This window comes from Borostomias antarcticus (assembly GCF_949987555.1).
Source record: "Borostomias antarcticus genome assembly, chromosome: 4".
NCBI classification, from domain to species: Eukaryota; Metazoa; Chordata; class Actinopteri; order Stomiiformes; family Stomiidae; genus Borostomias; species Borostomias antarcticus.
In genome coordinates this window covers 24,683,110-24,753,465 of record NC_140237.1, presented here as the reverse complement: position 1 = coordinate 24,753,465, position 70,356 = coordinate 24,683,110, and the positions used below count along the sequence as shown (strand labels likewise).

The 70,356-nt window shown below is 47.5% G+C and overlaps 5 protein-coding genes across 10 annotated transcripts in view; 3 read left to right on the top strand and 2 right to left on the bottom strand.

Annotated features, from left to right (window-relative positions):
* tssc4 (tumor suppressing subtransferable candidate 4) overlaps positions 1-3,493 on the top strand; it is a 6,459-nt gene extending 2,966 nt beyond the window's left edge. For 4 of the 5 annotated variants that reach the window (XM_084436983.1, XM_084436985.1, XM_084436982.1 and 1 more), the window contains exon 4: positions 1,748-3,493. In XM_084436983.1, coding sequence (XP_084293109.1) covers positions 1,796-3,040 — 1,245 coding nt within the window. In that variant the 5' untranslated portion in view covers positions 1,748-1,795 and the 3' untranslated portion in view covers positions 3,041-3,493. Of the gene's footprint in view, positions 1-1,747 lie in introns of those variants that run through there. The other variant, XM_084436986.1, reaches the window with a different exon arrangement.
* A 533-nt stretch (positions 3,494-4,026) lies between these two features.
* On the top strand, positions 4,027-21,213 carry ano9b (anoctamin 9b; the record flags this gene model as incomplete). Its single annotated transcript, XM_084437400.1, has 24 exons — positions 4,027-4,047; positions 5,007-5,081; positions 7,021-7,143; positions 7,492-7,631; positions 7,755-7,804; positions 7,931-7,989; positions 8,948-9,027; positions 9,331-9,465; positions 11,696-11,789; positions 11,879-11,939; positions 12,243-12,325; positions 13,179-13,283; positions 14,534-14,698; positions 14,828-14,864; positions 14,960-15,071; positions 15,274-15,331; positions 15,497-15,594; positions 17,865-18,061; positions 18,382-18,534; positions 18,710-18,857; positions 19,841-19,963; positions 20,143-20,236; positions 20,757-20,869; positions 20,988-21,213. 24 exons carry the CDS (start codon positions 4,027-4,029, stop codon positions 21,022-21,024), a joined length of 2,361 nt encoding a protein of 786 aa, XP_084293526.1. The 3' UTR covers positions 21,025-21,213.
* A 1,603-nt stretch (positions 21,214-22,816) lies between these two features.
* Positions 22,817-39,142, bottom strand: pkp3b (plakophilin 3b). The gene is made up of 13 exons (XM_084437525.1): positions 38,749-39,142; positions 36,992-37,092; positions 34,011-34,573; positions 33,728-33,851; positions 31,401-31,605; positions 30,298-30,472; positions 29,727-29,844; positions 26,381-26,545; positions 25,496-25,678; positions 24,650-24,803; positions 24,060-24,255; positions 23,838-23,925; positions 22,817-23,366 (listed from the first exon to the last, which is right to left on the bottom strand). The coding sequence occupies exons 1-13, from the start codon at positions 38,972-38,974 to the stop codon at positions 23,325-23,327; spliced, it is 2,340 nt and encodes a 779-aa protein (XP_084293651.1). The 5' UTR covers positions 38,975-39,142; the 3' UTR covers positions 22,817-23,324.
* Positions 39,143-40,458: 1,316 nt separating this feature from the next.
* cd81a (CD81 molecule a) lies at positions 40,459-56,758 on the bottom strand. The gene is made up of 8 exons (XM_084437065.1): positions 56,480-56,758; positions 49,141-49,255; positions 44,632-44,729; positions 44,296-44,370; positions 43,749-43,871; positions 43,546-43,653; positions 42,402-42,485; positions 40,459-42,226 (listed from the first exon to the last, which is right to left on the bottom strand). The coding sequence occupies exons 1-8, from the start codon at positions 56,543-56,545 to the stop codon at positions 42,164-42,166; spliced, it is 732 nt and encodes a 243-aa protein (XP_084293191.1). The 5' UTR covers positions 56,546-56,758; the 3' UTR covers positions 40,459-42,163.
* Positions 56,759-58,425: 1,667 nt separating this feature from the next.
* On the top strand, positions 58,426-67,136 carry kcnc1a (potassium voltage-gated channel, Shaw-related subfamily, member 1a; the record flags this gene model as incomplete). Of its 2 annotated transcripts, none has more annotated exons than XM_084436613.1 (4): positions 58,426-58,986; positions 62,239-63,102; positions 63,217-63,283; positions 66,946-67,136. In XM_084436613.1, 4 exons carry the CDS (start codon positions 58,426-58,428, stop codon positions 67,134-67,136), a joined length of 1,683 nt encoding a protein of 560 aa, XP_084292739.1. The 2 variants fall into 2 exon arrangements, with proteins under 2 accessions (XP_084292739.1, XP_084292738.1); XM_084436612.1 differs by having other exon boundaries at positions 62,239-63,108; positions 63,220-63,283.
* Between the last annotated feature and the right edge of the window lie 3,220 nt (positions 67,137-70,356).

Below are 70,356 nucleotides of genomic sequence, written 5' to 3'. Positions count from 1 at the left end.
CTGAAACTCGGTTGTTCTGTTTATTTGCACCCGTATAGACTTGGAGTAGGCTACTGCATGTACAGGGTAGACTGGATAGTTATATAGGCTATATAGTATATCTGTACCATATGTAATGGGGTAGAACTAGGATAGCGTGATGTTCTGTGTGGAAGACTTAGGATAGAGCTATTTACATTTGTAGAATAATAGCAGCACGCTTCACTTAGTCACTCACTTAAGAGACCCAGCACAGATATTTAGGCCAAGCAGCCCTATGTTTATTTTATCTTTATTTTCAGTTTATTCTTATTATCCTGGCCTGTTTAGATTCACAGTCTTCTTGCCTGTTTCATTCTCATAGCAGTTGCTGCTGCGCTGTTGCGGAAATTCCCCACAGGGAGGTGACGGTTCATCTATCTTAATCTTAAATACACCCACAGGAGAACAAGGCAGATAATCACAGGTCACACTTTCTACCAGTAATTTTAAACTTTTATTAATTTTCAACACAGGTGCTTAGCTTTCCCTGTTGTCTGCTGGGCCACCAGCCCTGCGGCATCCGCCTTCACCCCACACCTGCTTCTGTAGGGGTGAGAGGAAGAAAGATGGAACATAGTGAGTCAGTAGTAGAGGCAATAAGGAGAGCAGTAATTCAGAGAAAAGGACCGATCAATTAATCTCACGAACAGATAAGAATGATTTGGTGATGAGACGGTACACCTGGGGGGATTATTGGTAGATCTTGAGATGATAAGGCAACCTAGCTGGCTAATCAATAACATTATCTCAGAATAATAAATAGCAGAGATTAATTGAAAGGACAGAGCCAACACACTATAGCTAGATAAGTGTTTATGTATCTGAAACGGTGTATTGTTACAACAAATGCTTAGAGTGAGAAAAAGTGCACAAGACGTAGGAAGAATTAAACCACCTTTTAACTGCATGACAAACATTTTGTACAGTAAGAAGTAACACTAATGCCTTGACCCAAACGGTCTATCCTTTCGAGGCAAGATAGCATTACACCCGATGGCTAACAGTAGCGTTACCTTGTAGGCGGTACATGATACGGCTATCTACTACAGCTTGAACTAGCCAGCTAACGTTATTCTGTTCACTAGTTCACTGTTCGAGCAAAAAGTGTAATATTTTGTTTGTCAGTCAGTCAGTCCCTGTAGTACCAGCATCCGACAAAGAGGCACTCAATTCATTTTTACATTGCCAAGTACATTTTGTTATTTACATAAACTGTGCTAGATGTCTCAGTAAAAGTATATAGTCCAGTTTACTCTGGAAACCATGTACTATCTACATCTGCAGAGAGTATTTGCATAGAGGAAAGTGACTCATAAAAAAGGCAAGATATCAAAAAAACAAGGCCTTCGCAATATATTAAAATACAGAAACAAAATTTAAAGCAAGTGTTATCAATATTTAACAGAAGTATAATGCAAAAGTGGCATAAACATGGTACCAAATGCTGGTGGCGCAGGAATGTCAGCTCAGTGTGTGTGTGGGGGGGGGGGGGGGGGGGGGGGGGGGGGGGAATACATAATGGGTAGCGGACAAAATGTTTACTGTGCACTTTTTTGCGGATGCCAAGGCTTGGCAGTATCTGACAGTAATCACTGGGAAAGGGAAAGTCTTGGCTCTCAAACACGTACTGCAAATACCTTACATAGAGTAACTAGGCCTCAGTTCTCTGCAAAGAGAAAATGTTTATCCACTGCAGTGTGTTTTAACTGACCTCTTACTTTTCCAGGCTCTTGACCTCGTGACCTTTGTGAACGTAGTTTTGTACTGGGAGAAGATGTGTGAACGTGAGAACCAAGGAGAAGGCTCCCCCAACACCCTGGCCAACAGTGATGCCATCAAACTGCCAGGCGACATCTGCCTGAGTGACTCGGACCCGGAGGAACCTACTCTGCCCTTTGACCCCGAGGTAGAAGATCTCTCCTCCTCCTCGTCTGCAGATGAAGATCCTGGCGACCTCGGACCAGTGCGGCCCGCCCCCAGACCAGAACCGTCCTTCAGTCTGAGGGGCGGCAGCTCCAGCTTCTCCAACCGCAGCAGGAGCATCTTTGACTGCCTGGAGAAGGCTGCGGGGCTGGGCCAGGAGAGACCTGCGGGGCTGGGCCAGGAGAGACCTGCGGGGCTGGGCCAGGAGAGACCTACGGGGTTGGGCCAGGAGAGACCTACGGAGTTGGGCCAGGAGAGACCTACGGGGCTGGGTCAGGAGAGACCTACGGGTCTGGGCCAGGAGAGACCTGCGGGGCTGGGCCAGGAGAGATCTGCGGGGCTGGGCCAGGAGAGATCTGCGGGGCTGGGCCAGGAGAGACCTACAGGGCTGGGCCAGGAGAGACCTACAGGGCTGGGTCAGGAGAGACCTACGGGGCCGTGCCTCAAAGAGAGACTCGTGGGGCCGCCGAGCCAGGACAAGGCCACCGGGCTGGGCCTGGAGGGCCACCTGAGAGACGGGGTGTTCGCTCGCCCCTCCCCGCCCCCGCCCCTGGTCTCCCGCGGGGGGAAGAGCAGCAGAGGAGGGGTCCCCGACTACCTGCTGCACCCGGAGCGATGGACGCGCTACAGCCTAGAGGACGTCCCCGAGACCAGCGACCGCCAGAACGCCACGGCGGCCCATCGGTACATACAGAGCCTGCGGCAGAACAGGGACACCGCGGCAGCCGACCGTCCGGAAGAGCCGTTCCTGCCCGCTTTCAACCAGGGCCACAACAGCAGCTCTCAGCATAAGATAGTGTTCTCCAGGCCAGGCCGTGCCCGGACAGAGGACGCCGGGGACGGTGCCAGGGGACGGAGGACGAGCCTCAGACACCCAGACCTAGAGGAAGAAGAAGAGGAGGAAGAGGGCGCGGCCCTCCCCCACGATCCGGAGGAGAGGGAGGGGAAGAGGAAGAGGCCCCAGCGGGAAGACGACGACGACCAGGCCGAGCTGAAGGAGGACAAGCAGCAGGAGAAGCCCAACCGTGGCTTCGCTAACATCAAGAAGATCAACCGCAAGAACCTCCGCAAGAGCACAAAGACGGACGAGGACTGAGGATGCAGGAGACGTGACCCGTCTGCACTGCAGATCTGCACCCCAGCGTCACTCACCCTTGACCCCTGAACCCTCCAGTGCAGGCCTTGACCCCAACATGGCTCAGCTAGCAGAGGTGTTTTCTTGTTCAAGGATTATTCTGGCCTTTGCACCTGTACCCTCAATTGATGTAAAAATGTGTATGTTTACTGTAGTCCTTAATGAAGACTGGAGAGACGCCAGTCATACTAGTCCTAGTGCTATGGTAGGCTACAAGTTTGTTATGTATACACTGTCAGAAGTTGCAATTGATTAGATCTATTGTGTTGTTGAACCATGTAGGTAAATGGTTAGTGTTTGCATAAATGGGTCTCACTGGTAAACACACACACACATATACATATCTATATCTTTTTCTGTAGGGCTTTTACCCTTTTGATTGTCTTCCAACAATAAAAACATTTTCTTCTTCTCCCCATGCCTTCTGTCCATCTTACAAATAGTCCATGTGCAAATTTTTCTACAGTCTGGCTATTCATTCACTTAATTCACTTAGCCAATTTCTAGATATGCTCTAATCGTTTGGTAAGTGAACGCAGGCCGTTCAATTTGTTATTGTCATAGTCAAATAACTGGGTCTGTGGATAGCGCTGGCCTCGGTGTCCTAATACGGCCAGAACGCAGATTCTCCTGTATGAAGCCTCTTTGTTCAAGGTGTAGGTGACGTCACTGAGACAGGTAGTTTACGTTACCTGTAGGTTAACAGTTTAACCAATCAACGCACACCTAGCCTGCAGATGTATGCGGAAGTCAATGTCGAGTCAAGAAGGTAATAAAAAGAGCCCCGAGAAGCGCTCTTAACACTGGTTTCACTTTCTACCCGAAGATTCAAGATCTGTTTAAGTAGGCATATGACAGAGATGTATCCCTACAGACAAGAGACTAGAAAAAACAGCACGTTATAGTTAGTTTATCCATCCTCTCGAGCTGAATAACCTCAACGCGGCATGTTCTTCAAGAAGACTGCGGTAAGTCGAGGATGTTTGTTCGTTGTACTTTCAGCTACTGCAGTGCCGACTGCTCAATAGCTGCGAGGAGCCTATGGTGAGATCATGTACATTCAAATTGCCCTCTTCTGTAACCATTCTAAACCGATACATACTGTAGTATGTCACCCCAATAGAAATGTATTTTATGTACTTGAGTCTGTTTATATTACCAGTGCCAAAGACAAGTTTTCTTATCTCTGTCAACAGCCTAATAATAATACATCTATGTTATTTAATGTACAAACTAGTTCAAAACTGGCTTGAGAAGCTTTCATTCACTGATAAGTCATGATGATATAAAATCTTATTTTTCTGTATTGATGTAGTTTTAACATACGTTACCCACGCGTGACTAGTGTCTGTAGTAGCTTATTTCACTGTACTGGTGAAATATGCCCTGATTGTTCTTTAGTCCAAGTATAGGAACTGCTCAACTCGGAAAAGTGTGAGTTGATAAAGTGAAGTTCTGGCACACCCCAGATATACTATCAGTCAAGATTTGAACATGATAAAGATAGGCTACCCCCGAGTGTAATTCACTGGGACTTTGGCCACATGTGAATAAATAAAGTTTTATCTAGATCGGTCAAAACCTCCAGAGATCTGAAAGAGTTGGGCGCTGAAGTCTCTATTCCTGGACGCTCTACATTGTGTTCAGACACTTGGAATCTCTCGGAGAGGCAAGTCAGGGCCTGCTGTCACCTGCACCCACGCAAGACTGAAAAAACAAAGGGACCTGCATAGTAGCCCTTCAGTGGGTGGGTGGGTTACAGAGTTAGGTTCTATTACTGTCCTGCTGTTGTGTGTGTGGATGAGTTGCAGGTTTAGGTTCTATAACTGCCCTGCTGTTGTGTGTGTGGGTGAGTCACAGGGTTGTGTGCTTAAAACACAGCTGAAGGTTGCCCCTGGGGTTGCCACTGTGTGTCTCTGAATTTCAGGACGACATCGAGCTGCAGGAGAAGCCCCAGCATGGCGCCGACAACAGCACTTCTCCGCTGCTGCGTCCGCCTCTGGTGAGAGCAAACACACACAGTAATATAAAAGCTATCTCTGCCTAGCTGGCAGCCAACCATTTAGATATCCCTTCATTTCACAGCATGTTCTACTCTGTATCTCCACATGTGACAAATAAAGCTTGTCTAAAGATATACGGGGACATGAGCGAAGCATTTATGTATTCAAAAACAGTAAAACCCAGGGGTTATGAGGGCTACCTGTGAAGGGACAGGTCAGAAGGTGTGGTCGTTGTTAAATATGGACAGAGACAGGTAGGGTGGTGTGTACACTGGTGACTGGTACTGTTTATGACAGTAGGCTGCCTGGCTTTATGGCGCCAGTGTCGAGAGCGAGTGGCAGGTACCTGTCCTGTGAGTGAACAGTTGAAGCTTGATTGAACAATTACAGGTTGTGGTTGTGAGTTACCGTGAATGGTGCTCGGAGCACTAACGCACTGTACATCGTAGGGAGCCAACAGACTGGACTCGGATGCTTCCATATATTCTTTATTCAATACTATACTGTACACATGCTGTACATACAGTATGGATGTATATAGTACCTGTTCCCCATTTTTTTTTTTTTTTTCATATTTCATATTATTCATATTTCATTTTTCATATTTAATTTTTTATTCTTACTACTCTTCATCTAGCGTTTTTCTTTTCCTTTTCCAACTTTGCTGTAATTTCCACTGCTGAAACACTAAATTTCCCCCTAGGGGGATCAACAAAGTAGCCTATGTATCTATCCATACATCCGTCCATCCACATGTACTGCATCTATCATGCTCTGTGGCATGTATAGAAATGTTGAGCAGGCCCAGTTGACTTGGATTTTGGATCAAGACAACAAGAGGAAAAGATCTAAGGGACTTTGAAAGAGGGTTCATTATTGTGACAGGGATTGCAGGAGCGTGATGTGTCAGTGATATTAGATTTATCGGAAAGAGGAAGTGGTGAAAGCACACATTCGATGACCACAACGCTCGTGCGTATACAGTAAGGGAAAACAAGTCTTCCTCAGGTGACTGAGAATGTCAATGCAGAGCATTGCAGACTGTCAACACAGACATTTTGTTGACAACTGCATAGAGAGGGATATGCGGTAGGGTTGCAGTGCATAAACACTATTAATTACAAAGACGAACGCACATTTCAGAGTTCAGTGGTGCAACAACCATTGGCCCTGGTCTCCAGAGATGTGGAAAAAGTGATATGGTCAGATGAGTCATCCTTCACCATGTTCTCGACAATTGGGCGAGTGCATGTGTAGCGTTCTCCAACAGAGCGGTACAGGCCTGAGTAATTGATCACTACATTGAAGGGGTGCAGTGGCTCTGTTATTCTGTGGGGGCATTTTCCTGGCATGGTTTGGGCACCGATTGTCCCCTTAGAAGGAAGGGCCACTGCAAATCAATAAAAAGATATTCTGAGTGATCAACTTTATCCTACGATGAAACATTTCTATCCTGACGTGAGTGGTCTCTTCCAGGATGACAGTGCCCTCATCCACAGCACGAGGGGTCACTGAATGGTTTGATGACTATACAAATGATGTGAATCATTTCGCAGTCACCAGGTCTCAACTCAACTTAACAAGTATGGGAGATTTTGGATTGACATGTTAGACAGCGCTCTCCACCGCCATCATCAACACACCAAATGAGGGAACATGGGTGTGCTATCCCTCCAGTAGAGTTCCAGAGACTTATAGAATCTATACCACGGCACATTGAAGCTGTTCTGGCAGCCTGTGGTGGCCCAACACCTTACTAAGACACTTTGTTGGCATTTTCCAATAACTTGTCACCCATATGTACATATATGACTATAATAACAGGTATGAAAGGGTCAGTCAGGGGTAGGGTCAGGGTTAGATAAGGACAAGGTCGGTTAGGATTAGGCTTGTATCACAGCACCTTGCCGATGAACACAGCCTCTGTCATGCCCCCAGCCCACGCGGAGGTCATGTGATTACATCCTGGTCGCTGACCTGGTGGAGGATGCAGAGGACCCGCGGCTCCAGAAACAGTTAGCTTTCATAGAGCAGCTGAAGAAGAAGAACATGACGGTCACGGTGAGTCATCATGACCCTAGTCTCGCATAGCCAGACCTATCTACACACTTCATTTACACTGCGCCAGCGCTCGAGAAAGGTCTAGCTGAACTAATTGACTATGATGCTATGGTTGTTGTTGGATTGAATCTGATTGGCGATGGGAGCCACTGATTGGCCGACCACATGAATCGGCGCCACTGATTGGGCAGTAATAAACAAATGCCAAGGCCTATCCCCAAAACCTACATCCATTGAGTCAGACCATCACGACCATAAACTTATACTCTGCTTTAACCCCTAAGTTTCACCTTAACCTCATCCCGAAACCTGACCTTGTGGATCTTGTGCACTGTTGTTGTGTCAAAGAGAATCCTACATGATGACAAAGTGTTCTATGGACTGCGGGCCCACAAAGAGGTGTTTGATCAGTACAAGTACCTGCTGAAGGTGTCGGATGCCTGCAACTGGACAGGAGACCAGAAGGGGCCGGTCCCTCAAGCTATTAGGTAGTATACTGTATATATAGAACTGTATCTTTGTCCCTGAACCACCTCCTCTACACTGTACACGCCTCCTCTGTCCTCAACCCCTCTCCTCTCCCCCCGGTGTGCTCTCCTCATGGTTTCCAGGATCAGAATCGTGCACTACATTCTGTATCACACCTTCATCAACACGGGAGGTAGGTGGCCTCTCAGTGCTTCCATTTACAGGAACGTATGTTCTCCTCGTTCTGCATGCACGGTGTGCTTCTCCATCTATCCGACAAACCCCTTGACCCCCGACCGACGCTGTGACCTCTTTTCAGAGGACCTGAGAGAACTGATTAGCAAAGATGTTTTCGAGGCCATGTTCTGTCTACACGAGGTAAGATGCACTGCTGGGTTTGGCCCTTGCTTACTGCTGCACTTCTTTTTAAAATGTTGCATGTTACTTGATTTCTTCATTTTTATAATTTCATTTTAACCTTTTTTTTTAATTGGGTTTAACCTTCCATCTTATTTCCCCTTATTATTATTTATTATGTATTATTATTATTATTATTATTTTAGGGCTGTCAACGTTAATGCGTTAACACTCGCAATTATTCTGGAAACTTTAATGCGTTAAAAATAATTTATGCATATTAATCATATTACCACATTTGACCCCAACTTACTCACGTAATTCCAAACGCGAGTGTTTAGGAGGCTGAATTACTGAAGGGATGTGAAACGCGGATAAGTTATCTGCATTTCACATGCAGTAGGCCTAATTCAGCCATGTAAACACTCGCGTGAACACTCACTGAGATGACACAACGGTCCGAGGTAAAGTTGGTTTCATATTGGACATTCAACAGACGTTCACATTCAGCATGGTGAATTTCATTTCAGAAAGCTTCCAGGTGGAAGTTTAGATTTAAAAAAAATGTATGTGCATATTTCATTGATGACTGACATGTTTTTCCACCTTAGCAAGTAAAAAAAAAAACGCAAAAAAACTGCCCCTGAATCTGAATGTCAGGCTACTAACTTTGTCATGCACTTTGTTAAACTTGTGATTAATTTGATTATTTTTTTAATCGATTGACAGCCCCGATAATAATAATATATATATTTAAAAAAATAATAAAAAAAATAAATATATATAATTATTATTATTATTATTAAGAATATTTATATTATTGTTATTATTTGTATTATTACTTTCTCCCTGGGTTTTGTTGATGTTATTTGCTATTTTGGTGAAGTGGATTGTAAATCTCAGCGTCCGTGAGGGATGAGGAGAGCCCAGTACTGTACAGGTGTGGGCCCTTTAAACCCCAAGGCGTTTGTGTTTTCAGAGGAAGAAGCAGAAAGCGCTGAAGGAGAAGTGGGCCCGGTGGTCTGCTGTGTGTGTGGGCCAGCCCATCTCTGAGGTCCGGTGAGTCACCCCCCCACTCTCATTTCATTTCATTCATTTGATTTGTTAAGGGGGACAAGCACATTGATGAACATTCATGGAACGTAAAATGCACATAGAATGTAAATGCACCCAACCAATTATAGCCAGAGGCTAATTTCCAAAGGCAGTCCCCCTGCCAGGAATTAAAGGCTGTTCCTAGTGGATACAAAGTGGATAAAAAAAACCCTGACCCCTGAAATCAGCCCACAAGCCCCAACAGAAGTTTTTCTCTTATTCCAGCCTGTGATCAAGCTGCCCTTGTTCTCTTGTATGTCCTGGCAGGGAATACTTTGGGGAGAAGGTGGCCCTGTACTACCTGTGGCTGGGCTGGTACACCCGTCTGCTGGTGCCTGCTGCCGGGGTCGGCCTGGTGGTGTTCCTCTACGGCCTGGCCTTCTTCAACACCAGCCCTCTCATGTGAGCCCCAGCTCTAGTCTGCCCTGATTAATACACGCAGTCCTCTGTATTAAAGACTCCTGTTGCTGACCCTCATTTACTAAGCGACTATAGGACAGAAAACGGTAATTTCCTCGCCAGGTTCAGACGTTATCAATTTGGACTTGAGCGGAGGGGGCGACCAAAACTCCCGTTAGGTCTCAGCTCATGTACACGAGTTTGAAATTGAAAGTGCAGCCACATATTCATCACTTAAAAATATGTGCCTACCCTATGGCAAAATATTCTATTTTATTTTTTTGTCATAAATCCTTGTTCTTGGCCGTATTACACATCTTCTTGTCATGAACTGCAAGGGTGAGGCCAGAATATGTATGGGCGGGATATTCAAATTCCCATTGATTTCAGCCAGCACATTTATCAACGGCTGATAATTTGTACGATGAGATTGGCGGCATATGAAAGTTTGATGAATGGTTTCAATGTTCCGTTGATAAATGAGGGCCACTGTGTTTCTACTGGTTGCCTCAGTATTGACTCTCCTCTCACTGTGTTTCTACTGGTTGCCTCTGTATTGACTCCTCTCACTGTGTTTCTACTGGTTGCCTCTTTATTGACTCTCCTCTCACTATGTTTCTACTGGTTGCCTCAGTATTGACTCTCCTCTCACTGTGTTTCTACTGGTTGCCTCTGTATTGACTCCTCTCACTGTGTTTCTACTGGTTGCCTCTGTATTGACTCTCCTCTCACTGTGTTTCTACTGGTTGCCTCTGTATTGACTCTCCTCTCACTGTGTTTCTACTGGTTGCCTCTGTATTGACTCCTCTCACTGTGTTTCTACTGGTTGCCTCTGTATTGACTCCTCTCACTGTTTCTACTGGTTGCCTCTGTATTGACTCTCCTCTCACTGTGTTTCTACTGGTTGCCTCTGTATTGACTCCTCTTACTGTGTTTCTACTGGTTGCCTCTGTATTGACTCCTCTCACTGTGTTTCTACTGGTTGCCTCTGTATTGACTCTCCTCTCACTGTGTTTCTACTGGTTGCCTCTGTATTGACTCCTCTCACTGTGTTTCTACTGGTTGCCTCTGTATTGACTCTCCTCTCACTGTGTTTCTACTGGTTGCCTCTGTATTGACTCTCCTCTCACTGTGTTTCTACTGGTTGCCTCTGTATTGACTCCTCTCACTGTGTTTCTACTGGTTGCCTCTGTATTGACTCCTCTCACTGTTTCTACTGGTTGCCTCTGTATTGACTCCTCTCACTGTGTTTCTACTGTGTGCCTCTGTATTGACTCTCCTCTCACTGTGTTTCTACGGGTTGCCTCTGTATTGACTCTCCTCTCACTGTGTTTCTACTGGTTGCCTCTGTATTGACTCTCCTCTCACTGTTTCTACTGGTTGCCTCTGTATTGACTCTCCTCTCACTGTGTTTCTACTGGTTGCCTCTGTATTGACTCTCCTCTCACTGTGTTTCTACTGGTTGCCTCTGTATTGACTCCTCTCACTGTGTTTCTACTGGTTGCCTCTGTATTGACTCTCTCACTGTGTTTCTACTGGTTGCCTCTGTATTGACTCTCTCACTGTGTTTCTACTGGTTGCCTCTGTATTGACTCTCTCACTGTGTTTCTACTGGTTGCCTCTGTATTGACTCCTCTCACTGTGTTTCTACTGGTTGCCTCTGTATTGACTCTCCTCTCACTGTGTTTCTACTGGTTGCCTCTGTATTGACTCTCATCTCACTGTGTTTCTACTGGTTGCCTCTGTATTGACTCTCCTCTCACTGTGTTTCTACTGGTTGCCTCTGTATTGACTCTCCTCTCACTGTGTTTCTACTGGTTGCCTCTGTATTGACTCTCCTCTCACTGTGTTTCTACTGGTTGCCTCTGTATTGACTCCTCTCACTGTGTTTCTACTGGTTGCCTCTGTATTGACTCTCCTCTCACTGTGTTTCTACTGGTTGCCTCAGTATTGACTCTCCTCTCACTGTGTTTCTACTGGTTGCCTCTGTATTGACTCCTCTCACTGTGTTTCTACTGGTTGCCTCTGTATTGACTCTCCTCTCACTGTGTTTCTACTGGTTGCCTCTGTATTGACTCCTCTCACTGTGTTTCTACTGGTTGCCTCTGTATTGACTCTCTCACTGTGTTTCTACTGGTTGCCTCTGTATTGACTCCTCTCTATGTGTTTCTACTGGTTGCCTCTGTATTGACTCTCCTCTCACTGTTCTGCTGTCTGTGCCTCTATATTGCAGAAAGGAAGTCTGTGAATCTGACACCATCATGTGCCCAAGGTGCGACAAAAGATGTAAAGTTTGGCAGCTGTCTGAGACCTGCACCTATGCCAAGGTAAGTAATACTGTACTTCTCTACTTTACTCAACTGTACTCTACTCTACTGTACTCTAGTCAGCAGGCACACATGTCTTCTGTGTGCAGGTGAGCCACCTGTTTGACAACGAAGGCACCGTGACATTTGCCATGTTCATGGCAGTCTGGGGTAAGTCTAATGTCTCTCTGGGGTAAGTCTAATGTCTCTCTGGGGTAAGTCTTATGTCTGTCTGGGGTAAGTCTAATGTCTTTCTGGGGTTAGTCATGTCTGTCTGGGGTAAGTCTAATGTCTCTCTGGGGTAAGTCATGTCTGTCTGGGAAGTCTTATGTCTCTCTGGGGTAAGTCTAATGTCTCTCTGGGGAAAGTCTTATATGCATATATTTCTGTCTGATGTTCATAGAGGTAATTCTATGTTCAGCATTGTATTGACTGTCCATCTGTGTTGACTGTCCTGGCCGGCCCCGCCCACAGCCACCCTCTTCCTGGAGCTGTGGAAGCGACACCGTGCCCAGTACGTGTCCAAATGGAAGGCCTTCGACTGGTGTGAGGAGGAGGTACAGTACTGTCGTCTACCTAGACCCTGTCCAAACCTGCTGTAGACCAGGCTCTATTCTGGTCCTAAATCAGCTGCTCAAAGTTCTACACAGCAAAAACCAGAGGTCTTTTAATAAGTTATTTACATACTAAGAAGCTATCCTAATCAATGATAAACTGCAGCCTACTAGACCAACCATATTTTGGTTGGGACTCCCCGTACACAATAGAAATAAGAATGTGTGTGTAAGTTAATAATACCCGGGATAAGATAGTAAAATGAGAAGGATCAGGTTAAATGCAGGTGAATAGATTTATTATACAAATAGCTAAATGAATGAATGAATGAAGAAATGAATCAGGCAATCAATGAATCGATGTATTAGTTATAAAATCCAAATTTGAAAATCCAAGTTGAGAAAAACCTTCAACAATGGTTAATAAAACATAGTAAAAAGGCAAAACAATCCAAATGTAATTCAAAGACTAGGAGTTTGTCCTTAACAGAACTCTAAACTTGTCTATGTGCTTATTCGCACAGTAGCTCATACTGACCGGAACCTCAAAGTAATCTTCCTCAAATACCCAACCCAACTTTACACGTATACCAAAGAACATTTCAAACATACCAAATATATCAGATGGGAGCACACCGCCCTGGTCACAACAATAATATACACACGTAGAAAACAGATGAGTCAAATTCCAAAATAAAAGTCCCCTCAGGGCCCTTCAGCCAGCGGTGTGATCATATCAGAGAGTCTGACTGAGCTTGAAACCTGCCATTTGACTGCGTTTGACACATGTAGCTTGTGGTCATTTCATCCGGCAAAGCCAGATTCCACTGCTTATTGTGTTTTTTCCTTGTGATAGGAGGAGCTAATACTGGAGATCGTGAACGACCCGGACTGCCACCCCAAGCAGTTCCGCCACTCGTACCTGCGTAGCGTTCTGGTCCTTCTGCTAGTCACAGGCATGGTAAGGCTGTGTGTGTGTGTGCGTGTGTGTGTGTGTGCGTGTGTGCGCGTGCGTGTGTGTGCGTGCTACTGTAAACCGGTGGACTGCTGAGCCTGGAGATCAGATCAGATGTCTCCCTCACAGACAGGCAGCTCACAAACGAGTCGTGTTGTATCGACAACTGGAAACCCAAAACAGCTGCGTCATTCTGGCACTTTGTATAATTACTTACTATAAAATCTGGAGGACTTAATACAGAAAAGCTGGTCAGAAAGTAAGACTTGCCCGCTATTTTTACGACATCTCACAATCTCGGTGGCCGTAAGAATAGACATTTATTCTTTCAGCACAGAATCTTGTTTTGGGTTATCCTGCTTTCAAAACCTAACCAACTCTATCCCTATACCTACTGTAACCATAACCCAAATATAAGGTATTTATAGCTAAAATGCTCTAACTCATTTCTTCCGGTTGCTGTAAAAATATTCACTACCTTAAACAAAACATAAAATAAACTACGACCATGCATTTTGTGTCACGTGTTTGTGTTTGTGTGTGTGCGCGTGTGTGCGCGTGTGTGCGTGTGTGTGCGCATGCATGCAGGGCCGTCACCAGCGCTGTGCGAGTCGTGCGGTCGCACAGCGCCTCATGCAAGGCCTAATAGACTAGTCAATCTGTGAGAAAAGGGTACAAACCTGGAAAAAAATGCTAAAAAACATAGGTCACACTTTACAATAAGGGTCACAAAAAACATTAGTTAACTGTTAACTAATGCTTATTTAGGGTTAGGTTAGGTTTCTAATGTTAATTAATACCTTAGTTAAGATTAGGGTTAGGTGAGTTAACCTTAGTTAACATAAATAACATTAGTAAATGGTTAATAGAGACATTAGTTAACTGTTACTTAATGCTTAATAATGCATTAACTAATGCTTATTAATGTACCCTTATTGTAAAGTGTTACCAAAACATAACTGTTTTTTTTTTGTATTTAGCTTATGAAACCTTCCCACTTAACATACCTAAAAGGTATTGTTCAAAAAAACCTTTAAAACACCAGAGTTCTCAACTTAAAAAAATCAAACCAGCACCAAACCGATTATGATGCTGTATTATACTGTGATCTTGATTCATGTGCATGTTAATGGGCCTCACGTGCCACGGTCGCACAGGGCCTCGCACCCCCCTCGCGATGGCCCTGTGTGTGTGTCTGTGTGTGCACGTGTGTGTGTCCGTGCATGTGTGTTCACATGCGTGCGTCTTGTCCACAGCTGGTGGTGATCATCGGCCTCACCCACGCCCTGGTGATATTCCGCGTGGTGGCGTCTGTGCAGCTGGCGGAAGCGAGCTGGGAGTTCCTGAGGGATCACGCCAGCATGGTGGCCGTGATGCTGGGCTCCGTGTTGCACTACATCACCATTCAGGTCATGACACGGGTAAGTACCCTCTCCTATCCATCTCGCCCCTCTTACTGGTCAGGTAAAACCTCACCATCACCCTATTGGTCAGTCTGAATCTCTTCTCTGATCCTATTGGCCGGTCTTGAACTCCTCCCTTCCTCACAGGTCAACAGGATTGTGGCTTTCAAGCTGTGCGAGATAGGTGAGTGTGAGAGTGCGGAGCCGCCCGTATCGGTGCATTCTTATTGGTCTAGAGACCGCAGGCGCGTCAGGTCAGTGTGTTTGTGACCTCTGCAGAGAAGACGCGCTCGTTTGCCGCCACAGAAAGGAGCTTCACCGTCAAGATGTTCACCTTCCAGTTCTTCACTCTCTTCTCATCACTCTTCTACGTGGCCTTCTTCCTGGGCAGGTACTGTGCTCCCCATGTTCTATGTGTGTGCGTGCATGCGTGTACACCTGCGTGTATGTGTGTGTGTGTGTGTGTGTGTGTGTGCGTGTGTGCGTGTGTGCGTGTGCGTGTGTGCGTGTGTGCGTGTGTGTGTGTGTGTGTGTGTGTGTGTGTGTGTGTGTGTGTGAAGTGGGAGAGTCACAAGCTCTTTCCTTCTGAACAGGATCAACGGTCATCCGGGCAGCTATGTGCGCGTTGCTGGAAAGTGGAGGCTGGAGGAGGTGAGGAGATCATGTACACTTTTGATAAAAGTGTATACTACAGCTTAATGACTAAATGTAATCTACATGACAATGCTCTGACGGAGTAGAACCCCCTCTCTCCTCTCCTTTGCCCTTCTTCTTCTCTCTAATCCCCTCCTCTCATCACTTCTCCTCTCTTCACAGTGTCACCCCAGCGGTTGTCTCACTGACCTCTTCATTCAGATGGCCATCATAATGCTGCTCAAACAGACCATCAACAACATCTTTGAATTCACTGTGCCGTAAGTACACATGTCTCTAGTAGTAGTAACAGTAGTAGTGGTGGTGGTGGTGGTGGTAGTAGTAGTAGTAGTAGTGGTAGTAGTAGTAGTAGTAGTTTTTATGGTAGTAGTAGTAGTAGTAGTTTTTATGGTAGTAGTAGTATCACTAGTAGTAGTAGTAGTGGTGGTGGTGGTGGTGATGGTAGTAGTAGTTGTTGTTGTTAGTAGTAGTAGTGGTGGTAGTAGTTTTTATGGTAGTAGTAGTAGTAGTGGTAGTGGTGGTGGTAGTAGTGGTAGTGGTGGTGGTGGTGGTGGTAGTAGTAGTAGTAGTAGTAGTAGTAGTTTTTATGGTAGTAGTAGTAGTTTTTATGGTAGTAGTAGTAGTTTTTATGGTAGTAGTAGTAGTAGTAGTAGTAGTAGTAGTAGTAGTTTTTATGGTAGTAGTAGTAGTGGTGGTAGTAGTAGTAGTAGTAGTAGTTTTTATGGTAGTAGTGGTAGTAGGTGTAGTAGTAGTGGTAGTAGGTGTAGTTGTAGAAGTAGTATCAGTAGTAGTAGTAGTAGCAGTTGTAGTAGCAATATTAGTTAGTAGTAGTAGTATCAGTAGTAGTAGTAGTACTGTATTAAGTGAGTAACTTAATACAGTATTGAGTAACTGAAAACAATGTGTAGTCATTCAGGGAATCAAATCAGATACTATTGTTCAACAACATGGCGTGCCACAAGGCCCAACCCTTGGTCCTCTTATTTTTTCCATATTCATTAATGATATCCCATCCATCTGTTCTAAATGCTCTGTTCAACTCTATGCAGACGATACAGTTATATACACTTCCGGGACTACCTTATCTCTGATTGAATCTGCTTTACAGTCAGATTTTAATGCTGTACAATCCTGGCTTATGTCAAATAAACGAATACTCAAAAGAAAGAAATCTCACACTATAATCTTTGGCACACGTCAGAACATAAAATCTAAATCTAGAGACTCATTACTTACACCGTGTCCCAACTGCTTGCGACGCGAGCAACAGAACGCGACATCGCACGCTTGCTGTCCTAACTGAAACTGTTAAATTTCCTGTTCTGTTACGTCATTTGTCTATATTCCCAACTGAAGACAGACGCCTGTCAACGCGAGCGACAGGAGCAAAATAGGAACAGGGCGAGCGTCAAAAGGGCAGTTAAAACGTTGCCCCGCTTCGCGCTGCGTCGCTCGCGTCCAGTTAGGACATAACAATAGAAAACAAAGCAATGGAACGCATTTTGTCGCTGACGCTCGCTCGCGTCGCGTGTAGTTAGGACACGGTGTTAGTATCACCTGTCTGGATGGAACACCCCTGCTTAAAGTTGAGCAAACAAAGTACTTGGGATTATTTCTGGACTCAGAACTCACATTCAAATGCCATATTAGCCAAACTGTCAAGAAATTATTTTCTATTGGGATTCTCCATAGATCCAGGGACTGTTCCTTCTCTGCAAGAAAGAAATTAGCTACACAACTCTTCTTGCCAATATTCGACTATGCTGACGTTTATCAATGTGCCTATAAATCTACTCTACTTCCTCTTAATACTGTTTACAATAGATTATGCAGATTCGTTCTGGAATGCCTGTTTTCCACATTGCCAAATGTATAAATCTCTGAGTTGGCCTTCTCTCTCATCTAGGAGACATCAACATTGGTTACAGTTTATTTTCAAATGTTTTCACTTCAACCATCCTACTGGTACCTTTTTCCTCTAGCCACCTTCTGAGACATTCATCACGAGTCTTTTTTTTATTTTCCTGCCGTTTCCAAGACTATAGCAAAGAATGCATTTATGCACAAAGCTCCATCTGACTGGAACAACTTACCGGTCAATATCCATTGACCGGTAAGTCAACCGGTCTCATCACTCTACCTTTTCAAAAATGCTCTCACTTCCTTTTATGCAACTAATTGTACATGTACCTGATCAAATATTGTGATAGAATGTCTTAACTTTGTATTATCTTTGTAGCAACACCATCACTTACCTTACTCTGTATTCAACAGCTATCTACTAATTTTGCATGCAAGATTCATGTTTAAGCGCATATTATGTATGGGTGTATGTGTGTGATTGTTGTCCTGTGTTGTCATTTGTTTGTGTCTTGGTGTTATTTGTTTTATTGTCTAAATGTGTAATTCTGGAATGTTCTGTTGTGTTGCTGTCAAGGGACCCCCTTGAAAACGAGATGATTCATCTCAAGGGGTTATTCCCAATACAGATTTTTTTCACAAGTGAGTAACTCTCCCTACTGTTGTCCAGCTGGTTTAAGAAGTGCTTCAGAAAGTCCACCACCAGGAAGCTGGTGAGGAAGTGTGGCCAGTGCTACAGGAAGAACTGCCGTGACGAGGAGGGAAATGTCGATCCATGTGACATCTGCAAGCTACAGGATTGGCTGCGTAACTATAGCCTGACCAGCGTCAATTTGTTTAGTCTCTTCAATGAGTTCCTGGAAATGGGTATGTTACATAATGGTGGTGATGATGATGATAATGATGATGGTGGTGGTGTCGATGATGATGATGATGATGGTGATGCTGATGATGATGATGGTGGTGGTGGTGGTGATGATGGTGGTTATGATAATGATGGTGGTGGGGATGATGATGATATTGGTGATGGTGGTGGTGGTGATCATGATGATGGTGGTGATAATGATCATGATGGTGGTGATTATGATGATGGTGGTGGTGATGATGATGCTGGTGGAGGTGATTATGACTTAATTGTATCAGTTATTGTATTGGTCTTGTTCTTGTGCTGCTCCTCTCTCCTGTAGTCATCCAGTTCAGCTTCACCACCATCTTTGTGGCGGCGTTTCCACTGGCTCCTCTGCTGGCTCTCGTCAACAACATCTTTGAGATCCGTCTGGACGCCATCAAGATGGTCAGCCTGGAGCAACGACTGGTCCCCAAGAAGACCAACGACATCGGTGAGCTGGTGTGGAGGAGGCCACGTTTAAACATTATTCTTGGCCAAGCCTTTGGAACATCCCACTGTCACTCCCAAAGTCGACTAGATCATCATCTGTCTTTCATTGGCCAGGACTATCGTCCTCCCTCTCTCCCTATTGGTCAGTGTTTCACCCTCGGGTGCTGTCTCCTCAGGTGTGTGGACCATGGTTCTGGAGGCGGTTGGAGTCCTGGCGGTCATCGCCAACGGCCTGGTCATCGGTGTCTCGTCTGACTTCATCCCTCGCCTGGTCTATCGGTACCACTACGGCCCGTGTGCCAACGGCACGGCAAACGACACCCAGTGAGTTCTACTCTATACGTCTACTGAGGTCTATCGTAGCTTCTCATCCGTTTATCTTGAAGCTGTCTGTTTCTGTGATGGCAACGGCAGTGTCTTGTGTATAAGCGGTTGATTCAAGTAGCCAGACAGGCTGAAAGACCTACCAATTCAAAACACAGTCTCTCGTTTATCGGTTCTGTGATACATTACAATACTGCCCTCTTCTGGCCTGGGAGTGTTGCTTCAGGGGGTATGTGCTCCTTAAGGCCAGTGTATACTTTATTTAAGCTGATGTCTTAGAACAAACCGTGGCATATAGTGTGAAATATTTGCACAACCCTAAGGTTAGTTATATTTACAGTTTGTGCAACAGAGATTTCAGAAGCTTCCATACAGCCAACCAATCACACTATGCGACAAATTATGATGGCGTCTGAGAACTTACAAGATTCAGGAGGTGCAGGACAGGTCTGCGACACCCCAGATCAGACATAAAATGGCATCTGATTGGCGTCATTTTTGTCTAGAATAGAATTTAGAATAGAAAAGTTTATTGGCCATATGTAACAAGTACAGCATCTTATCAGTGCTAATCAGTTCCTTATTCCTGTCCTAGTTACTCAGACATTTAAAGGTTCCCAAACTGGCGATTTACTATATTATCCATCGTCTATCAGTATCATCCTCATCTACTTATCCCATCCGATCATGGATGACTATGTCTGTGTCCATGATGTAGGCGGTGCAATTAAATAATGTTCAGGTATACAGTTGTGCATGTGCATAGTGTTTAAATGTTCCGAGTGTTGTCAGGTGTTGGTTCAAGTGTATAGTAGGGCAGAGTCTGTTGCTGTCTATTGTCTTGATAAGGTGCTCAAAGTGTCAAGTGATCAGTTCTTGGCCCGGGGGGGGGGGGGACCCCCTTGCCGACCATAAATTCAACTTTAAAACTTAAATCAACCTTTGACCTCACCCTCTGACCAACCCTGTGCTCTGCGCTGTAGCTGTATGCAGGGCTACATCAGTGACACGCTGTCCAGGGCGTCCATGACAGACCCGGTCGTAAGACAGGACTTCCTGCCCAGTCAGCTGATCACAGACGGAGGCCGCAATGTGTCACAGTGCAGGTGGGTGTCTCAGAGACAGCTGGAAGTAGTCACACTGCCATCTGGCGATGGGGACAATTAGAAAGGATGATAACGATGATGACAATGAAGATGGTGATGATATGGATGGTGGTGGTGATGGTGAAGGCCATGAAAGACGATGATGATGATGATGATGATGATGTGCTGCATGTCCTCAGTTATAAAGACTACCGCAGCGATGAAGACTACAGCCTGACGCCTCAGTTCTGGCTCATCATGGCCGCCCGCTTCGCCTTCGTCATCTTGTTTGAGGTCAGCGGCTCCATCAGTAGTTCAGACATAACACGCTCTCATATGCTTGTTTAGGCTAGCCGAAGTAGGTCAGTGACTAGTTTGTGCTTTATTATGTCTGGCTCAACGGATGTAGGTTTTTGAGATCAACCTCTCATTGGCTGCGCTCAGTTCCAGCAGAGCCAATCAGAATCAGCCCACGACACTATTTTGCAAGGGCACCGTTTGGGGAAAAAAACAACCAAGACGATTGTGATTGGTTTAAAGAAATACAGAAAGACTGTGTTTTTCCCCCCTATCTCTGGATGATAATAGGGTACAGCCAGACCCTTCTACAGAGCTGGAACAGTGCGAAACGATGTGTAGAGAAAGGTCTGGCTATGCGAGACTAGTGGTTTAGTGACTAGTCTGTCTCCTCTGTGTGTGTGTGTGTGTGTGTGTGTGTGTGTGTGTGTGTGTGTGTGTGTGTGTGTGTGTGTGTGTGTGTGTGTGTGTGTGTGTGTGTGTGTGTGTGTGTGTGTGTGTGTGTGTGTGCGTGCAGCACGTGGTGGTGATGTGTAAGTTCATAGCTGCCTGGTTCGTGCCGGACAAACCCATGAGCGTCCAGAACCACCGCCTGCATGACAAACTCAAGAGGCTCAAGGAGGAGCTATGGTAACTATGTCACCATGGTTACCAACAGTGTCTTCATGATGGTCTGTATCTGTGACATTTTGGTGAACTACAGTATGTTTACGTGTTTGTGTGTGTGCTGCGTGCTTGTGTTTTACAGGTCTATGAAGCACCACAGTCGGTCAACAGAGGTGTAGTTCCTGTATTGAAGTCCCAGCCTTAGACTGTGAAGTCCAACAAGAACTACAGCAATTCCCGAAATGACGGATAGGACTGCCTCCACTGGGGTTATAGGACTGCCTCCACTGGGATTATAGGACTGCCTCTACTGGGATTATAGGACTGCCTTCACTGGGATTATAGGACTGCCTCCACTGGGATTATAGGACTGCCTCTACTGAGATTATAGGACTTCTTCCACTGGGATTATAGGACGGCCTCTGCTGGGACTATCCCCACCGAGGTAGAGGAGACACCGTCTCCCTATCACGAGTCCTGGCTGGTATGATATAGTTTGATGTATGAATGTACTCTGCCGCCAATCAAATAATTGAAATAATCCTCAGGAACCCGTTCATGTTTTCCGTAGAAGTTCTTGCGTCCTTGTTCGTCTCCATGGACTTTCAACCGTCATTGCGGCAGAATCATATATTGTATGTGATGTACTTTACTGTACAGGACTTATTGGCACCTATTGATTGTGAGTATACAGTGTATACATTCAGGGTTATTTTATTGATTTATTTAATCTGGATGTGTTTTTAATCATCAAGATCATGTTTTGTGTTTTTGTTTTATTTTATGGAAACCAACATAGTCACGTTTCACCGCAGAAAAGATACACTGGTCTGGAGGACCCATCTCTCCATAAAGTTTCAATAATAACATCAGCATGTCTTTAGCAGTTTATGACTCTTTAGGTAGAGACATAGAGGTGGAAAATCAAGCCAATGAGATCCTTTTGTGTTGTGGCCCTCTCACTGGGTAGTAACACCTTGGTGCCACAAGAGGGCAGAGTTGTTCCATAGTTCCACTCAAGCTGCCCAAATCTATACTACCTATGCCAGTGTAAACTATGCTGAAGTTGTTTACCGTTTGTTGAGATATAAAGATGCTTCTTTTATACAACCATATTGAGTACTAGGCCTGCAAGTCCTTTAAATACGTGTCTCTGTGCAGGTTTCAATGCGTGCATGTTTGTATCTGTTCAAATTCTCTACTCAGCTAGCATGTGTGTGTCTGTTTGTGTGTGTGTGTGTGCTTGTGTGATTCCCCTGTCCTAAGAAGTCTGTTAAACTTCTCTCGACTCAGCTAGTGTGCCCCCCCCCCCCACCTCCCAGCAGAGTTGACCTCTGGCTGGCCGTGTGTGTGTGTGTGTGTGTGTGTGCGTGTGTGTGTGTGTGTGTGTGTGTGAAATCCCCTCTGCTAAGAGGTCTGTTCTACTTCTCTCTCTACTCAGCTAGGGTGCCCCCTCCCAGTGGGAGAATGTTGGAGCGTTGACCTCTGTTTGATCCGTGAGGAGATACAGCCAAGCCAAATTCTGCCAGCAAGCATTCCTTCACCCACTCTCCTCTTTAACAGAGTTAGCCGTTCCCATGGAGACGTTCCCCTGTCCTCTCCGCCGGCCGCCACATAATGGCTCGGTGCTCGTTGGGGTGAGAGGCGGATTCCTCCACCAGTGACTTGCAACAGATGTTCTTGACAAAAGAGACGCTTCAGTTATAGAGCCCATTTCACCTCAGATCAACAGTTCAAATGAGTAACGAGACAGTTCACAGCAATTCTCACGATATCTGTACGCGTACTTCGCAATTCTTACACAACTACTTCCGTCAGAGGACGGTCGCTGCACTAGACTGTCGGACTGAGCTAAGGCTACTGGAAACCCCCACAACTCTTACTCAGTTCCTCTTCTTGAGGATTTGATGCTCGGTTGGAGCACACAGGCCTTGGGGGCCAACGCAGCTGAGCACCCCAGAAAGCAGGAAATGTCCATTTATATCCTTTATATAAAATCGTAATGCAGTTTGAACAGTTATGGTGCATTTTAAGCAGTTGAAGCTAATACATTTCAGCTGATTGAGCAAGGGACAGTTGATAGTATTAGAAACAGATTAATGTTGTCACTCCTTTACATACACACACGCGCACACACACACTCACACACTCACACCTCTTGACAACAGTCCCAGAAGCAGTTCCATTCCATACAGTAACAGTTCAGTGACTAACTAAAGAAGACGTCACCTAACACAAATATTGACTCCAGAAAATAAGTCAGTTTTGCAGAGCTACAAAATATCCATGAAATTCAGAAACAGTACAACACTACTGTCAAGTGACGAGGGACGAGAAGCTAGCAGTCCATGAGTCGTCATGACTACCATCATTAGCCCCGGCCCCTCCTCCTTGGTGCAGCGCTGCAGCCCTGTCACGCCGGCCACGCCCACCGACTCCGCTCGATCCCGCGCCGGCCCCCGGCTAAAGTGTGCGGCTTTTAGAGGGCTGCGTCCGTGAAGTCGCGCCTCGTGAAGCCCTTCTGCAGACGGACAGACAGACAGACAAGATGTGAGATACCGAGACTGGGACGGACAGAGAGGAGTTAGGTGGGCGGATCTCCTGTAGTCAGCAAACAGTTTGACCAGATGCAGGGAGTAGCCGCCCACACAGACCCCCCCACCCCCCTCTCCCCAGAATGTAATCATGAGCAGCTTTGCCACAGGGCTATCACAGGCATGCAGAGAGCAGGGGAGTGGCTGACAGGAGCTGTGAGGGAATGAGAGAGAGAGAGAGGGAGCTGTGAGGGAAAGAGAGAGGGAGAGAGAGAGAGGGTGGCTGAGATGACCACTGAAAGAGAACACTAAAGCCACATGAAAACAAAGAGAGCCTTCTGTACACCCAAGTTAGTTTGAGCGCAATTTCTCTTGATCTCCGCGGGTTAGCTGCAGACCGCTGACGCTCCTCTGTGTGCTGGCAGACAGTCTCGTGTTACTCTCTCTCCCAGCCTCACCTGTTTGTAGTCTTTGTGCAGCTTGTTGTACTGAAACATGTTGCTGAGGACGGTGGAGGCAGCTTTGGCCGCTTTCAGCCTCCCGGGGCTGTGATTCGATAAGATAGGAGTCACATGATATGGTCATGTGACAACTTAAGCCAGTCAGAAACTACCAACCCAATCGTATATTGTTACACCAGAGACCGCTAACTAAATCATATTGTTATGTGAAATGGCTACCTGTTGTCATGGGAGGTCTTGATGGCCGTCAGTTTGGGCACGCCGTCAAAGTAGCAGATGTCGCGGGCGGCCAGGGAGCTGCCAGCCACCAGGCTGTTGAGTGTGGCGCAGATGTTGACCACCACGTCGCTGGAGGGCTCTTTCTGCTGGCCGTCGCTTGGCAGACGGGCCACCAGCACCCTGACCGCCTTGGTGGCTGCAGAGAGTGGGGGGCAGATACTCAGGACGAACTACCACAGCAGAGTAGAGCTGAATTTTGTGTACACTTGGCATACATATAAGTTTAGTACTTTAGTTAGTGTATAATCCCATGTAAATAAGAATCATAATTTTTTCGTAATTAGAATGAGGCCTTTATGTAGGGACTGGGTCCTTCCACGGAGACCGTGGTTTTCCAATTAAATTCAGTTGGTTGCAATCTGCAACCTCACCACTAGATGGTGACGAAAATCAAACACTGCACCTTAAAACCAATCACAATTGTTTAGTGTATTAGGCAGTGTAGCGTAGCCAGGTAGCAGGCTAGTGTTTTAGTGTACTAAGGTAGTGTAGAGTAGCCAGGGAGCACACTAACAGGGTAGTGTACTAACCCATGTGGTCCTTGCTGCGACAGTGGCGTGCGAGATTCCTGAGCAGGCCGGAGAGTGGGCGGAGCCCGGTGTCGCTCTTCGTCTGCAGGAGGTCCAATAGCAGTGGCAGCATCCTCTCCTCATCCAAGATCAAACCCACCAACACGCTTGCCCACTAAGGAACAGTACAGTATAAGTTTAATTAAAAGAAGACGAAGAAAAAAAGTAGGTCTTCTCAGCGCGCACACACTATAGAACACAGAGTACGTCTTCTCAGCACACACACACACACACACACACACAGGCAACCATCAACACACACCACCTCTGCTACATCTCCCCTCAAAAGATCATTGGAAATCCACCTTCGGAAAGAACCCACCTACCCTAACCCAACTCACACCATCATATCACCCTGAGCCCACCCCCTGTGACCTGTGACCCCTAGTGAGGGCCGAGAGGAGGGGTCAGAGAGGTGATATGTGCCGTACTCTGGTCTCAACGCCAGACCCATGAGAGTTCTTTCACTGATACACTACTACTTAAGATACGCTAACTACATTACTGCATTCTGCAGATCTATCTATGGGTCTGGGACACTTCATGCAAAAATCTGGTGCTCAAATCCTGGCAATTCATTGGTAGCGCCAGAATCCAGGCGACACCAATCACCCAAACTGGCCCCGCCCATCTAACCTGGGCTAGCGTCTCTCATTCGCTGCTACGACTTGTCACTTTCAATTTTGACCCGTCGATACGCCCTCAGAACACCAGCTTGGGCGGTGAAGTGGCTCAGACTCTATTATGTGGTATGCGGAGTGCAGCCATTCAACATGATATTTGTGTCTGGAGAGAGACTAGCCGTACTCTGGTGTCCCCCGCCGTGATGTTCTGCAGGGCTCCAGCGGCGGCCTCGCGCGTCGCAGCGTTGGTCTCACACTGCTGCAGCACGCTGTTATACAGCCCCACCACCTGGGGGTGCCACAACCACTCTGACCCCCGAGGAGCCTTCAGCGCCTCCGCAGGGCAGGACAACTCCTGGTTACGACGCTACGGGGAGAGAGGAGGGAGAGAGAGAGGAGGGAGAGAGAAAAGAGGGAGAGAGAGAGGAGGGAGGGAGAGAGAGATGAAAAGAGAGGAGGGAGAGAGAAAAGAGGGAGAGGAGGGAGGGAGAGGAAGGATAGAGAGAGGAGGGAGAGAGAGGAGGGAGAGAAAAGAGGGAGAAAGAGAGGAGGGAGGGAGGGAGAGATAGAAAGAGAGGAGGGAGAGAGGGGAAGGATAGAGAGAGGAGGGAGAGAGAGATAGAAAGAGAGGAAGGAGAGAGAGAGGAGGGAGACAGATAGTGGAGGGACAGAGAGAGGAGGGAGACAGAGGGATAGAGAGGAGGGAGAGAGAGAGGGAGGAGGGAGAGAGAGGGAGAAGTGAGAGCAGAGGGAGGGAGAGAGAGGAAGACAAGAGGAGGAGGGGTGGTAGTGATGAGAGAAAGGAGTGATAGAGAAACAAGGGTGATAGAGTGGAGGGAGAGAGAGCGGGAGAGAAGGGAGAAAAAGAAAGAGAAAGAGAGAGATCTTTACAAAAACAAGTCATGGTCCCTCAGATCCATACAGGCTATAAGACCAGTGCGATCCCTACACCTTCCATTGTCTACCAGTGGTTTCACTGTTGCTCTGTTGTAATATGACCCACCCCCAGGGGTTATCAGGGTAATATAATAGCCCCCTGCCGGCCGGGCCGCTAGAAACCAAACCCCACCTCCTTGGCCTTCTTGCTCTGTGGAGTGAAACAGCCAATCAGGGCGCTGTCCTGGGTGTCCCCGCCCCTGGTCGGGCCTTCCAATCGCAGCAGAGTGGATGGAGACATCTCGCTGTACAGCTGATAGGACAGGTTCCTCAGAATGCACACGGCGTTCTCCACTCCCTGGAGAGAGGGAGGGAGAGAGAGAAAGGGAGAGAACTTTACTGGTACTGTTGTTTTACCCCCCTATCAATTCTTAACCCCGCAAAAATAGTATTACACTGCAACATAGTCAAGGAGGATAAGGTCCTGCCACAGAACAGTATCTAATAGATAGATAGACAGAAAGACAGACAGACAGACAGACAGACAGACAGACAGACAGACAGACAGACAGACAGACAGACAGATAGATAGATAGATAGATCGACTTCATGAATGTTTTTTGTATCAAAGAAGTATGTGCTTCAATCACTATATCACAGAAATGTATGTGAACTTTTGACCACAACTGTAGACAGATAGATAGATAGATAGATAGATAGATAGATAGATAGATAGATAGATGGATTGGAAGAGGATTGGAAGGTCCCCAGTTTGATCCCAGCTCCCATCAGTGTGCCGAAGTGTCTTTGAGCAAGACACTGAACACCAAACCGCTCACGTGCGGCACGGTGGCGCCTCACAGAAAAAACATCCTGGGCATTTCTGTGCAGAGTTTGCATGTTCTCCCTTTGTTCGCAAAGGTTTCTTCCCAAGGAACCCAATATGGAAAACATGCAGAAGAACAGAACGCTCTTCAGTCCGGTGCCTGACCAGAGTACTTGGACTTGGTCCCTGGGCACCACTGACGAGGCTGCCCACTGCTACTGGCTGCCCCTGGAGGAGGACAGCTTGGATAGAAAATGCAGTGGACAAATTTCCCCAGCGACCCCCAAGGTTGCATGTGTGTGTGTGCTGCGTGCTCTATCGCCGCTCACCTGTGTGTATCTGTGTGTGGTGGATTAAAGACCCCCCCCCCTTAGGTCCTGTAATCTAATCTGCGTGTGATGGCTTTGCTGTTCAGGTCTGAGAGTTTGGGGGTAGGAAGGCCGATAACTCTGGAGTCTCATTGTGTGTGATGTGTGTGAGTTTGTTCTTGTTGGAGGCTGTTAACATGTTAAGGGAACAGGGGGAGCGGTAGAGGGGAACGGGCTAGAGAACGCTCTGGTAGAGCAGCAGAAGAAGGTGCGGGGAAACAGAGCACTCTGAGTTTGAGAACGGCAGAGTCTTCGTTGGCGGCGCTTGTGAATGCCAGTGGTGTGTTGTGGTTTGTGGTGCAGAGTGAGACTGAAGTATTTGTAGCGCTCCGTCATCTCAACAGCTTCAGTATTGAAGCAGGTGGGGTTGTGGGTGGAGTTGTGGCCTGTGCTTTGAGTGCTGGGAGTGTTGATTAACAGTTCTTTGACTTGGATACATTCTACTGAAGGTAATTGTTAATGCACCATTGTGTGAAATGGGAGCTGGGGACTTGATAACCTACAACAGAGTTATTGTGATTAAGGAGTGCAAGTGTGTCAGTGTGTCATCAGAGTATTTGAAGAATGTAGTTATCTGTGAGGGAGTGTCCAGGTGTGCGGAGCTTCAGGGTCAATGTTGTGGACAAGGTCCAAGTTCAAACTCTCAGAGAGAAAACGCAAACTTTGGTTGGCTGGCATGACTGCAGAAAAAAAATAAAAAATCTACTGTATGTTGGCTTCTCGCTCACCAACAATGGCCGGGTTTCCCGAGCAAGTTAAGAAGCACTTAACTCCAAAGCACTTCTTAACTCCCATACAAGGGGTTGTTTAAGAAGGGTTCCTTAAGAAGGTTCTTTATCGGGAAACGTGGCCATTGTTGGTTACGCGCTCTTCTTGATGTGATCTACCTCTGCCCGTCTGGGAGATATGCGAGGCCCTGTGCGAAGTAGGCATTGCGAGGCCTTTATGCACTATGCATGCACGTCTTTTTTTCCATATGGCAGTGATATTTTTTCACTTAGTCACAAGCACCCCCCCCCCAGGCGGCTCTAAGTCACAAAAGCGAAGGCGCAGTGTTTCCAGTGATGTCTTGGTTACCTCAGGCAACTTAACTGAGCGCACCACCATGCACTGAAAGTGAAGTATTTGTAGCGCTCCGTCATCTCAACAGCTTCAGTATTGAAGCAGGTGGGGTTGTGGGTGGAGTTGTGGCCTGTGCTTTGAGTGCTGGGAGTGTTGATTAACAGTTCTTTGACTTGGATGCATTCTACTGAAGGTAATTGTTAATGCACCATTGTGTGAAATGGGAGATGGAGACCGCCCCCCCTCTTGGTTACCTGGGGCAACTTAACTGAGCGCACCACCATGCACTAAAAGTCACAACCACAGCCAAAACGAGGCTCTCTAAAGCGCGAGGCCCGGACCGCCCCTCCCCCCCCCCCCCCCCCCCCCCTAGCAGTGGCCCTGTCTGGAGTTGTCGTCAGCGCGCGTTAACGGTGCCAAAGGGTGGAGGAATGTGGCAGAGCAGGTTAAAAACATACTATTAACAGTTTGAACTTGTGCTGGGGATGAATTTAGTTTGATATCAAGTTTGTTTTACCACTATTTCTCACGTATTCATTATTTAACCTTGATTATTCTCTATTTTAATTCATGAATGTTTTTTTCCTGATCTGACCTTGCTCTGAAGGGTGACCCACAAGGGGGGGGGGGCTGTTGGGTGGGACCTGGGTGGGGGGGAGGGGCAACCGGTTAAATGTACTGTATTGATCTTTATTGATCCTCTGTTTGTGTAATTAACTCAATAGAAAATTTTTAATAAAAAAATTTAATTACAAAAAAGGAGGACAAGAAGGTCTGTTCAAATCGGTGTGTTGCGTCTGCATTTTCACTCTGTGGTTTGAGTGTGGGCTCTTAACACTACTACAGGAAATACCGTAGGTGGTAGACGTTTTAGACAAGGAGTCATGGAACATGGCCGTGTCAGAGCTGAGTCAGTTTTGGCTCAGAGCTGGGTCAGATTTAGGTGATATTTGGGTGAGATTTGGGTCAGAGTTGAGTCAGTTTAAGGTCAGAGTTGGGTCAGAGCTAGTCTCTTACACAGTTGCCTTGCCTAGACACACGTTTCATTTGTTCACAGCTGTAGTAACCTTCTGTAGAATTTCCTTTCCATTTGGAAGTTGGAAGACAGGCTCCTCTTCCGACTGTTCCTGAGTTTGGGTCAGAGGAGCCTGTGTCCAGTTGTGTCCCACAGATCAAGGCAAGCGACTATGGAAGTTGAAACTACTTCCGCCGTCTCAATCATTCAACATATATGCAATTAGTGGTAGGCGACTGGTTAGTGGACTACAGGGAGGCAGACGTACCTTGTCGTCCACCTTCTCCTCCTGGACAGCATGCTGGACGTAGGCCACCAGAGAGTCCAGCAGACCCACGGTGTCTCTCATCTGCTGCCTGCAGCGAAGACTCACTGAGCTCAGGTTCCTACACACACACACACACACACACACACACACACACACACACAAACACATACACACAGACACACACATGCACACAGACACACACACGCTCGCGCTCACAAGTACACACACACGCACACGCAGTGGGCAATAGTTTCCTAATGAATAACAGCTACAGCATCTTATGACCATCAAAATCCTCACGAATTGAACTGGTGTAGTGTGCTAGAATTTCTATTTTATTCTATTTAACCTTTATTTAATCAGGGAGTCTCACTGAGAAATAGATCTCTTTTACAAGGGAGCCCTTAGAGCTATAAATACAAAATACATAACATAAAAATAAATGTAAAATCCATTTGAAAGATAATGTTTGCTAAATACATACAGAATATGCATAGTTGGATCTATAGTTATTGATATATTATTGATCTCTAGTTACTGTATTGAAATCAATTGGGATCAGAAGACGGACCGGAGGCAGCCGGTGGTGTTGTAGAAGATGTCCGCCTCCGAGGAACTGTGGCTGATGCACCCAGAGTCCCCCGGGGCACACAGGGGCACCAGCACCCTCTCCGTCAGCTCCGACAACGTCTCCCTGGCCAACTTCTCCTTCAGATTGTCCTTAGAGGAAAGGTTCCACAAAATACCTACGAGGGAGAGTAGAGGGGAGGAGGGGAGGGGAGGGCAGATTGGGGGAAGAGAGATAGAGAGAGAGAGAGGGAGAGAGGTGGTCAGTGTCTGACATGAAGTAGAGACGTGTACTGTGAGAAACAGAAATACAAAACAAGGAGTGTAAACAGAGAGGGTGAGGGGGGAGGTGGGGGGGGAAGAGGAAGGGGGGGGGACTGTTCAAACAGAGTGTGTGTGTGTGTGTGTGGGGGTGGGGGGGGGGGCAGCCTGTGGTCAGGCATTCCAAGGCCAGTTTGCTCAGTCGAGCAGACAGACAAAACAACACAGGTGCTTCTGGGAAAGGATGCCAGCCATTGGACTGTCAGTAATCAGTAACTCTAGCTATGCCCTCTCATTCCACCATGTTTATCCCACACTGAGCCATTCTTTAAACCAATCACAATCATCTTCAACGGAGCAGTTGCTAGGTAGTTGTTTTTTCACATAGTCTGGATTGAATCTGATTGGGCAGGGAATCAGCTCCGTCGCCACTGATCGGGCAGTAATTAATGAATGACAAGGCTTCCCCAAAACTGTAACAGCAGAGAAATGCATGTTGTGCTGTTCACATCCAAGAATGAAAAGTAACAGGTGCTCGACCAAACAAATATAACTGATGAGAGAAGAGAAGTCTGCATCATTAAAATCACTATGGGGGCTATTTAAACAGTGTGCAGACTTCTCTTATCCACAAAACCTACATCCGTTGAGTCAGACTAATCGACAGGCAACACCTCTCCCTACCAGTGATGTCACTCCTACCAGTGATGTCACTCCTACCAGTGATGTCACTCCTACCAGTGATGTCACTCCTACCAGTGATGTCACTCCTACCAGTGATGTTCCTCCTACCAGTGATGTTCCTCCTACCAGTGATGTCACTCCTACCAGTGATGTCAGTCCTACCAGTGATGTTCTTGCGTAACTCCTCGTCTGGTTCCTTCAGGGCGCTGACCAGGCTGGAGATGCCGCCAGCGTCCATCAGAGCCGTCTTGTTCTCCATGTTCTCGTAGATGAGGTTCCTCGTGGCGCCGGTGGCAAAGCGCTGAACCTCCTGGCTCTCGCTGGAGAACAGCTGGACCAGGGCTGGCACGGCCCGTAGCAGACGCACCTGCCGGGGGGGTAGAACAGTGTTGAACGAGTGGCCATTCACAGTCCATTTTGACCTTAGACCTTGGATTTCATCTCATGTCTCTGTCTCTGTCTGTCTTTCTGTCGGCATACTGTAGCTTCTAAATATGGTGCTTCCTGTAGAACTTTGCGAAAGGGGGATTTTTCTTTTGCAAGTGAAGAAAGGTGTTAGTTTCATAAACGCATGAAGCCCTAGGTCATGTATGCCTTATGCTATAGGGGAATTTTTTTCTCTTGCAAGTGATGCACGTGTGATAACTGATTGACGCAAGTAATGAACTCTTAACTGTCTATCCATCTATGATTGACGTATTAAAAGCGTCTGCTGAACTTTTGACTGTCTGACTGCCATCTATGATTGATGCATTTGTGGTTTTGATGAACTATTGACTGTCTATCCATCTGGTCTGATTGACGTAGGTATATAGGGGGACAGCAAGGTCACAGACGCATGAAAAGCGTGGGTGACGTACTTACATACGCAGGCCTGGTTTCACAAACGTAGATAGACAGGGGGCAGGGAGGTTGAATGACGTATGAGTGGCGTGAGTGACGCACGGACATGGTTTCACAAACGTAGATATGAAACTTTTTATGCCCAAATTTAGTAAAAGATGTGTTAATCTGATGTATATTGGAATTTTATCTGATGTAATAATTGACGTAGGTATGGTTTTATCTGACCACAAACTGCGTGGGCTCAGACTGTTTAGAATAGTATAAATGCTGCATGATTAGCTTAGGGTGTCTGTCTCTCTCTTGATCTGTTGTTGCATGCGTGTAATAATTAGATTGTGAAAGAACCCATCTGAAAACTTTGTTCAGAACTGCTTTTTTTTATATACTTTGATTGAACTGTGTGTCAATCCTTATTTTTACTTGTTAGATTTAAGTGCCCTGTGTTGGCATATTTTGTAAACTTCTATAATTTTAAATAAAACTTTTTAAAGACAAGAAGTTTTTGGGACATCCTTCTCCATCCAGCACTGCCTCCTCTCAGCTGTAACAGCACGTTCAACAAAAGGGTGAGTGACCTATTGGTTTAGGTATTCACTGGTAAGCCCTACTAGCACCATTAAGCCTTCTGGGACTTGTGGTCAAAAGTGATGCTGACGAGTATCACATACTAACCACAGACACCAAAAGAGGAAGCATATACGCCTTGCATTGGCACCTGACAAACTGTCTGATCTCGATGTTAGCAGAGCCAAGAACTCAATCGAGGCCGTTAACACTAGCTGGTGTACTCTTGCTGTACCTTAAACCTTCGGGTGAGATAAAGTGAGCACCGGAGAGAGCTCCATGAGCGAACGACATTACCAAACGACAACTTAGAGTGGTGGTATTTTAAAAGTAGGCCCTTTACAATCCTCACCGACGGAGCGAAAGACCATAGTTGGAATTAGCGCATTAAAGTCCATCAAGCCGGGTCTGCGGTCTTTCCAAGCATTAGTCAGAGGATAGAATTGGGTAGGAACAGTGAAATAGACTATTCTCTCAGATAATTTTCTCAAGGAGTAGATGGTTCAATATGTCTTTAGGATAGAAACCAAAAGGTATGTCTGACAACAGTGAGGATCGATTCTTGTTAAAATAATATTTGAAGAGTCAGATAAGCACCTATCAAAAAGGGTTATCTAGATCCTAGTGACTAAAATAGGTATCACAAGTGGTGAGATGTTTTAGCATCACGAAAGGAATAGGATTCACTGTTTATAAGTCTTGGTAGTGAGAGTGGTGACCTTATTAGAGTTGGATATTGTAGGATTCCGTATCAAACCAAAACCAGAACTAATTCAACCTTGAACCGGCTATAGGATAAAACTCTAAATTAATTTAGTTATAAGTAGCTTTTTAAGGTTACTTAGAATAACTAAAAAGGTAATATTTATTCAAGACCAAGGTCACCGTGACAGGAATATCGCACCGGCAGTCCGTTGCGACAAATCCTCTCATTCTCACCAAGCGCTCCGTCCTACAACAGCCAGGGGAGAGGTCAGGCAGGGATACTGGAGGATCATATCGGCCACACACTGAAAGTCACTTGAGCTGCATACGGGAGTGATGTCAGCTGATATCCTGCTGATGCAGGAGTTACTTGCCTGGTTCTTGGCGTCGTTGCTATGGTAACACTGGTGCTGTATGTAGGCTGCCCCCAGCACCTGCAGCGCCGTGTCCGTCTGGGAAAGGTAGCTGACCGCTGTAGCCATGTCCAGACCCTGCACCCTGCGCACACACACACACACACACACACACACACACAAACACATAAATTCCAATTGATGTAACGATCCACACTATTGCCATTGTCTGCGAGTGTGTGTGTGTGTGTTTCTATGTGTGTGTGTGTGAGCGTGTCTCTGCGTGCAGGTGTGTGTCTCTCACCCCCCCAGCTTGTCGTTGCTGTGGCATGAGACGCCATCCGCCAGGTCCACGCCCTTCCCCACGCTCCTCACGCTGTGGAGCGACGCGGCCCGATTCATCGACGCCCCCCCGAACACGCTGGCCCCGCCCACCCACGCCTGCTGCTGCTGCCCCGCCCCCAACACGCTGGCCCCGCCCCCGGCCTGCCTGTTGGTGATGCGGCTGATGGTGCGGTGGGAGGGGCCTTTGAAGGTATGCTGGTAGGATTGCTCCTCCTTCCCACCAACCGCCGGGGAACGCCGCATCGTCGCCGCCGCGGTCGCTGTGCTCACTTCCTGCTCGGCCAGCCAATCGGGGTGCACGAGTCCCTGGTGCTCCTGACACAGAGATTTGGATCTGGTTCTGCTCCGGCTGCTGTGATAACTCTCCTGGTGGTAACCGCCGTGGTAACCGTGGGCGTGGACCACGTTGCCGAGGTGAGGGAGGGTGGTGCCGGCGGTCGGTTGGCTGATTCTGTACCTGGAGCCGGCCTCCACAGCCGAGCGAGAGGAGAAGCCGCCGGAGTGGTGAGAAACCACAGGAACCTGCCGGACAAGACAGAGTCAGGATCAGGGTTAGACAGACAGACAGACAGACAGACAGACAGACAGACAGACAGACAGACAGACAGACAGGCAGACAGGCAGACAGACAGACAGACAGACAGACAGACAGACAGACAGGCAGGCAGACAGACAGACAGACAGACAGACAGACAGACAGACAGACAGACAGACAGACAGACAGACAGACAGGCAGAGGCAGGCAGGCAGACAGACGGACAGAAAGACAGATGGATAGACAAGAAGACAGACAATAGAGACAATCTCTGTGGCGTCTCTCTATGCCATTTGTCTGTGGTCTCTCTGTGGCATCTCTCTGTGGCATCTCTCTGTGGCATCTCTCTGTGGCGTCTTTGTGGTGTCTCTCTGTGGCATCTCTCTGTGGTGTATCTCTGTGGCGTCTTTGTGGTGTCTCTCTGTGGTGTCAGGAAAAGTAGAGTCTTCACACCAGAAATATGCTCCCAGGATTTTTAATTGACACTGAGGTGACGTTTCGGGCTACAAGCCCTTCTTCAGACAAAAAACACCAGCAGAGACACGGCTTAAATAATAGGCTACCTAGTCTAATGGGGTCACATGACATAACATGTGACTGAGTCAAAAAAGGTCTACAAAGGTGACAATTTTGATCATACTAGCAAAAAGACAATACTACAGCAATGGAGTACAGGTGCACAGAAACCACAGATTACAGAAATAAAATCAGCTTGACTAGCAACTACACACAAGGCGGGGGGTGGAGGCTAATGCACTCTCACACACACCCCTCTGAGAAGAGAACTGGCCAGAGAGTGTCCTTAGAGGAAAGGCCGCAAATCAGTCTTCATTCGACCCTTTTGGAGACTGTATTCAAGGTGTAGATCCAGAATGCCCTTGGATACAGTCTCCAAAAGGGTTGAATGAAGACTGATTTGTGGCCTTTCCTCTAAGGACACTCTGGCCAGTTCTCTTCTCAGAGGGGTGTGTGTGAGAGTGCATTAGCCTCCACCCCCCGCCTTGTGTGTAATTGCTAGTCAAGCTGATTTTATTTCTGTAATCTGTGGTTTCTGTGCACCTGTACTCCATTGCTGTAGTATTGTCTTTTTGCTAGTATGATCAAAATGGTCACCTTTTTAGACCTGCAGAGATGTTTTAATAACATGTTGTTGCTATCCCTTCTACGGTATCTTCCACTTGGTATCACATCACAGTATGATGGTACTGATTTTAGGTCATGTGATATTCCAGTGGTGTAGCATCTTACTCTGATTTGTATAATAACTGGATATATGTACATACTTTTACACTTTTGGGGAACTTATTTGTACACTTAGGTCTTCCCATGCATTGACTCAGTCACATGTTATGTCATGTGACCCCTTAGACTTTGTCTCTGCTGGTGTTTTTTGTCTGAAGAAGGGCTTGTAGCCCGAAACGTCACCTCGGTGTCAATTAAAAATCCTGGGAGCATATTTCTGGTGTGCAGACTCTACTTTTCCTGATGAGTTTGTTTTCAGTCTAGCACCCGGTTTTAAACATTTTGGATGTGCGTACCTTTGTCCATTTTCTGCAGTATCTCTGTAGTGTCTCTCTGTGGTGTATCTCTGTGGTGTATCTCTGTAGTGTCTCTCTGTGGTGTATCTTTGTAGTGTATCTCTGTGGTGTCTCTCTGTGGTGTATCTCTGTAGTGTCTCTCTGTGGTGTATCTCTGTGGTGTCTCTCTGTGGTGTATCTCTGTAGTGTCTCTCTGTGGTGTCTCTCTGTGGTGTCTCTCTGTGGCGTCTCTCTGTGGTGTCCCTGTCTCTCTGTGGTGTCTCTCCATGGCATCTCTCTGTGGCGTCTCACTGTAGCGTCTCTCTGTGGTGTTCTCTGTGCTGTCTCTCTGGGGTATATCTCTGTAGCGTCTCTCTGTAGTGTCTCTCTGTGGCGTCTCTCTGTGGCGTCTCTCTGTGGCGTCTCCGTAGTGTCTCTCTGTAGCGTTTCTCTGCAGTGTCTCTCTGTGGTGTATCTCTGTAGCGTCTCTCTGCAGTGTCTCTCTGTGGTGTATCTCTGTGGCGTCTCTCTGTGAAATACTGCATGGTTGTGCAGTCTAGGGAGGGGGGCTGTGAAGTGTGTCATCGTGGCTTCTCACCCTCGCCCGATGTCAAGAGCAGATGATTCTTGTTCAGATGTATTTTTGGATTCAGAAATGTTTTTGGAATGTATACTGGGATGACACGCAGGTGCCAAAACCTTTGTTTTCCCCAATGTGACAGGGTAGGGCAGGATAGCCCAGTCAGAGGGCCGTGGCATGACGCCAAGTCGACTCTTTCTATTGTGCTTTATTCCATTGTGAGCGCATGCTATCTCACAGGACACAGCTCTATGTTATGTTAACTTATCGAAATACATAAGACAGACAGGATATGAGGTCATACTTACCGCCAAAGTGCGGCTCCCTAGGTACCCCATGGAGGCGGAGCTGAAGCCGGAACTGCGGACAGGGGGGCCCAGATTCCATCCAGGGGGGGCCACACTGGTGCCTACATGAAAAACACCGGTCGACCCTCAGAGTTAGAGCAGAACCACAACCCACAGAATCAGAGACACAGAATAGAACCGAATAGAACTGAGTTTCTTTGAGTGACACCGTACAAGGGGGTTGACTAACTTCACTTCCAGGAGATGATGATGATGACTGAGGAGCCTGACCTAACCAGACCAGACCAGGGTGGGGCTGTTGAGAGGTCACTGAGGTTATCTCAATACTGGCTCCTCAACAGGATCCCAAATTTAGACGTAATCATCAGAGCTTCATTCAGGGTGAGTAGAGTTACTGTGTGTTTAAAAGAAGGAGGGGGGAGGGTCTTGTGAGTCTTGTGAGTGTTTAGCCTAAGAGGGTCAGTGTGTCTGAGGGAGAGAGGGAGGAAGGAAGGGAGGGTGTGTGTGTGTGTGGTGTGTGTGCGTGTGATTGTGTGTGTTTGAGATGTGTGTGAGAAAGAGAGGGGGAGTGTGTGCGTGTGTAAGTGAGTGTGTAAGTGAATGAGTGGGAGTGTTGGATGCTTGAGCGGTGATACTGAACAGAGCGAGTTTGCTGGGTTCAGGATTAGCTGTTGGATGGAAGGCCAGCAGTCACTCTCACCCCACACAGAGCAGCAGAGAACCAGAGCATGAATCAGACCTCAGCAGATCCTGCTCAGGCGTATGGGACGGTACAGGGTAATGTGTCAGCAGTCTAAAGTGACAGCTGTCTATCCGGAAGTCTCAGCTGCCTGTCTGCCCTCTGTCTGACAGGCCTAGGGGAGGTCAGCGCATTCACGGTTAGGCTACAGTTCAGTTCTTCATACATCCTGCTGGCAGTTATCAACATCCTGACAGAAATTGCTGTTTTCCCTGCATACTTTCACCCTTTAATCATGTCAACAGTGTGCTGTCTCCATGGTTTCTGGTGGTTTTGTCAGTCATTTGAGGTGATTTATCTCTAAGAGGAGTTGCTACTCCAGACCTAGTCTGTAACAGCTCCCTTATCGAAACACTTCAATAAAAAAGAGAGATTTAGTTCAGTATACAGCTTATATGTTATGTAACATGTTGTTTCCTAGAAACAACACATTTACCTATATGACCGTTATGGGTGCTAAGAGTGTGTTTTCATTCACTCACAAGTACTCCTTAATTACAGTTTACAACTATAATCTGCTGTCTCACTTTCCTCACCATCTATTCTCTGGCTTCTCATTGCAAAACAAGAGGCAGCCAACTGATTTCTGTTGGAACTCAGCTTTCTCTCAGAGACAACATCTGGTGACAATATCGGGATGCTAGTCCCAGCCTAGTCTGACATAGCCCATCCCATGTTTACTCCATTTTAGCCCCAGTCCTAGTACAGCTCCTCGTATCACACACCCACGTTAGCTCCGGCCACGCCAGTCCCCATGTCCAAAATAGACCATGACACTGATAAACCACTCTGAAAACCTGAATAACACCCACGCAGAGAACTCACGGAGGGGAAAAACGGCCAAGGTCAACAACAAATCGTTTACCATTCGTTGCCTATTTCGACATTAATTTGTAACTTCATCAGAGCTTGAGTTATAAGATAAAACGTTTTTTTTTGTGGGGGGACGCACTGAAAAGTATGACTTGTTTTCTTTCTTTCTTGTTCATGTTAAACTTTTTAAAGTTAGAGCGCCCACCTGACGAGGCGCAGTGCGATCCGTTCAGCCGCGACAACGACGAGGACCTCGACTGCGCGAGACGCATCTGGACCTGCGTCTGGACCCTCCGGGCCTTCGCTGCTTCGTCCGTTAATGTACCGCCCGACCCCAGCTGCGCGTCGCTGGGAACGGCGTACGTGGTCACCTGCGTGTTGGGCAGCAAAGCGGACATAAAACAGCCCTCGGCAGCTACGACTGCACTCATTGTGAAATAAACAAACGTGAAATAAACAAGCCGACGCCGATGCGCACTTGTCAGAGAGTGTTAGAGTAATCCCTCGTCTTGAGTTACGTTCCTTTTATTCCTTCTGTATTTCGCCCAACGCCTGGATGACTCCTGATCAAAGAGACCGATAAGTAGGCTAGCCGTTCATCCGCCTCATCTCATTCCAACTGTTGAACAGTGTCTGCTGGGATAGCAGGGTTGCTGGGTCGGGGCTAGCGGTGTGGGCGGAGTTCCCCCCCTGTACTAGTGGAAGGCGCCTGTGAGTTGTGAGCTCTGGTCGTCTTGCTGTGTCACTGGAATCCCAAAGTTTCCTTTAGACGAGAAGGAACTATATCCTTTGGGCTTGGGGGGATTAATTTCTGCCACTGTAGACACCCCAATCAACCCCCAATAATGAATGCGTTTTGATTGAACAATCATCTATTTCAACGGTCTGTGGCTGCATGTGGAGACCCAACCCCAGGTCAGTCTTGTCTCTCAGGGGGGCTGAGGTCATCACATGTAGGCCCAGAGCAGTGAGCTCACGCCGAAGCAGGGCGTTTTCACATCCCCCTGCTTATATATGAGTCCGAGGAAGAACGGACATGTGCGGAGCAGACCGTTCCTGGCCCCATGCTAGTTCTTCTGCCAGGCAGCCCCAGGGTTCGGTCCAGAATCCACAGCCAGACGAATAAGTACGTACTGAGGTGTGGATAGCGCCTTTGTGCGGAATTCTTCATGCTGTTAGCTTTGAGCACAGAATTCCAATGTCACAGCGAATGTAAATCTTGTGAATGTGAATCTCCATCAGCATGTGTGTGTGTGTGTGTGGGGGGGGGGTCCCTTATGCAAGACCCTGCCTAGACCACTGCAGTGTGTTTTCACCAGCAGACTGTTGACCTGAATGCTGACGGAGGACCTGACACTGCTCTAATTGATTATCTGGTTGGCATTAAGATGGTGACACTGCCAACACACACACACACACACACACACACACACACACACACACACACACACACACACACAATCAGTTGATCTGTCACTATGGGACTGCAAATCAGTAGATCAATCAGCCCCCCACCCCCGACCGGAGCCAATCACATGCTACAAAACAACACACACACACACTTGCACAACTTCAATTGCATTCCGTAAGCCGAAGGCATTTTATAGACTCATCTGGATTGGATTGTACATGGTCAGTATAAAGTGATGGTGGAATCTCTGAGCTAGGAGACGGGAAGAGGCTGGCGTGTGAGGAGTCTGCAGCACTGCTAGGCATGCTGGGAGGGGGAGAGGGGTCAGAGGTCAGGGTCAAGTCCTGAGAGCAGACCAAGTCAGGACTAATAGCGGACAGAGCCTGTCGGCAATAAAGATTCCTGATAGAGCAGGGAGAAGAACAGCTGTAGAGGGGCTTAGAAACAACCATTCCACTTGACTTCAGAGAACATAGGTCAGACAGGCAGGCCTTATTTGTAAAATACATTTAATCCCTTAATATTTGGGCAACAAACCAAACCAGAGCTTAAACAGGAGAGAAAGGGCCCAGATTTGAGTGGCAGTGGGCTGTCGAGAATCAGTAAGGCAGTGACGAAACTACACCTCTAGGCAGAGAGCTGCTGGTTTGCTGGCATTTGCCTTTCATTGCAATACTCCCCCCCCAGCCAAGCCCAGAGCACACACACACTGTTCTGGCAGAATGTTCTTCAATCCAGCACGCCAGGGTTCTGTCAGGAACTCAGAACCATGTGCCGGTTCAGAACACTGCCGCTGAAATCCACCAGCTCTTTCCCATGACAAGGTACCAGACAGGAGATCACAATAAAAGGCATACATTGTCTTTCCATAGTCATTAGTAGAAGAGTATAGCTGTACATGTTACAAGACACTTACTGTAATTTTTTTAATCAGCATATGCATAACGTGTTAACAAGACAAGGTTTTTAAGTTGGCTGAGAAGGACAGACAGCATGTAGGGTTTTACACATCATGATATAGTTCATGTATGTGCATAGTGCGACTCGTGTGTGTATGTGTGTGTGTGCGCATGCGTGTGGCACACCCATCTCTAATCAGAGGCCAATGACCAGAGAGAGACTGATTCTGAGATGTCGGGGGTGAAGCTGCTCCTAGCCATGAACCAGACATTAGTACGTCAACTCTATCGACGGGGGAAACGAGACGCATCCAGGTTCAGCAACTAGGCGCAACTTCCCTGCCCCACTGCTTCCCAATGCGGAGCTACCGTCTTAGCCAGGACCTCCCTCTGGTGGCGGAGTTGTAGAACTGCAGGCTGAGCAGACAGCCTCGTGACCAGTAACAGGTTTCATTACAGCATGCTTGGCAGCAGGAACAGAATCCGAGGTAAACGTGTGAAAAAGGCCTGAAGGAAATTACAACAAGAACTAGGGCACTAGAACGAGGGTCTGTGTGAGGCAGAGTGAATTCTAACATGTTAGTAGAATGAAGGACTGGAATCAGACCCAGCGACGGTTAGTATGCAGTAGTGGAGTTAAGACAGGACAACACACAACAAGGATGGACATTCTATAAGGCTGGGAGGCAGGGAGAGGCCTCTCTATGGCTTAGATTAGTACAGATAATCTCCGCTGGTATGGCACTACACCACTACCATCCATTCAGTGGTCCTTAGTGGTTGCTGGCAGACAAGCAGAGAGTACAGGGGGATTCGGCATAACACCCATGCTAGACAGACCTACAGCACGGCTGGTAATATATACAGTTTATACATGATACATTTGAATAAACCAGCAGAGTACAATTGGATTTCAGCAAAAGAAGCTAATTACTCACAATTTCAACAATTCAATGGAAATGGATTGTACTGGTGTGTATGTGTGTGTGTCTGTGAGAGAGAGCATGCATGTGTGTGCAAGGTTTGTATGTATTTGTGTGTGTGTGTGTGTGTGTTTTAGCATGTATAACTGCCACAGCTGGACATAGTGTGCAGACTAGCATTGGTCAAATATAAACAGCGTCTGTGACTGACATTTAAAAAAAATTATATCAGATTTGATTATTTTCTTCTTCTTTGTAGGACTGACTAATTTGGCAAGCAATTACATCTGAAAGTGACAGGCTATAAAAAAAACAAACAGAAACAATAGAAGATGAATCTTCTCCTTCAGTCATTGGCTAGAATCTCCAGGGGCCACGCCCCTGCCTTCAGTAGACGGGGCTGCTGCGGATGCCGCAACACAGGACCATGCTGAAGATCATCTCAAAGATCTGGAGTAGAGAGACACAAGACCAGGGTCTGTGAGGGGGATGTTGGTCTGTACATGGGCTGTAGATCATCCAGCATCAGCCTAGAGCTCCACCGTCCGTCTGTCTGTCTGTCTGTCTGTCTGTCTGTCTGTCTGTCTGTCTGTCTGTCTGTCTGTCTGTCTAGCCGAATACTCACCATGATCACAGCCACCAGCAGGGCTGCTATGCCGATCAGGTAGATCTTGTTTGAGAACAGTTCGTTTATCTTGGTGTGACAGTTCTGAAACAGTCAGGAGACAAGGTTACAATCACACAACCCTCTCCCAAAGTCCACGTACAGTCACCAAAAACCAGAGAGATTCAATTCCAGGTTTAGGCCAAAGAATATATAAAAAGGAAAAAGTGTGACATTTTGGCTACCAGTAGTTCCAGAGAGAATGTGACATCGCGTTGTCTTTGGCGTTTCCTTCTTTTTAACTTCCTGGGTCTAGACCAGCAGTCCCCAACCCTTTTTTGCATCACAGACTGTTTTCATATTGAAAATATTTTCATGGACTGGCTGGTTGGTGGGGAGGGGGGTTACAGGCAGGGATGGGACCTATTTAATTGGATCCGGCACCTCGATTGTAATTACCCAAATATCAAAGTCAACTGTGTGTAACATTTAATGGTATCTGTTCTGTCTTTCTTTTATTTCCCATTGAAGTTACTTGTAAATCGCTCGCTTGCCTATTTTGGATGCATGACAGACGTCAACCACTCAGGTCATGCAGTGACGCTGGCTCACCGTGGGAGTTTTTGTTGCAAGCGTGGGAGTTTTGAATAGGCTACGTCGTGGTAAAATGTCAAATAGACCGTCAAATTGATTAAATTTCTTCTAACAGTTGGAACCTAGCACTAAAGCAGGCGAAAGTCATTGAGGCGGAGGAGCAGTTCGTAAAAACATTGCCAGCGTGGAGTAAAAAGAAAACGATTGCTAGGAACGAGAAGAGGAATATGAGGAGGAGAATGTGGAATTGGGGAGAGAGGATGGTGGAGATGAGAACTATGAAGGCTGAGGAGTTGGTGAGGAGACTTTTAGATGTGTTTTAGTGTTTTAATTATTTTTGGTGTCATTTTGGCATAATGATTACGTTACTGTAAGTCCCACAGCTGAGTAAGCGGGCGTTTGTGCTGTGAAACAGGGAAATGATGAGTGGCTATTATGATTGGCGCTTTGCGCGCGTGCACTCCATCCCTGCCGAGTGGTAGCGAATGGGTCGCGGCAGTTGGGGAACGCTGGTCTGAACATTAGGACACATCCCACTCGTAAAGGTCAGAGGTCAGGAGTCGGTTCTTACGTCCATCGTCAAGGCTGCCTTGGGGCAGAGTTCGGACAATCCCAGACTAGAAATGCCCTTGGTCAGGAGGGATGTGAGGGACGTGCCTCCCTTCCCACAGCAGTCCAGCTACGACAAAAAACACACATATGTCATACATACGCTGAGGGTGTGTGTGTGTGTGTGTGTGTGTGTGTGTGTGTGTGGTAGCGAGTGGCCCATACCGTCTCATGGAAGACTTTCAGCACTGAGATGGCAGCCTGCTTCTTGTCACTGTCAGCGAGAGCCTGTTCCCCATACGCCTTATCAAACACCGAGTCGTAGAAGTTGTTCATCTCCTTGGAGATCTGTCGCACGCAGGATAGAGGGGTTGGGGATACAGGAGCGCTTGACTAAAATGGAGTCGCAGTTGTGTATGTGACACGTGTGGGTGTGTGTGTGTGTGTGTTTGAGAAGTTGTGTGTGGTGTGTTTTTGAGTAGCATCTATACATGTATGAGTGTGAGAGTATGTGTGTATTGTTGAGAAAAAAGAGTAGAGTTCGCACACTGGAGCATATAGAAAATGGACGAAGATCACAATGATCGAAACGTTGAATTAAATTAAAATAAACTATTGGGAACAGTCCGTTTTCTATATGCTCTGGTGGGCCGACTCTACTCTTTTCCCCTTCACTACTCCGGTTTGTCCTGCGCCTGGTCTGCATAGCGGAAGTGCTCTTTTTTCTTTTCAACAATGTGTATTGTTCTCACATATTTAAGCGTTGACTCACCGTATCTTTGTGGATGAAGCCCCAAATCCCGGCAGCCACCTCGCAGGCAAACAAGATGACCAGACAAGCAAAGAACTAGAGCAGAGTAGACACACAACCATTAGAATTGAGCTAGACATACAACTATTAGAACTGAGTTAGACACACAACTATTAGAGCTGAGTTAGAAACACCACCATTAGAACTACAACCTTGACTACATCCCAGTGACCTTAAAAAAAATGTAAACCTGTAATGGCCACCCCAACCTCTAACCACAACCATGAGAACACAATCACAACCCTAGGCCTAGCCCGACCTTGACCCCCCCGAATCCCAGTAGGGGATATGACTCACTGTTCCCAGAAGACACTGGGACTCCTGGATGGCTCCATAGCAACCAAGGAACCCGACAACCATCATCACAGCGCCAACAGCAATCAGGATGTGAACACCTGAAAAAGAGAGAGAGAGAGAGTGAGAGACAGAACAATTAATAATATTTAAAAATCCCTCTGAAGAAATTACTTATTACTTAAGATGAAGAAAATGGTGGTTTTCTAACCTCTCTGATGATCATGCTAACCTAAGAACATCCTGGTATGTTTCAATGGAGAGAGACTGCAATAACCTGACATGCCCACCAGATGGCAGACTGATGTTTTTCCTTGTATCCCCCCACCCGGGACATGCCAAAACGAAACAAGCCTCTGTCCTACACTGAAAGGAAATTCACTGTTTTATTTATAAAAGGTTTATACAAGGGCAGAGAGAAGGAAAAGACAGGAACGACAAGCGAAGACTGGGAGAACAGAGGAGAGCAAAAGACAGATGAGAGGAGAGAGAGAGAGAGAGAGGGCAGAGGTAAAAGTGAAGGTTTATAACAGGTCAGAGTCCGTCTCAGACAGCTGCTGGCTGTGGCTGTTTCTGTGTCAGCTGCTCTCTCCGTTCTGCTTTCTCTCTCTAACCCCTCCTCTCTCACTCACTCACCCCTCCTCAAAATATAGCCAACATGCTGCAGAAAATAGGCATTATCTATGCCTTCAAATATCCTCAACTCTTACAATAAGAAACAAAATGGCACATTGCGTTAAACGAAGGGCACATTGTGTTATTACAGGCAATGTTTTTCAGCATGACGTAGGCTACTCAATACTTCAGGCTGAAGGAATAAGCAATTTACAGTCCAATTTACTATCCAACGTTCATTTGATATGAACTCAACGTTGGAATGGCCGGATTAACGCATCCCTATTAACTATGAAAGGCATTCAACTATTTTAGTGCCATTAACACATATTTAAAGTAGTATTTACAGGACAATATGACCGATTATAAGCTATGTATCCAACGCGCCAAGCAGTCGGATTGAATTGCGACCATAGCCTGGCCTTTGGAATGGCGTGGCCTAGTCCATCACAGGAATAACGTGGTCGCTGCAATAGCCTGCGCAGCTTCGGAATGGCGTGGCTTTGGAGGAAGACCCTCTCCCCTCCTCCCTCACCCCTCTCCCCTCCTCCCTCTCCCCTCCTCCCTCTCCCTCACCCCTCCTCCCTCACCCCCACTCCTCCTCCCTCTCCCCTCCTCCCTCACCCATCCTCCCTTGCCCGCTCCTCCCTCAACCCTCTCCCTCACTCCTCCTCCCTCACCCGCTCCTCCCTCAGTCCTCCTCCCTCACCCATCTCCCTCACCCCCTCTCCCTGACTCCTCCTCCCTCCCTGTGTTCCTATACTGCGCTTCCCCTCCCATCTCTGCACATGTCAAGTCTCTCTAAATGTCATTTAAAACCTAATTGTATTCTGGTCTCCAGACAGACACACACACACACAACCACCCCCCAATCCCAGTGAAGGAGACAGAGACCTCCTCTCCCCCCTCCCTCCCTCTTAAATCGATGTCCTGGCCACCGACCAAGAGCTCTTCCAATCTCTGTAATGGCCAAGGGTTGGGGTTAAACTAACTAATGGCTCCTGATTCAATCACAGAGCTGGCGCAGTCCCCCCCCCCCCCCCCCCAGGATGACATCATCAGGCTGACCAGGGGAGTGACTACCATTCTGAGCGCTGGACGATGCCATGTCGCTCCCTCGCTCTCTTTCTCTCTTTTTTTTCTCTTTCGCTCGCCTCTTTCCATTCTGGATGCGCTCTCAAACACACCTCCTTTCCTTTCCAAAAACGAACATGAATACAGTTCCTCAACTTGAGTCCTAATTTAAATGAGAGAGAGAGAAAGAGAGGGGGAGAGAGGGGGGGGGAGAGAGGGAGAGGGAGAGGGAGAGGGAGAGGGAGAGGGAGAGGGAGAGGGAGAGGGAGAGGGAGAGGGAGAGGGAGAGGGAGAGGGAGAGAAAGAAAGAGAGAGAGAGAGAGAGAGGGAGGGAGAGAGAGAAAGAGAGAGAAAGATAGATAGAGAGAGAAAGAGAGAGAGAGAAAGAGAGATAGGTAATACCTATTGCAGCTGTTGGTCTCATTAGAGCCAGGAGCAGGCTAGCTGGCTGAGTGCCAAGAAGGAAACAGCGGCTCTAAAACCAGTCAGTCCATGATGTCAGCCTCTCCAGTACAAAGACTCACCACAACCAGCATATAGACTACGCTTCACCAGTATCCCCACTATCAACCAAGACCACAGTATAAACACTAGTATAAACACCTACTGTAGACCACACTACACTACCTCAGTAAAGAAGGCTCCGATACAGACCCCTATATACATCAGTAATTAGACTGATCCACACCCCCGCTTAGACTGGTCCACTCTTAGAGGGGGGTGAGTGAAAGAGAGGTAGAGAGAGAGAGAAAGAAAGAGAGAGACACATGGCAGAGAGAGGAAAACCGCGGAGGTGGGGGGAGACAAAGGACTAGCGCGACGTTGAGAGGGAGGGGCCAGAGAGAGAGAGATAGTAGAGAGAAACTACGGGGAGAGCAGGGGAGGGGGAGGGGGAGACAGAGAGCGTTACACAGACGCTAACCACAACCAGATGTGGAGAACGAGAAGGGAGAGCTGTGGAAATAAAGGAGGGAAACTCTCTCTCTAGAGGAGGGTGGGAAGGGGGCGGGGCCCGGATGAGGAATTTTTTCCTTTACTGACGGCGCTGTCTTTATGTAACAGGCAGGATGAAGCCATTAGGTTTGTTAGAGTGGGCTGGGGGAAGGGGGGGGGGGGGGGGGGGCTTGTGGTGTGACCACAGTAACCACACCCCTCTTCTCTCCATCCTCCCTAGAAGATGTGCGGACGGAATCGCCGTCCGACTAGTCCGCCACCGCCGCCACAGCGGAACGGAGCGATGGGGCTCCTTGGACAACAGCCGTGCTTGGACACCCCCCCCCCCCCCAGACTTCCCCTCCACGCCACGCGGGAACAGTCTCCGCTCCAGTCCCAGTCCATTCTGGGAATCCCCAGGGGAACCAGACAGCACTCCAGTCCAGTTTTCTTAAGTGATCCTAAGGGGACAGACTCCCTGACTCCATGCCGGTTTTTAGTGGGAATCCCCTGCAGGCTGCTGATTTGGTTCCTGTGAACCTTGAGCCTGTTCTGTCTAATCAACATCTAGTGTATCTGTTTTCCTTCACTAGGAGTTCGCCCCCGCCCCCCACCCCCCCCGACCCTGTGTGCCAGGCCTCAGTACCGAGGTCGGCCTGCTGGTCACAACACTCAGCTGCGTCTGCAGGACCTACTATAGAGCCCTGAGGCAGGCCTGTTAGCGTTACAGGTCTCAGGTCTTCTGGCCAGGGCTTATTAGTTGTCCCCCCAGCTCCAGGTTCGAGACTAAAGGTGATTGAGTCTTTGAAATTGTGGCTCTTAAACTGTGGAACGCTCTTCCACTGGATTTAAGATCCGTGGTCTCTGGACACTTTTAAAAACGCAGCTTAAGACTCATCTGTTCAGACAGTCCTTTGTCTAGCCTTGTGTCTGTAACTCTGTTTCATGTCTTTGTTTTAATTATCATTATTATTATTATTATTATGTTATTGTCCTTCTTCTATTTTTAACAATTTTGTACATGTGAAGCACTTTGTGATCCTGCTCCGTGAAAGGTGCTGTATAAATAAATCTCACGTACTTACTTATAGTAAATACAGTTTGGAAAATACTGTACACAAGGTGGACCTACCACCCCATAGCGCTACTGTTTCAGAGTTACGTTACACTAGAAGTGACCGAGGAGCAAACAGTATTTAAAGGCCTTCTGTGTTGAAACTAAGTTTAGAGTTTAGCCATGGAAAAGCTGTGATATGATGACAGCATGTGATTGGTCTTTGTCCTGGTATTGTTCTGACTTGCCTTAGTGGCATGAGTAGGATTCACGAGGTTTCAGTTAGAGAGAATAGAATCATGGACAGACCCGTGCCAAGATTCCTCCGACGGACAGATAGAGCAACGGAGAGAGAGAAAGAGATAGATGGAGGGACAGTGAGGGAAAGAGAGGTATGTACAGTAGATGGAAGGAAGGTAGTTACGTTAGTATGGACTAGTAAGGGTGGTCAGGTGATTTCAGTATTTATGGTAGGTAGGTAGTCTGTGCATTTAGGTAGTTAGGATAGTGTAGGTATGTAGTCTATGTGGTTAGGTAGGTACTTAGTTTGTAGGTAGGTAGTCTGTGTGTTTAGGTAGGTAGTTAGTTTGGGGGGTTAGGGTAGTGTAGGGATGATCGATTTAGTTAAAATTGTGATTTTGTTGTGACGATTTCTCAATCGCTATGCTGCCTCAAAATCAATTTTGTAAAAACAAAAAAACAAAAAAACACATATATATATATATATATATAGGCCTATATAAATTTAAGTATTATAAATATATTCGAGGCTGAAAAAAGTTTGCGATTCACAATAAATGGTGGGTACAGTAGGTAGTTGGTTGGGGTGGTCTTACTGATGTAGAAGGTGCTGGGAGGCTGGTCCCCCTCAAACTTGAGCTCCAGAAGACTGCTGGTCTGGTTGTCATGCCTCAGCCACAGCGCCACGCCCAGGATCACGCCTCCTGCAAGCTGGAGTCAACACAGACACAGGGGAGGTTAGACACACACACACACACACACACACACACATCAACTGCTCTAATACAGGCTAACATAAGTGCCCACGTCCTCCTAATGATGTGGATGAGCAGTGGGATCATGTGAAAACACTTTTCTGAATTCTAATATGTAAACATATATTGTCTATAAACAGACTAGCTACATATAATATGAAAAACATATGGTTCATAAACAGATGAGCTTGTAATTATAAACTCAAGAATGCAGAACTATGGTAAATGGACTGCACTTATATAGTAACATAGAACACTTCGACATATGGACAGGAGGAGGCGGGATTCGAACCGCCAACCCTACGATCATTGGACGACCCGCAGCCACAGCCGCCCCTAACCAGTATGAGTTCAATCTTCATTGAAAGAACTCAGCGGACCATATTAACAGATGGGATCTCCCCTCATGGGAGGAGACAAACTTACAGTAGTAGAGTATGTGAATGAAATTCAAGTCTCACCACTGTGTTTTGTCTTCCTACTTGACTGTTGTTCTAACTTTGTAGTTCGTTCCTCTAGAATCAGTCTGTTAAAACTACAAATTCTTCCTGTGTGACATCACTTCCCTGTCCTCTTCATCCTGAAACTGTCACTTCCTTTTTCACGTTACAAACTATCGCCTTCGTCCCCCAGTGACTCACTCTTGATTCGGATACACTTCCTGTTCTCGAGTCCGAATTTGCAAATCGTAACAGAATAAAACTATTGTCTTTTGTTTGAAACCAGCTTGAATCGACCACTCGCGTGCTCTTATTTGTAAACCAAGTATAAAAATACTTTCATAAGTAGAATAGACTAAGCGTTTACTGTTAATACATTCACTCATATAGCCTAGTTGCACAACCCTTCAGTTGCCAATCAGTGTCATTTTGGATATGCCTGATCGATCGCATCATTTCCTGGTCCTTCCCCGGATTTGCTGGATAACTATCTCCTATCTCCAGATTAACATGCTTAGCCAAAGTTCTGGAGACCTTGGTAAATAACCAAATTAAACCTTTTTTTTCAAGTCACTCAATTTTAAGTACTCACCAATCTGGATTCAGAGCTAATCACAGCACCATTTCTGCTGTTACTCTTGTTACTAATGACATCATTTTGGCAATAGAGAACAGGAAACATTGTGCTGCCCTCTTTGTAGATCTTTCAAAAGCATTTGATACAGTCGATCACTGCCTGCTTTTAAATAGACTATCTAGTATTGGTTTGGATAGAGGTGCTTGTGATTGGTTTCAGGACTATCTGTCGTCAAGGTGTCAGTGTGTGAAATTGGGTAACATTCGATGTGATTTCTTATCTCTAGCTAAAGATGTGTCCCCAAGGTTCAGTGTTGGGTCCTGTCCTTTTCACCATCTATATTAATGATATTGTCTCTGCACTAACTGGCTGTCATGCTCATCTACTGTATATCCTGATGATACAGTTGTCTATATTGCGGATACTGTTCAGGAAGCCATTGAGAACATGCAGCTTTCTTTGAATGTGCTGCAAGAAGCTCTCACCAATCTGAAACTAGTCCTTAATCCTAGAAAATCTAAGTTTATGTTGTTTTCTAGAGCCAGGATTACTGATTATGACAGGCTGACATATGACATAACGGCAAATGGCTCACGTATTGAGAGTCACTAAGTACAAATATCTTGGTTTGTGGCTGGATGATAAACTCTCTTTCAAGTTTCATGTAGACAGTCTAGCCTCTCAGCTGCGGCAGAAAATTGGCTTCCTGTACAGAAACCATTCTAGCTTTGTTCAGCAGGAAAATAATTGTCAAGCTGTCTTCTTATCAGTATTATGGTGACACAATATATAGACATGCTTCTTTGACTACCCTGAACCCCCTAGACTCCCATGTCTACCATTCCGCCCTAAGATTTATTACAGGTGATGGTTATGACACCCACCACTGTGTTCTTTATGATAAGGTAGGCTGGTCTCCTCTCTCTTTAAGGTGTAACTATCATTGTTATTTGTTTATTTTCAAAGCTATTATTGGTAAACTTCCACCATACATCTCGTCTCTGTTGGACTGGAGCCTTAGTACCTACCAGACCCGATCAAACAATTGGCTTGTTTTTAGGGTTCCTCGAGTGCATTCTGAACTTGGTAGAGCTGCTTTTTTCCATGATGCTCCTTATACATGGAATACTTTACAACAGACTCTAAAGCTTGAGGTACTTCCTCCAATCGTAGAGTTTAAATCCATGGCTCTTGAAATTTGTACTTCGACCTGTAACTGTTTATTATTATTATTATTATTGTGATTATTATTATTATTGATATTATTGTTGTGTATTGTATTTTTTCAGTTGTTATTTATGTATTTGTGTGAGCTTGTCACACAACACAACACACAACCAATGAGGGAAAACTCAGTGCTTTACGAGTATAAATAAAGGTTTGAAATGAAATTTCCATTGTGGGGAAAAACAAAGGTAAAAAAAAAAAAAAAAGTCCAGGCCTTAAGACATCACCTACAGCAGTTACAACATGTAGAAACCACAATTACTTCATGCAGGAGCTTTGAGTCACCAGTCTGACCACAGAGATGTTCTCTTGTTCTGACGTTTGACATCTGGGTTTGAATGCAGGAGTCAGACTTGGGCCAAGCCTCCAAGTTGCCTCCTTCTCATCCCCCTCCCTCCCTCTGTCTCCCTTAGTCTCTCTCCCTCCCTCTCTGTCTCCCTCCGTCTCTCTCCCCCTCCCTCTCTCTCACAGTGAGGCCCATTCCAGTGTGGAGGTTAACTGCTGCCTAGCAACTTGATAAACAGTGAGGGTGCCAAAGGGTGAGGCCAAGAGTGTTAGCATTCTGGAGCCGCCGGGAAGAGATGCTCCATAGCCACACACACACACACACACACACACACACACACACACACACACACACACACACACACACACGCGCGCACACACACTTTAAACCCAGCCGGACCCTGTCTGAGAGGAAATGCTGAGGATACCTGAAGCACCCCAGGGGAGGCATGCTGTGGGACTTCATGTTGAGATTTTAGAGAGACGGAGATAAGAATTTACATCTGTTGAAAGTCAAAGTTTGACCAACTACAGGTTATTCTGTAGTCACGCAGATCTGGACAGAAATCATCTTAAGTGTGTGTAGTGCCACTTTAACCTTAGTTAAGTGTTAGTTAAGGCTTTGGTTAGCAAGGGGTTAGGGTTGGGGCGGGGAGGGGGGGTTAGTGGTCGTTAGGGTTGGGGGGGTTGACTAGTAAAGAGTCGGCACCTTAGTACTGGTATAGTCTTAAATCAGGAGGGCCTGCCGATTCCCGTCCCTAGGTAGTGTAGGTCTGTGTGTTTAGTAGTTAGTTAGTTAGTAATTAAGTTAGAGTAGTTAAGAGTAGTGTACTGTAGGTAAGTAGGTAGTGTGGTTAGGTAGGTAGTTGTAGGTATCTTTGTGATTAGGTAGTTAGTTTGGGGGGTTAGAGTAGTGTAGGTAGGTAGTTACTGTGTTTAGGTAGTTAGTTTGGGGGGTTAGGGTAGTGTAGCTAGATAGTCTGTGTAGTTAGGTAGTTTGGGTAGTTAGGTTAGTGTAGGAAGGTAGTTTGTGTGGTTATGTAGGTAATTTTGGTAAAGGGCAGTGTAGGTAGGTTGTGTGTGAAATCTAGTGAAGTGTTAGTGGGTGTTGGGGGTAGTGAAGGCTTAGTGGTGTTGGGGGGTAGTGAAGGCTTAGTGGTGTTGGATGGATAGTGAAGGGTTAGTGTTGTTGGATGGATAGTGAAGGGTTAGTGGGTGTTGGGGGAAGTGAAGGGCCAGTGGTGTTGGGGGTATTGAAGGGTTAGTGGGTGTTGGGGGTAGTGAAGGGTTATTGGTGTTGGGGGTAGTGAAGGGCTAGTGGTGTTGAGGGTAGTGAAGGGCAAGTGGTGTTGGATGGATAGTGAAGGGCTAGTGGTGTTGGGGGTAGTGAAGGGTCAGTGGTGTTGGGGGTAGTGAAGGGTCAGTGGTGTTGGGGGTAGTGAAAGGTCAGTGGTGTTAGGGGTAGTGAAGGGTCAGTGGTGTTGGGGGTAGTGAAGGGTCAGTGGTGTTGGGGGTAGTGAAGGGTCAGTGGTGTTGGGGGTAGTGAAGGGTCAGTGGTGTTGGGGGTAGTGAAGGGTCAGTGGTGTTGGGGGTAGTGAAGGGTCAGTGGTGTTGGGGGTAGTGAAGGTCAGTGGTGTTGGGGGTAGTGAAGGGTCAGTGGTGTTGGGGGTAGTGAAGGGTCAGTGGTGTTGGGGGTAGTGAAGGGCTAGTGGTGTTGGGGGTAGTGAAGCGCTAGTGGTGTTGGGGGTAGTGAAGGGTTATGTGTTAGGTCAGGCCAGCCATCCCCCTCCTCTTTCTGGGGCGTGTTCCCTCAGCTGTTGCTGCTCCTCTAATGGACATGACATGTTAGGACCCCACGCCCCCCCCCCCCCCCCCCCTCCGCCACCCCCTTCCACCTGCCAGCCCCTCTCTGATGGACACAACACACACACACGTCACCTCCCCCACTGAGACTCCATGGGAGAGCGTTGATGATTCAGAAGTCTTGCTTTGTGGTTTGTCTTGAGGCCTCTTTCCGTTTAGGTTCTAGTTAGTCTTGTTCAACGTGCAAGTGCTCGTCATAGTCCACATGCGCTGGCGGCACGTACTGTACGACATAACAGTCATTTTGCAACTTCCTGATCTAATTTCGTGGAACACACGAAAACAGCTAAGGCGTCATGACCATCCTTGTTCTTTCTGAACCATGAACGCTGGGCTCCTTTGTAAAAGAGACCTCTGTCTCAATATGACTTTCCTGCTAAAATAAAGGTTTAATAAAAAATAAAAAAAATACCTGGTACACACAGCTTTGTGTGTGTGTGTCTATGTGTGTGTGTGTGTGTGTGTGTGTGTGTGTGTGTGTGTGTGAGTGTCTTGACCCAGACTGAGGTATCTACAGTAAGACTATGGTAGTCCCAGCGCACGTGGGGTAGTTAGTTGCCCCTCGGGTGTGAGGTCTATTTCTGTCTCACAGCCCAGTGGACGAGGGGTTGTAAAATGCCTGGCACTCTAGGAGGCTGGGGAGGGGTTTAAAATGCAACAGCGACAGTTCCCGGAACACACACACACACACACACACACAGAGACTGGCAGTACTCGAGAATAAACTCAAGAGACCATCCACAAGATTAAAATATACAGACGATTGTATGCTCATGTGACAGGATGTGTTGGAGGGTGACCAAAGAACTCTTTCCTTCCTGATCCTCATTTTTACATGTTTCCAGGAAAGAACCCTCACCCACTTATGGCCACAGCCTCGCCCCCGACCACAGCCTCACCCCTACTTGTGGCTACTGCCCCTAGTCCCCATCTGTTTGTCTGAAAGATGTCCACTTGAGGCTACAGCCCCTAACCCTGGCCCACTACTGTCCACTGTCCATCAACAGCCCACACCCTGGCCCTCTGAAGCGTCCCTGTCCCACAAGACCACAGCCGACAGCCTCAGCTCCCACAACGACCGCTGCCTACCGCACCTGTCCCCAGCCAGCCACCACACTGCTCTATCCACTAGGCCAATATGGATATGCTTCTTTAAATGATGACGCAAAGTCACACAGGACAAGGCTGATGAACTAAGCCCCTAAGCCAAGACAGAGTGTCATCATTGTTCACTATTCCAGTAGTAGTATGTCGCAAATACACTGCTCCGCAACCCTGGGCCTCCAATCTGTCTTTGACACACTGTTGCCGTCAGCATGAGACTGGAATGTTGAGCAATTTCAGACAGAATTATCAACTCGTTAAAGCCCATTTCCACCTCCATTCTGCTCGGTGGAGTGGGAGGATTCAAAGGTCTGGACCCCGGCCCAATACAGAGAGGAACTGAATAGTTTGAATACATATTGATACAGGCCAATATCGCCTCAAGGTTCCAACTCAATTATACAGTACTTTGATTATGAACAGTCTATAACAAAAACATATATTCGAGAAAGAGAGAGAGAGAAATGCTATGTTTATAATTTCTGATTTATAATCCATCCCTAAATTCAAGCATCTACAATAACTGTAGCAGCTTTCCTAGGAATAACGGTGCAGAATGTTTGTGGTCTTTCTACTCATATTTTCCATCCTGGTGATTCATCCTCCATTACAGAACCTTCAGGATGGAAAGCATGGCTCGAGGTTTCCCTCCCTTCACTCCCACTAAAGGCGGTGGAAGTGGAAGAGCTGCACTTTTGGGCTAGAAAATATAAAATTAGCCCCACCAATTCTTCCAAACGGTGATAGAGAAAGTTGAACTATGTAACAACATTTGAGAACTGTCGATCCAAACACTGAACATTGAATTAACACTACCGGTCCGATTAAAACAAAGTGGTTTAGGCTTTTGTTCCCGCGCCGTCAGATTTTGCGGGGGAGAAACAGGTGTAGCCTAAAAGTAGCCTACCAAGCCTACCGATCTATGTGGTTTCTGAGAGACTGACATATTTAAACAAGGTTTTAATGGTGCGTTCGTTTATAACTGGGAGGTGACAAATTGCGACTTGCTTCTAGGAATGATTAAATAAAACACCTCATGAACTCGCACTTCCTCGTCGCAAATTCGGATATGTTCCTCAGCCCCCAGTTGCTCGAATGCACTAGATATAACTAGGTAACTGTGATATAATGGTATATAGCTCGAATGCACACAGATTCGGAGGTAGGTATTTTGCCACTTGCGACTTGCCACATCCGACCACAAACGAACGCACCATAAAAGCATTTGAAGACTGCCCACGCATGATGCGGTCCCTAGAATATGGCCACTCCTGTACCGCTATTTACGATGTTTCGCGAATCATAGGCTAGTTCTGCTATAGGCTATGGCTGCCAACCCGATAGACTACCCTTTGATAAGAAAAATTATCATATTGAGTCAATCTACACAGGTAGGCTATTATGCGTAGGCATATAGTCGAAGGAAAAAAATAACATTCCTCTACGAAACGGAGAATCAGCTGCAAACACCATGTCCTCAGATGCTTCCAGCCTACAACAGTGATGCGCGTTTTTGTTGACCTGCCTTTGTTAGGCTATATAGGTATTAGGCTTTTATGAAACTCTTCTAAAAAGCAAACGGAGTCCCCTTAAGGTGGCACATAATAAACAACCAACCAAGCCGACAACTAGACTAGCCTACGACCGTTAGTTCACAAGGAAATAATATGGAACATGTTCATACCCAGAAGATGAAATTGAAGAAAAAGAGCATATATTTGATACATTTGGTACAGCCTTCGACTCCCATGGTTGAAGATTTCCGATCGTTTTCGAGTGAGACGTGACGGTAGGCCTAATACTGCAGAGCTGCGTTCGTTGAATGAAAGGAATTTGCTATTTTTCGACAACGGTCTTTGTGCGTCTGGAGTTCAGGCGAAGCAAATAGGCAACACCCAACTATTCCCCCCGCCCCTTTTAACACACACTAGATCGAAGACACACACCACACACACTGGTGGCTACGCAGTATTTTCGGACGACCCCGCCTGAATTGTTTGAGATCCCGTCTCCCTTTTTGTAGGCTACCACGAAGGGTGTTATATAGGACAACGGGGACACCTACTGGCGAAGGCTGTGTATAGCAGCGTATAAGGGGCCCATGCTAATGCAGCGTTTACAGTGATAACTGCCTGGGAGTGGCACTGTACTGAATCGGATGTATGATGGAGTATAAAGGCTACGGTAGTCACAAGAAGCAACTAGCAGACTAGCCAGTTAAAAGAAGCATGCGGTGTCATATACCATTTCTTATCTAGGAGATGAACTCACCGTGATATCCCTCCTCAAGTGATGGGGTCCAGGGGCACATCATGCAAATGTAACTTGAATGGGGTCGGCTCCTGGACCGTGCATGACTGCATATGCCAACTCAGGTAAAAAGGAGGTAAAAATTTAGGCATTAGTTTATCATCACGAGATGATAGAGCATCACGAGGTTGTTTAGAAGAGCCTAATACTCAGGCATAGATAGACCCTCTGAATAGAAACATTGGCCTACCCCCCCCCCCCCTACTCAGCTACAGGTGCCAATGGGCTCTTCCAAAAGGCGATAACTCTCATCCTGATTCCTTTTAGCTGCAGTCAGTATCGCGGGGCAGGCTCGTCACGTTTAAACGTCCATTGATCTGCTGTGCTACACCGTCCCGTCATGAACAAGAAGGGCAGCCTTCAAGTGTTATTGCGCCGGGTCTTATATGACGTGGAGGAACACTGTGTGTGTGTGTGTGTGTGTGTGTGTGTGTGTGTGTGTGTGTGTGTGTGTGTGTGTGCGTGTGTGTGTGTGTGTATGTGTGTGTGTGCGCGTGTGTGCGTGTGTGTGTGTGTGTGTGTGGAGGGGCACACGTAGCCTGCGTGAGACTGACAGTGGCTCTGTTCCTTGAGGAGCCGCATCGAGCGGTTCTAAAAATAAACACATGCATACAAAAGTGAGCGGTAATTGGCACGAATCAATGGCGATCTCCCTCCCGTCCTGCTTCTGGGATCAAAGAGGAGAGGACGGTCAGAGGAAAGCAAGTGTCTTATTTCAGGGAAGATGGGAGGACAGACTGAGAGAGAGAGAGAGGGAGAAAGAGAGAGAGAGAGAGAGAGAGAGAGAGAGAGAGGGAGAGAGAGAGAGAGAGAGAGAGAGAGATGCGCTCAGAGCGAATGTGCTGTCCCTTCAGCACCGCCGCTGGATTTTCTCAACTCAAACCGGATTGGATTTGTGAATAAGCATTTTATGTGGCGTTGTATAATCTGTCGATTTGAGATCTGGTCTTGTTAGGCTATGGGATGTAGCTACATGTTTTTTTCCTCTCCATCTCCCTCTCTTTCTCCCTCTCTTTCTCCCTCTCTTTCTGTATCCCTCCCTCTCTCTCTCTCTCTCTCTCTCTCTCTCCCTCCCTCCTTCTCTCTGCAGCTGTATATCTTAACATCTTAGCAGCAGAGGTAGTGCTGTCTTCGGAATGGGTAGCCTACTTTACTTCATTGCTTTCTCTAAATTGTACCTGCTTTGACTGATAAATCCAGGTCTCGCCCTCCTCCTGTCGCTTCCCCTCGGCTGGTGATGGCTCGGTCTCGCGGCGGCGCCCCGTGCATGGTGTGCATTAGAATGCCAGGGACCTGCTCGAGACATGCATAAGAGACGCAATGGGCCAAGGCGACGAGAACGACCGTATCGTGATTAACGTGGGAGGGATCCGGCACCAGACCTACCGCAGCACCCTTCGCACCTTACCGGGCACCCGGTTAGCTTGGCTCGCCGAGTCCGACGCATACTGCCACTTTGACTATGACGCCAAGATTGATGAATTTTTCTTTGACCGTCACCCGGGCGTCTTCTCCCACATTCTCAATTACTACAGGACCGGCAAGTTGCACTGCCCTGCGGATGTGTGCGGCCCGCTGTACGAGGAGGAGTTGGCGTTCTGGGGTATCGACGAGACGGACGTTGAGCCATGCTGTTGGATGACTTACCGTCAACACCGGGAGGCCGAGGAGGCTTTGGATAGCTTTGGGGGTGGGCCAGTCGAGAATGGGGGCGACGACACGGACGGGGATATCCTCGGAGGAGAGCCCGGGGATGGGGACGATGAGACGGAGATGACCAAGCGACTGTCGCTCGGGGACTCCCCCGATGCCAAGACGGGACGGTGGCAGCGCCGCGTTTGGGCACTCTTCGAAGACCCTTACTCCTCTAAATATGCAAGGGTGAGTTGGCTATACGGAGGAAAGGAGGGCTGACAAGGGGGCGAGTAGTATATTTCCCATCTCAACCTTCATCTATAAACTCACTGCATGGTTACAATCATATCAGTGTGTGCAGCGAGGCCCCACGACCATCGGCGAGCGAGGCAGGAGCTCGCGGGGAAGGTGCGCCCGTGCGCTGAAGACATGTGCGTTCTATCCAGGCGCGTGTCCTATTGATCTGCGGCCTGCTGGCCTCTTGCGGCGTTCCGCTGTCGCTCTCATGCTTCTCATCTCAGGGGAGGGGGGGGGGGGGGGGGGGGGGGGGGGTGAATGAAAGACGACATAGACCGAGGGTTTAATATTTAATGGGTCTCCTATGTTCAATTGTTAATAAGCCTTTTGCGCAGTGGGCTGTCATGTGAAAAAGGCCAAGCTAGTTCTCTCCCTGTATTGTGGGGTGAGGGAGGGAGGAGGGCCGCTTTACACGTGGGTTCTAGTTCTTATTAGCAGCACTCTAGCTCCCTCTGTGGACCTCAGGGCGAGGCTGGGGAGAGGGTTAGCACTAGGATTATGTCTGGGGGGGTCAGGGCCAGGGCTGGTGACGTTCTGCCGGAGGAGCTCGACTGTGTGTGTAGGAGCTTTAGCTGTAAGACAGATCGGAGACTGGGGTGCGAGTTTGCCCTATAGTGAAAAGAGTCCTGCCTGGTGTAAACCGGAACTTGGTACAGAGTGTGCATTTGGAGGGTTATAGCATTGAGTGATGCAGATGGGGTGGGGGACGGAGGGGCGGGGGGGGGGGTGTTGCTTCCTCCTCCAGTCCCGGAAGAGACCAGCAGAAAGTCCTGGCTGTGAAGGGCACTGGCCTGTGACCCTTGGTCTCTGTGCCCAGAGGGACGCACGCATCAACTGGACACCCGGCACCATGACCTCCGGCCTGGACAGCTCTGGAGAAAGGAAACTGCCCTTGACTGAGGACTGAGATCTATATCTAAAGGGAGTGAAAAAGTTCACTCTCATCACAAAACCTAAACCCCTATCGACTTTCCTGTCGACAGCCATGGACCATTGTATATAACGGCGCAGTGAGGCTGTGTGAGACAGTACAGTATGCACACACACACACACACACACACACACACACACACACACACACACACACACACACACACACACACAAACACACAGACAGACTGTGTAAAGCGCCCAGAGTGGCTCCCTAAGAGCCCTGCAATAGAAATAACCCTGGCTAGCTGTCTTATAGACCAATGCTGCAAGCTCCAAAATGGGGCAAGAAGACAGACAAACAGACAGATAGACAGACAGACAGGCAGGCAGGCAGACAGACAGACAGACAGACAGACAGACAGACAGACAGACAGACAGACAGACAGGCAGGCAGGCAGGCAGGCAGGCAGGCAGGCATGCAGGCAGGCAGGCAGACAGACAGACACAGACAGACAGGCAGATAAGCAGACAGACAGGCAGACACACACACAGGCAGATAGGCAGACAGACAGACAGACAAAAACACACACATGCTTAAGGCCGGCAGACAGACAGACAGACAGAAACACAGACACATACACAGACAGACAGACAGGCAGGGATACAGACCAGTCCAAGTCATGGCCACATCACGACCAATGTGACCTACTGGATATTAAACATGCCAACCCGCCAGTATGAAGAGGACATATAGTATTACAGTTCTAGGTCTGAGAGAGACGTTTGGTGTGACAAGCCTCAGCCAGAACCACCTCTTCAGGGGAACATGTCTCCAAAGCACCACCACACTCCAGCACCATTCACATGACTTTCTACCAGTCTTTATTTCATAAACACTCTTTTGGGAACGTTCCAAAATATCAAACACACACTTTGAAAACATTCCAACACATAAATATACACAGAATACCGCGTGACACTTCATTTTCTTTACACAGAATGCCGTGTCATACCTTTTTTTACAGTGCTCTTTCCCCATTAATCACACTTTCCGACACGCTTCTCGTTGTCCGTGCTCCACGGGGAGGAGAGCACCGTGCACGGCTTTTCAAGGGGAGAACGTAGCCAGTGTCCATCTCTGGGATCCAGACTGTGGGGAGGTGGAGCTGAGAGAGGAGGTTCTCACTGCAGTCTGTCTCCTACACACAGGTTCCCAGCACACACACACACACACACACACACACACACACACACACACACACACACACACACACACACACCATACTGTAATGTGCTGCACCATCACATGCCCAGTCTCTGCAGCACAGCCCCTTGTCAGGCTTTCTCGCTCTCTCTTTTTCGGGTACTCTGTGTTCCTTCTGAGAGGATTGAAAGACAGCTCCAAAAATTATAGAATTACTGTACCAAGTTATCTGGCCATAACTTTCAAATTGAGTCAAATTGATATAATCCATCTCTGTATCATAGAGAGCTAAGCTTGAATAGGTTTTGTTAGGAGGAGTGTAAGGAATCATCAGTGTTTTTTGAGAGCGTTTGCAAACTCATTCAGTGATCCTGCTTTATTGAACGCCTCCTGCTGTGTCTCTCCCGGTGCTCATTCGCACCAGTTTATCCCAAACTACCATGGAAATGGAGTTCACACTGCTTGACGACTGATAGCAGGAAACCACTCCATCACACACATACTCGCACTAATACCCCCCCAATCCCACAGTGTTCTAATGTATTTTACCTTGTCTAAGCTCTAAGCTCTCCCATCAGCTCAGTGAAAACAGATACAGTGTATCAATTTAGGAGACTAGAGTGTTTTCCTTTCAGCTTCACCACCACATAACACCTATCTAATCTCCCTCCCTCTCTCTCTCTCTCTAACCCTCTCTCTCTCTCTTACCCTCTCTCTCTCTAACCCTCTCTCTCTCTCTTACCCTCTCTCTCTAACCCTCTCTCTCTCTAACCCTCTCTCTCTCTAACCCTCTTTCTCCCTCTCTCTCTCTCTTACCCTCTCTCTCTAACCCTCTCTCTCTCTCTCTCTTTCTCTCTCTCTCTCTCTCTCTCTCTCTCTCTCTCTCTTACCCTCTCTCTCTAACCCTCTCTCTCTCTCTAACCCTCTCTCTCTCTCTTACCCTCTCTCTCTAACCCTCTCTCTCTCTCTCTCTTACCCTCTCTCTCTAACCCTTTCTCTCTCTCTCTCTCTCTCTCTCTCTCTCTCTCTCTCTCTCTCTCTCTTACCCTCTCTCTAACCCTCTCTCTCTTGCTCTCTCTCTGTCCCTTCCTTCCTCTAACTCGCTCTTCCTCTCTTGCTTACAGTGGATCGCGTTTACCTCTCTCTTCTTCATCCTGGTTTCCATAACAACCTTCTGCCTGGAGACCCACGAGGCCTTCAACCCCATCGTTAACTACACGGACACGGACCCGGTGGACAACAGCACGCGCGTCTACCAGGAGACGGAGACTTTGGTCTACCTCACGTACATCGAGGGCGTCTGCGTGATGTGGTTCACCTTCGAGTTCCTCATGAGGGTCACCTTCTGTCCTAGCAAGCTGGAGTTTGTGAGGAACACCCTAAACATCATCGACTTCGTGGCCATCCTGCCCTTCTACCTGGAGGTGGGGCTTAGCGGGCTGTCCTCCAAGGCGGCCAAGGACGTGCTGGGCTTCCTACGCGTGGTCCGCTTCGTCAGGATCCTGCGCATCTTCAAGCTGACCCGGCACTTTGTGGGGTTGCGCGTCCTGGGCCACACCCTGCGCGCCAGCACCAACGAGTTCCTCCTCCTCATCATCTTCCTGGCGTTGGGCGTGCTGATCTTCGCCACCATGATCTACTACGCCGAGCGCATCGGCGCCCAGCCCAACGACCCGCGGGCCAGCGAGCACACGCACTTCAAAAACATCCCCATCGGCTTCTGGTGGGCGGTGGTGACCATGACCACGTTGGGCTACGGGGACATGTACCCCAAGACATGGTCGGGCATGCTGGTGGGCGCGCTGTGCGCCCTTTCCGGCGTGCTGACCATCGCCATGCCCGTGCCCGTCATCGTCAACAACTTTGGCATGTACTACTCGCTGGCCATGGCCAAGCAGAAGCTGCCCAAGAAGAAGAACAAACACATCCCGCGGGCGCCGCACCTGGGCTCGCCCAACTACTGCCACTCTGTGGTCAGCTCGCCCCGCCCCAGCGTGCACAGCAACGCGGGCTCCCAGCACGCCGCCGCCGCCGCTGACGCCACCACAGAACGCGGTGACATGTGTCTGAAACCAGCCACGCACGGCGACCCTTGTCCCCAGCACACCTCGCTCAGCGAGGACTGTCCCCTTGCTGCACAGGAGGATATCCCAGAGGTCAATAGAACAGGTAAGAGAACCTGTCCGCCCATCTGTCTGTCTGTCCGTCTGTCTGTCCGTCTGTCTGTCCGTCCGTCTGTCCGTCTGTCCGTCTGTCCGTCTGTCCGTCTGTCCGTCTGTCTGTCTGTCTGTCTGTCTGTGAAAACAGATACAGTGTATCAGTTTAGGAGACTAGAGTGTTTTCCGTTCAGCTTCACCACCACATAACACCTATCTAATCTCCCTCTCTCTCTAACCCTCTCTCTCTCTCTCTCTCTAACCCTCTCTCTCTCTCTCTAACCCTCTCTTTCTCTCTCTCTCTCTCTCTTACCCTCTCTCTCTCTTACCCTCTCTCTCTAACCCTCTCTGCTAGTGTTATCGGCCCGTTGTCCCTAGACCATGGGGGCCGTAACAACCCCACAAAATAGCCGGCACCTCCCACCACACACAAGTCACCTACAAAGTGGTTATAAACCACACCAAGTTACTGACATTAACTGAAAACAAAGTAGCACACCCACAGTGACAACCCCTGAGGTTTCCTCCGGGCCTACCAAGAGGGCAGAGCTGTTGGGGTTTGTGAAGGACAAAGTGATCTCTGCTGGTGACCCAGAGAAAGAACAGCTCAAAGTTGAACAGAGAACAGACCCTTCTCTCTCCCTTTGCTGTACATTTTTTTTTATGAGATTAGGGAAATGGCTACTGACTATTTTGTGAGGGTTGGGGTTCTGTTGAAGAAGCCTCATCAGACTGTTCCGTTTTTTTACATTTTACATTTCAGTCATTTAGCTGACGCTTTTATACAAAGCGACTTACTTATTGCATTAGACGTAGGGAAAACCAGTGTACTACTACTTGCCAGAACTCACAAGTGCATCTCCTTTCTAAAACAAGTGACTAAGAGCATAATCTAGTGCTGAAGGCATAGTGCAAGAATAGCAATCTAAAATACAATAGGTGCTTAAGAGGGAGGATTGTTGTAGTACTTCTTGAAGAGATGAGTTTTGAGCCTGCAATGAAAGATGGGCAGCGACTCTGCTGTCTTGACATCAGTGGGCAGTTCATTCCACCACTGGGGGGCCAGAACAGAGAAGAGCCGTGACCGTGTTGATCGACCGCAGGGGCCTCGGAGTGACGGGGCAACCCGTCGCCCAGAGGTAGCAGAGCGTAGCGGTCGGGAGGGGGTATAGGGTTTGACCATGGCCTGGAGCTAGGCTGTTCCTTTCATTGCCCTGTAGGATAGTACCAGTGTCTTAAACTGGATGCAAGCCGCTACAGGGAGCCAGTGCAGAGAACGGAGAAGGGGAGTTGTGTGGGAGAACTTGCAGTGGTCCAGGCAGGAGATGACAAGGACCTGGATGAGCGCCTGCACCATTTCGTCAGTGAGGAAAGGGTGAATCCTCATGATGTTGTACAGTAGAACAGGAATCTGCAGGAGCGTGTGACGGATGTGATATGTGCGGAGAACGACAGTTGGTCTTCCAGGGTCACACCCAGGTTCCTCGGAATCCGGGTTGGCGCCACCACCCCGTTTTGGCTACTCCAGCCTTCCTCAGCCTTTTTGACTTGGAAGTTGATGCCAGTGGCGATGGTGCCGTTCGAGTTTTTTTTTTTTGGGGGGGGGCTGTCTCATCCATTCCCTGCCTCTGCTGTTTTGGGGGGGTATGCCGGAGCTGTGTCTGCAGTTTCCTGGGGGAAACAGCTTCCTGCACCTGTGGTTGGGTGTCTACGATCAGGCTGTCTACCATCTGTGTCTAACCCCTAATACTTTACATCTGATTAGACCCTGACCCTTGACCCCTGACCTGGCTCAAGGCAAGTGTGCGCCTCCTAACCTTCCTCCTACCGCTGCCCTGTTTCTACTCAGCTGTGTTAGTTCCCTGCTGTTGCCCTGTCCGTTGCTGGCTAAGGGGTCGCGTCCTGCTTCGGACCAAGGTGGGACGTGGGAGTCCAGGTGCACTGCTGACCTGCTGCTTCCAGTCTTGGGGTGGGTGGGTGTGGGTGGGTGGGTGGGGGGGGGGTTGGATTGAGGATCGCCCTGATGTGCCCTGGCCCAAGGATACCCCTGATGTGGGACACACTCCTGATGTGCCCTGGCTCAGAGACAGGATGGTGTGCCTCGTTCTGTAGGTACTCCCCTGTCTTCCATTGGGGGGCGGGGGGGCTCCCAGGAGAGTTTTGGTTTGGTTTTGTGACCTCTTTTCTTCATTTTAAACAACTCATTACGTCTTTTGATAGTTAATGTCTTATGGGTGGAGGTGTTATTCTCCTGTCCACTCTTGACCCATCTTGATGGCGTACCTGAGGATGCGGGGCCGACCCGTGGCGGGGCTTTCAGAAGTGGTGGTGATGGGCTTGATCGGCTGCACCTGCTGTCGGGTCCTCAAAAGGAGGCTCAGGACTGTGGGACACTGAGCGCCCCCCCCCTCCACACTGCCTCCCTGCTGCTCTTGTGTTTGATTTAGTCTTATGCTGGAGAGCTTTCAGCTGATCTTGTATGTGTTTATGGGTTATGGAGTTAGTTTGAGGTTTAGCTTTATGTGGTTCTTTTGACTTCCCCTGGCAGGGCAGTGAGTATTATTTCCCTTTTTTGTGGTCATTGTTTCAATTATTCCTTCATTTTTCTGTTCATTCTCTCCCCCTTGCCTGCCCTGCCATAGACCAGATCAGATATCACATTTACATCACACATAATCACATTTTGTTGATTATTGTTGTATTGGACATTATGATTTGTTTGTTTGTAGGACGTTTGGCCAAATAACGCCTCCCCCTGTTATTTTGGACATTTCAGCGACTCTGTTTCCTTGTGGCTTGTTATTTGTGCAGCTTTAGTGTAGCAATTAGTTTGGTCCCTTAATTGTTTGGGAGCGTTTGTGCTGTAACAAAGCCTGATACAGTAGGATCGGATCGGATGACCTCGGAGATTTTGATCAATACGAGATGTTCTCAGAGTTTTTGTGCCCAGCATACCTAATTCCCTTATTCATCCGCTCTCTCTTTCATTCCGTGCCAGTGCCTGTTGCTATGACAACCGTGTCCAGGCAACGCACAATAGATGTTTTTGTGCATCTGCCGACATTTACCGACTTGGTCCTGGATCTGACCGTACAGCTTGGCCTCACCTATTATCTGACCCTACCTGAGACTCGCCTCAGAGGTCATTCATCTGATCCCCCTCCTCAGGGTCACAGAGACTAGCTCTGCATGCAGTGGAAAGGTTCTAAGGCGCTCCTCACAAAAAGATATCCCCTTGAGTAGATGAGAGTAGCATGCTACTGTAGCCTGACAGACACACACACACACACACACACACACACACACACACACACACACACACACACACACACACACAGACACACACACACACAAACTTATACACACACTTCAAACTTGCAGAAGAATGCAGGCAGGGGCTAAAATCAGTTTACTGTAGCTTATTGATGACGTGCATTATTACTGTGCATGCTGGGAGCATGTTGTCTTTGATTGTGGGGAGTTTAAGTTGAAAGTTTAAATGTCCCTCTGTCAGGTCTTAGTATAGATACAGCCCTCTATGTCAGGTATTCGATACAGGCCCTTAGTCAAGTTGCTTTTTCTCAGATTCTCCCTCTACTACAGACATGTTAGGACGATGGTGAGCCATGTGTCATGTTTACCTCTACACGTTTACTACATGTTTACTGTTTACAGATCCCAAAGTGAATGGGGAGGCAGCTAAGGCGGCGTTGGCCAATGAGGACTGTCCCCACATCGATCAGGTGATGTCACCTGAGGATGGCCAGGTGTTAAGTCCCGCCTGCGAGCGCGACAAGCCGTGCTTCCTGTTGGCCATGGGCGGGAGACCCGGACTGTCAGGAGCGAGAGTGAGGAAGGGTACGTAACACTACACACATTCATACACACACACACACACACACACACACACACACACACACACACACACACACACAGTCTCCACTATAGAGCCTGTATCTTTCACACACACACACACACATGCGCACGCACGCACGCACACACATACACACACACACACACACACACACACACACACACACACACATGCACGCACGTGCACACACACACACACACACACACTTCTTGACTATAGAGCCTGTTTCTTTCACACACACACATATAACATGTAGTCCATTATAGAGCGAGTCCATTAGAGAGCAACTCCCCTCTTTTTCTGTAACTTTCTTGTTGGACATTTGCACACCATCTTTATCTCTGTCTTCTTTTCTCTTATCTCTTTCTGTAACTATCTAGACTGGAGACAAACATCCTCATCTGCTCATTTACTTTAGTCTAGATTTTCATGTAGCAGCTCATGCTATATATGTTATTGTTCAATTATTAGGGCTGTCAAACATTAAAACAAAACTAATCATGGTAATCGCATGATTTGCTGTGATTAATCACGGATTAACACAAAAAAGAGAAGAAATCAAATGTACCTCTAATTAAAGACTTTTCTCGTCTCGAAAGTCTCGTATTGGCCACTGTTTTTATTCAACTCAACCGATAGCAATTCAGTCGGACAAAAGGGTCTCTTATGAACCAGCACTACTGTAGGTCTGACATAGGTGTTTTTGTAATTGTATAATGTTTGTGAGTCCTATTTTTAGAAGCGGTGCCACGCTCGCTCAGCAAAGGCTCAGCTCCCAGTCCTTCATCCCACCCCCCTCTCTTACTCCAGGCCCTGCACACTGACTACATAGGATAAGGCCCTGAGCATTTCTTGATTTTAAAACATATGTCCTCAGTCAAAAACCAAGCTATGGAATGTTCTAAGGGACAAACTTGGGAGACTGCGTTATCAGAGATAGTTTAAAAATAACTGCGTTATTTCACACCTTAAATGAACACGCCAACTTTTGGGGACATTTGGGCTTATTTGGGCTCATTTGGGCTTATTTGCCATTCTCCCCACAACGCATCCCCAAGATGCACACCATTCTCTTCTCTGTGCGTGCAGTAGGAGGCAGTGAGACTTGTCAGAGCCTACTGTATAGGCTAACTGGTGTCAAGCCACTCCCAGTGAGCTAATTTCCACAAAAGTCGGCTTGTTCCCTTAACTTTGACAGCCCTATCAATTATAAAAGCCAATTTATTTATAATTTTTTTTGCTGCTTTTTGATTTCCATGGGAAACGTTTTAATCCATTAGACGGTTACTTTACCCTTAATCAAACCTCCAATCTGAATCCCCCTCCCCAGAACCTCCCCCCCTGTTGTTGGTCTGTGACCCCGCGACCCCCGGGCCAGCCTTAACTCTCCCCTTTCCTTGTTCTTCTTTGTCGTTTGTTTGTTTTTTGCTTGTTTTTCCTCCACCCACCGTCTGATTTGTTTGTTTCTCATACATGTGTGTGATTGGCCAGTAGGGTGGTCGGGGGTGGAGTCAGCAGGCCAAGGTTGCCAGGGTTACCCTCTGCTGCAGCTAGGCTGGGCAGACGGCCTGGCCACGCCCACAACCTGATGTCCTGAGACACTCCCTCCACCAATCAGAGAGCTCCTCATCCAGGACCCCCAGCTCCCCCTACTCCATCACATAACAGCAACACAAAACAGTATGGAGCTCCTGGTCCAGGACCCCCCCCCCACTCCATTACACAACAGTAACCCAAAACAGTAGAACACAGAAGAGTAGAGTAGAGTAGAGTAGAGTAGAGTAGAGTAGAGTAGAGTAGAGTAGAGTAGAGTAGAGTAGAGTAGAACATGGTGGACAACAGCACAGTACAGCGATGAGTACCCTGGTATAACGCCAGCGGCTGTGGACAGGAAGTTCTGTGTGGCCAGGAGATTGACCCCCCTGAACCGTGACTTATGACCCCTGACCTGTGACCCAAGGGTCTGCCCTGGAGCTCGTCCCTAGCCTGACCACAGACATACAGCACATACAGCACCTCCATGACAGAATGTCACACTGTATGTGTTAAGAACACATGTATGTATCTACTGTACGTGCGTGTGCGCGTGCGTGCGTGTGTGGGTGTGCACAGGTGCGGGTGGGTGTGAGTGCGTATGCAATGTACAGTATGTTGTCAATGTCAAGTGAACCTGTGTTGCTGTGAGCTCTGTGTAGGCATGTTTCATGCTTGTTTCCTAACGCATGTCCTGTCGAGCTGAGGGGTGGGGGGTGCATGCTACCTGCAGGAGCCTGTGTCAACACAGAAAGCATGAGTCATTTTGCACATCTGACTTCGATTTTGGACCACAAAATGATGACCAGTAGAACAGGAAATATGGACTTGGCCAATATCCCATAATATCCCACTGATACACACTGGTATAACCATGCCTAGCAGATCCTCCTGATAATTTGCTCCCCTGTCTACCTGTCTATACCTAGCTACCTGACTATCTTTCTACCTGTCTAACCATCTACTTTACCTGTCTCCTTGTCTGCCTACGTACCGTACCTGTTGACCTGAGTACCTTTCTACTTGTCTACCCGTCTTGCCATTTCCTGGTTCTCTGGACCTTGCTTTCTGTTTTTCTGCTTTCACTGTCATGTGACGGTCCGATGTTGTGGTCTGATATGGTCCAGTATGGTCAGTTGTGGTGTTCTTCTGTGTTGCTTTTACTGTGTCGGTCTTGTGTATGGTGTGAGTCATTCTAAAGGGGCCGTCACATGTCACAGGGGTCACTTGTTATTGTGAATAAATAGTGACTATCCGAGTCCAGCTAGCCTCCCTAATTGGACGATGTCCCTGACCGTCCAGACTGGAGGACAATGAGCTCACTCATATCCTCGTGACAGAGAACGGGACAGAGAAGCCCAATCTTACGTCCTGTTTCCTTGTACAACTTCTGTCTTTTTATAAACTCTTTCTCTCTCGCTCTGTATCTCTTTGTCAGTCTCTCTCTCTCACTCTGTATCTCTCTCTGTCAGTCTCTCTCACTCTGTATCTTTCTTTCAAGTCTCTCTCTCTCTCACTCTATCTCTCTGTCAGTCTCTCTCTCTCACACTCTTTATCTCTCTCTGTCAGTTTCTCTCCCTGTTTCTGTCTCTGTCAGTTTATCTCTCTTTCACTTTTTCTCTATCAGTATCTCTGCCAGTCTCTCTCTCTCTCTCTCTCTCTCTCTCTGTCTGGAGGAG

Coding starts and splice junctions, on each gene's coding strand:
- pkp3b (XM_084437525.1), bottom strand. CDS start 38,974: ATGAGTGCAGTCGTAGCTGCCGAGGGCTGTTTTATGTCCGCTTTGCTG. Junction 25,679..26,380: donor AGAGCAAGAAGGCCAAGGAG/GTGGGGTTTGGT, acceptor CTCTCCCCGTAG/CGTCGTAACCAGGAGTTGTC. Junction 23,926..24,059: donor AAGACCTCCCATGACAACAG/GTAGCCATTTCA, acceptor ATCGAATCACAG/CCCCGGGAGGCTGAAAGCGG.
- cd81a (XM_084437065.1), bottom strand. CDS start 56,545: ATGGGAGTCGAAGGCTGTACCAAATGTATCAAATATATGCTCTTTTTC. Junction 49,256..56,479: donor TCTTCAATTTCATCTTCTGG/GTATGAACATGT, acceptor TGTTGACTCCAG/CTTGCAGGAGGCGTGATCCT. Junction 42,486..43,545: donor AGGCAGCCTTGACGATGGAC/GTAAGAACCGAC, acceptor TGACTGTTTCAG/AACTGTCACACCAAGATAAA.